We start from the raw sequence: 72089 nt of genomic DNA on the forward strand, positions 1-72089 counted from the left end.
GCGAACAGTCGGGCTTCATGGGTTTAATGACGTCCTTGAGCTACTTCAGCCTCTGTCTGTGCGGAGTCCAGGGACCCCTGAGCAGCGCCCTGGCCCTTGTCAAGAATGCAGGGTCCCAGGACCCTGCATGGACCTAGCAGGTTCCTCTGTGTCACACACACCGATACTGGAGAACCAGAACCCAAGGTGCCTCTGTCCCAGCCTGAGATTTCTGGGAAGAAGCTGTTTTCACGTCACCGTCTCATTGTTTGCCACACACCGACGTCGAAATTAACCAGTGTGTTAATTTTTTGTGTTTTGTGTGCCCGTGCGTTGATTTCTTCTGTCAAACAACAGAACTTGAATTTCTCGCTGGCTGTGGATGTAATTTCAGCCAAATGGGAAGGATCAAAACGGTTGATGCTATCCACCTATTGCTTCTTGGGTGTGGAAACATAGATACTTTTGCAGACACACCTTGCCTCATCATCAACAAAGCCTCCATGTGGATGCCCCTTTAAAAAAAAAACAAAAAACTGACCAGCTATTTTAAGAGTGTTGTATGGTGACCGATGGTGGCTACAGCAGTGGGGAGGATAGCATAACGTGTAGAGTTGTTCAATCACTATGTTGTATACCTGAAACTAATGTAACATTGCGAGTCAGCTATATGCAACTAAAAAAAAAAAAAAAAAAGTTTACTAGAAGAAAATCCAGACTGTCTTGTGGTAGGGTAAGCCTGAACTGTGTTCAAAATACTTGGCAATGTCCAGATACTGTGATAACGAAAGCAATTAACATTTATAATTTCATTTATTTCTTTAGAAAATATTTATTACAGTCAGAGTTTGAATGCAAAACCTCATGCAATGGGTAAAGATAAATGGGCTTTGATAAAGTAGTGTAATCATCCAGTAATGTAATGATCCAATCTCCAATCAATGGAAGATAGTAGAAAAATTTTTTTAGTGTTTATTTATTTTTAAGAGAGAGAGAGAGAGAGAGAGGAAGAAAGTACAAGCAGGGGAGGGGCAGAGAGAGGGGGACAGAGGATCCCAAGCAGGCTCTGTGCTGACAGCAGAGAGCCTGATGCGGGGCTCAAACTCACGAACCGTGAGATCATGACCTGAGCCGAAGGGAGCTGCTTACCAACTGAGCCACCCAGGCGCCCTGAATTTTTTTTTTTTTAAATATCACCACTTAACTACAAAGATCTTTCATTTTTTTAAAACAATCCAACCTCAAATATTTGCAACCTCCATAAGTCTATATCACGTAACAGATCTGTTATTTTGTGATGGTATGAGTGAAACCCCCAAGAGATGCTCAATGCATATCTTGAATCTAAATTTGTCTTGGTTGGTTTTACTTATACAATGCCTTTAAAAATGTTGCAGAACAGCAGTACCCCTTCATATACATCCATTTCCTGTTGAAGACTAACCGGTATCTCTCTGGTGTCCTTCGGTCTAATCAGTGAAGTCCCATCTCGTGTGGGGATTAGAGCCTGTGTGAAACGGACATGTGATGTACAGGTCCAGATTCCGCACTGGAAACACAGAGACAATGTAACAAGGATATAATCTACAGGCTTTCTGGAGCAGGGGGTGGGGGGGACGATGAGTTCCAGGAACTCTTCACTAGAAAGAGAGCTTTTGCATCTTAAGGAATAAATAGGATCCTGTTGGGCAGAATAGTTGGAAAACTGTAATCTGAACTGTAGCATCAGAATGCTCAAATGTATGAAAACATGAAGGAATGTGGGGTGTTTGGGCAACCACACACAGCACTCCATGCTCAGAGTCTGCAGTGAGCGCAACCCTTGAAGTATTTTCAAATTCTAGTGAATTAGTAACTTCTGAAGCTATAAAAGAAGATAGAAACAAAATTTCAGGGCTCTTGGGGATCCAACCAAGGATCGTGGACTTGATCTTGTAACTAACGGGGAGTTACTTAAGGTCCAAACAAAGAAAGAGTATCATATTTGTGTTTCAGAAAATGATACTGCCCAGGTTAACAGAATATCTGAATGTGAGCCAAGGGGGGGTGGGGGAGTGGGGGGTGGGTGGGGGATGATAAAAGTAAAGGGAGCAAATACCACTTGTTGTAACTAGAATTTTACATTTATTTCCTTTATGAAACATTACCGAATATATTGAAGGTGAACTACTCATTGACAGAGTACTTCCTGATTTGAGTTGTATCTCAAATTACTCCTCGGACTGCTAATCGCAGTTCAAAACTTTTGGGAGTTTCAAGGAAAGGTAATCAAGTTTCAAGATAATTTTATTCTTGTATTAAATTTTTTAAAAACGTCTCTGGGAAGTGAACTTGTAGGTTACAAAACCAAACAAACAAATAAGGAACAGACCAAATACATGGAACCATGAATTGGCCCCAACCAAGCCTAATAAGAAAATCCCATACCAGGCACTAAGGCTGAATCAAATGCAATTGTATAAAACCCAGGATTTGAAGAGGGATTTCCTTATTTAGAACTTTTATTTCCTCCTTGTTAAAATTTGGGAGCTTTATTTGCTGTCTTTGATATAACATGCCTGTAGGAAAACACAATTCCAAGAGAGGCCGCTTTTCAATAATTCCAGCTTCTCAAATTAGGAAAACGATACATTCCATAGTGTTAGAATACCCTACACTTTGGTAAAATGTAAATGGCTTCGTCTCCGATCTTGCCTGTAGTTTCTCCCTACAGCCATGCCTCCCTGTTCTTCCTCTACAAAACCCCAGTGGTCTTCAGATAGTAACCTTCTATCCTTCAGCGAAGTCTCAGTCCCACAGTTGTGGGGTGAATCCATCATAGAAATTATTCTCCCTTGGCAGGGCTTGATTTTGGAACGGGCAGTGATGAAATTCCTACCAAAGTGACCTGAAAGCAAGAAAAGTCAAGGCCTTCTGGGAAAGGTTTCGTGATCTCTGCCCTTGTTCTGCTTGTGTTGCTGAATTAAGTGCTACGTCTTAGAGCTGCGCTCTGTAGCCACATGGACGGGACAAGACCACCATGCTGATAATAACACAGCACAAAAATGCAGCCTCTTTGATTCTCAGTGATGCCACTGAACTTCTGAATAAACCAAACCCAGGGCTAGCACCCTACCTCTAGACTTTGTATTACATTAGATAATAAGCATCCTGATCATTTAGGCCAATTGAATTAATGTTTCTGTCAGCAGCCAAACACACCCCGGTCAACGTCCTATAGACAGTTAGACACGTTTCCATCAAAGGTGCTTTTTTGACTTCTGCCTGGTTTACCTTCCTGATTTGGTTACCTCTGGCTATGGAAGACACATCCCATCGGTACAGCGCTCATGAGATAAATGCCACAGATATCTCTTCTCAGTATATTTCATAGTATATTTCTAAAAAAGTGATATTTTAAGTTGTACAGTAGATTGTTTAATATTGGGCAGAAGAACAGGAAAATCAATCAAGTGTGACTATGCCTCTATGATGGCAAAGCTGAAGATAAATCATTCCGGTTCCTCTGTTGGACTAGTCTGGGAGCAAGACAAGAGAGACGGGTAGGGGCCATTTTCATTTTAGGCATATCCTTGTCTTTTTCTGCAACACGCTATTTCTGGGTCTTCATACTACCCTGTAGGTTTCATCGAGGAAATTATGACTTAGATTCTGCAAATCCTCCAATTGAGATCCAGAAAGGTGGAATGAACACATCGTAAAATTAAAGAATAGCACCCTTGAGATCTAAAACTTCTCCCACTGGACCATATTGTCTGAAAGAAAGAAAAGTCTGAGTGGTTTTATGTGCTAGTATAGACATTATTACTGCGAGCACAGTGCTTTTTTAAAATAACACCACCGTTAATGCGCCAAGGTTGAGTTGGCATTTCCATCTCTTTTCTGCCAACCCCCACATGTTCACTGTGAGCAAAATTTCAGATTAAAGGTGGGTTGAGTGGAGGGTTCTTTGGTTTCAAACATATTTCACTCTTCTGTCGGGTTCAAGTTTGTGCATGCCACATATGTAGAGCAAGGAAAGCAGAACCCATATAAATATGAGGACATAAAGTCATTTCAGGAAAAGGATTACATAATGCATGGTGAAGGATTCTTCTCGCAAAATAAGAAGAACCCTACCTTGAACTGAATTGACAAAATGGAAGTAAATGGGAAAGAATTTCTCTTCATTCCTATAATAGTTAGGACTTTTTGATAGTAAGTGACAGAATCCAACTACAGAAAGCCAACTGGGCCTCAGAAACAAAATGGCTCCAGGGATGCTAATAAGACCCTCTCTCTAGTCCTCCCTTTTGCAAGTATCTTCATGCCTGCCTCTTTCTTTATACTCTCTCTTGAAACCGGTTTTCTCTTCTTTCCTAAGTCCACACAGTGGGAAGCACTGCCATCAACAATCTACTAACTCAGTTACCCAGTCCAAGTTTCAAAGTTCCTAGAAGTTGGCTCAGTTTGGTTCGAGTGTCGGTCTTTGGGCCAAGCAATTTTGCCTATGAGAAGAAACTCTGATTGAGCCATCTGGAGTCACGTGTCCTTTTTGAACCAATCAAGCATAGCCAAAGTGTACTGTCACCCTGAACAAAATGGCCGCCTTTAGTATCCCTCTAGTGGAAATGAAGAAGGACAGGGTTCGAAAAGGAGAGTCAGAAAGGTTATAAAGTAATGCTTGTTTTCAGAATCGGTTGCATAATTTTCAGGGCCCGGTGCAAAATGAAAATGTGGGCCCTCCGTGTTCACAAATCAAGAATCCTAAGATGAAAGCAACCGAGTATTAAACCAAATGTGAGGCGCCTGTGAGTGTGGGGCCCCATGTGACTGCACGGGTCTTATGCCCATGACACTGGCCTTACTTATCTTCTGCCCTTCCCATCAAAAGGTCAAAAAAAAAAAATCTTGAGTGATAAATTTGATCAAATTAGCTTGCTTGTCAATAAACAATATACATTTACTGAGAGCCCACCCAGTAGATTTTCTTCTATTGATGTAAATCTGGTCATTCACCACAATGCCAACTGTTCCTTCCCCCCATCTCAATGAACCATTCCTCAAAAAGAAGTGTCCACAGAGAGCTGGAGTTTTAAATACAAATTTTATCTTACCACATTACACTGGGAACAAGTAAAATAAGCTCCTTTATCTGTTTCACAAAACTTGATTCCATTTTAGCTTATTTTAATCTCAATTTTCTTTTGTTTCTATAGAAACAAAGAAATCAAATCCTAGCATTTTAGCATTCACACGAAGGGAATTTTCAATTTATAAAAATGGTCCTCTATTGTTTTAATGTCTAACAATTTCAAAAGTGCTGTTGAAATCAAGTTATTTATCATAAAATCCATAATAAAAAAATACCTCCACCTTCCCCGAGAAAAACAACAATGAAGAAAATTAAACTATATTTTAGAATGTTCTTGAAGTTAGTAATTCCACAACATAATAAAGAACTGTAAGATGACACCTTGCTTAGTCGACTTGGTTTTAATTTTATTAACGTGCATTCCTTCTTTAATGATTACTTTTACATACCTGATTTGTTGTTTTCTCATGGCCTCTGAAAACAAGATGGAAATTGCACCTGTGCCCCGAACGATGGCAATATTCTTCTGTTGAAAGTTCAGGAAAAAATTTTGAGATGTGGTATTGCCAGCGGAGGATTTCACACACATAAATGTGAAGATCCAACTTTAGGAAGTGTTCTGAGGATGCAATATGCATAGTACGCTGTGTTAGGGTAGAGTGGAAAGCATCAAAATGACTGAAACTAGCATCTCAGACTCGCTATTAAGGTAGAAGACTTCAGGTAAGTTATTGATCCTGTACATACGTCCTCAGTCTCTTAAGCCACAAAATGGTGGCAAAATCCATTCATTACAGGGATTATAATAATAGCCACCATTCCTGGGCACTTTACAAACACGATCTCATACAACTCTCGGAACAGTCCCACTTAGGAAGTAATAATATCCCCATCGGTCTGACAAGTAACTGACGATTCAGAGGGGTAAGATTTGCTCAAACAGTAAGTGGCCGAATTGGAATTCACCCCCAACTCTCCGATTCTAATTCTTGTGCTCTTAATTGCTGCATCCATCTACTACAGCAAGGAAAGTTCATTGACATTAATTCGTTTTCTCCCATTTGTGAAAAGCACTGGCTTTCAAAGTGTGGTCGCCATACCATCAGCCATGGCAGCATCAGTATTCACCTGGGTGCTTGTTGGAGATGGAAACTCTCAGCCTCCACCCCCTAGATACAGTGAATCAGAAACCCTGGGGATAAGGCACAACAATCTGCCTCACCAAACCCTCAGAGGACAGTGAAAAGCCATATACTCATGTTGAAAAGCCATTCTGTAAAGATGACATAATTGGGGTCGGGAGAGCTAAAAATCAGGGGCTCACTTTAAAAACATAAAGACACACAAAAAATGCAAGCCCCCATAATACAAGTAAAACCTTGATGTATTTAATGAAAGAGATCAACAAAATGCAGAGGAAAAATAACGGGGAAAGAAATGAATTTTGAATGAACTCCCTGCGCATCTGAGCAGGACTCTGAAGGATGCGTAGACTTCAGGGAGCAAAACTGGAGTTAAAGGTAGGGCAAGAGCGAGGGGAAGTGTGCCAGCAAGATATTCGATGCTCTCCTTTGCGGGGAGCAAGAAGATTGGGAGATAAGAAGGATATCAGACTGAAGAGTAGGGCTGAAGCCAAACAGAGACTTTGGGGTCTCTTCTGGGGGGGGGGGGGGAAATCAGCAAGGTTTTCACCATAGTTTAAGACAGGGAATAGCATGGCAATAGCTGTCCTTGAAAAGAGAAATCGGAGGGCAGTATAGAAGTTGGGAGAGGTGAAGGCAAAGCATGGTCCCAGGCTTGCTGAGAGCCTAGAGTTCCTGTTCTGGCCAGAGCCTGAACTCAGACCTCACATTGTGTGCAGGCCTGAGAACATATCAGCTCAGACAGCTTAGGTATGAAAAAGGCCAATACATGATCCCTTCATCCTCTACGACGTGATCTTTGTTAGTTTTTCTTTTGAGTGCTTTATTTCTGGTTACGAAACTCTCAACAGAGAAAACTCTAAACTTTAGAAAAATGTGAAGATGATCACAGAAATCACTTAAATTTGGAGCAATGTTAGTATTCTGAGAAAAGCCATTTGAAAGTTGTGTGTGTGTGTGTGTGTGTGTGTGTGTGCACGCGCATGTATCATGGATGGATAGATGATAGATATGAATAGATAGATGATAGATGATGATGATGATGATGATAGATAGATAGATAGATAGATAAAACCTTAATACAACTGTCTTACTTATCACTGAATATAGTGAGCCCTTGCCTATGCGGAAAAAAAAAATATTTGAAAATACAAATCTTGATGAAAACATAATGTTCTATCACATGTGTGGTCTGCAGTTTGCTTAATGCCCTGATTGCCATCATTCTACACCAAACACTGCCCACAGTTCTACATTTCTAATCATCTCCGTAAGTAGATTTTTGAAAGTGCAATTGATGGTCAAGTCTATAAATATTTTAGGGATCATGTAACATATCATGAGATTGACCTCCAGGAATGCTGTACTATTTTGCTCTTCAATCAGTTTGTGAACATATCAATCTTACCAGAACTTCACCAGCATGAAGTATTGTTACTTAATTTATCTCAATTCATTCTTTTTCTAACAACATAATACCATTAGAACTGATATAACCCAGCACTTACGTTGTCTTTTTAATATAGTCTGACAGTGACTTACTTGACATTTTCAGAGTGTAGGCGATCCCCCCCAAAAGACCACTTTTCTGACAGAGTCATTGTCAGTCTATGAGTACAACACATACTGTCAGTAGCTATCAATAAATATCCCAAACTATGAGAAACTGTAGAGTGAAAGGTCACAAAGACGAAAAGAAAAATCCCATGAGAACCAGAAGACAACAAATAAATCTGGCTTCTGGACCTACAGCGGATTCATTTATTAATTCGTTCATTTTGGTAATATGCCGGGTGATAAATTTGAAATAACATACATAAAGGGCTCCATTGATTATGAACAGAACACTGGGTGCAGACAAGATTTTCTTAATGCATGAGAGGTTAAGAATGATCGTTTTTGATGTTAATTGGAAGAATTCTCTGTAGGGTAGGTGCAGCCTTGACAAATGAGTTCTCAGTTAATTTCAGGGCATGGTAAGTGAGTGGTACACTCTTTAAAAACCAGTTTTCCTCTCATTTATCAATACTGTGCCCTATAATGCTATATTTAAAATTGCTTTCGCTTACGATTACTTTCTTTAAAAATTAAATTCAGAATGAGGTCAAGTATATGGCCACTTTGTTTTTCACTGGTTAATTAGCTTACAAAAATAGAAAATTTATTTTTATGTCTCTCTGGGTCGCCCTGAGACACTCCTAGGAATACACAGCTCAACTTACAACATCACTTCCTCTGTCTTCTCAGCCATTGCCCAGGTGAATTAGTCACCTTTTTTTCTCTCTCTCTGCTTCTAGAATTCCTTGCGCCCATCTCCATTATGTCAATTATAGCATTCACTGGAATCAGCTGGTGACACGTTGGTCTCCCCAGCGAAAACCCTCGAACTGTAAGCCCTTGAAACCAACGGTCATGGTTTGATTCATCCCTAGCATGCAACACGGTGCCGGTCATCAATAATTTCTTCTTAAATAAATGGATGGGTGAACAGATACAATAGTAGCCGCGGAGCATGGACACAAATTTTGCTTGGCGGTCATCCAAGCAAAAAGATGATGAGGACATGAACTGAAGTTCTTTTTTTAAGTTTATTTATTTATTTTGAGAGAGAGCGTGCGAGTAGGAGCAAGGGAGAGGCAGAGAGAGAGAAAGAGAGGGAGGGAGAGAGAATCCCAAGCAGGCTCTGTTAGCACAGAGCCCGACGTGGGGCTCAAACCCACGAACCACTGAATCATGACCTGAGCCGAAGTCGGATGTTTAACCAACTGAGCCCCGACATGAACTAAAGTGATGGTAGTAGGAAATAAGGTGTAATTAGGCTCTTTTATCCTACCCATGGAAGTTTATTTTATTTTTTTAGGGGGAGGTGTCTTTTTTTTAATATTAAATTTATTGTCAAATTGGTTTCCATACAACACCCAGTGCTCATCCCAACAGGTGCCCTCCTCAATGCCCGTCACCCATTTTTCCCTCCCCCTCACCCCCCATCAACCTTCAGTTTATTCTCCGTATCTAAGAGTCTCTTATGTTTTGCCTCCTTCCCTCTCTATAACTTTTTTTCCCTCTTCTCTCCCCTGGTCTTCTGTTGAGTTTCTCAGGATCCGCATATGAGTGAAAGCATATGGTATCTGTCTTTCTCTGCCTGACTTATTTCACTTAGCATAACATTCGCCAGTTCCATCCACGTTGCTAAAAATGGCCAGATTTCATTCTTTCTCATTGCCAAGTAGTATTCCATTGTATATATAAACCACATCTTCTTTATCCACGGAAGTTTATTTTAAGAAAACATAGGGAATTAAGAACAGATTTTTGGAGTCTACCCAATACCCTTTTGCTGATTGCCTACCCAAAATCATCTTGCACTTTCTTCCTTACAAATAAAACTCTCATTTATTGGGGGCACCTGGTCACTTAGTCGGTTGAGCATCCGACTTCGGCTCAGGTCACAATCTCAGAGTTCGTGAGTTCGAGCCCCACATCGGGCTCTGTGCTAACAGCTCAGAGCCTGGAGCCTGCTTCAGATTCTGTCTCCCTCTCTCTCTGCCCCTCCCTCCCTCTCTCTCTCTCTCTCTCAAAAATAAATAAACATTAAAAATTAAAAAAAAAAAAGAACTCTTAACTTATTAGAGCAGCACTGGGCCCAGATTCTTTACACTACATTTCTCTGGTCAGGGGCCATGCAGCCCTGCTCCAGCTAATATATGTAAACAAAGATCACCGGGTACTGCTTTCAGGAAGGTTCTCCTTAATAGGCAGATGTGTATTTCTGTGATCTTCCCCTTTCTTCCTGCTGGAGTGCAGACATAAGGGCTGGAGTTCTAGCACCTATCTTGAGAACATAAGAACAAGCATCACAGGGGCGTCTGGGTGAGGCAGTTGGTTCAGCATCCGACTTCGGCTCAGGTCGTGATCTCGAGGTTTGTGAGGTCAAGCCCCACATTGGGCTCTGTCCTGACCACTCAGAACTGGGAGTCTGCTTTGGATTCTGTCTCCCTCTCTCTCCCTGTCTCTCCCCTACTCATGATCTGTCTCTCTTTCTCTCAAAAATAAACACGCATTAAAAAATTAAAAAAAGAGGGGCACCTGGGTGGCGCAGTCAGTTAAGCGTCCCGACTTCAGCCAGGTCACGATCTCGCGGTCCGGGAGTTCGAGCCCCGCGTCGGGCTCTGGGCTGATGGCTCAGAGCCTGGAGCCTGTTTCCGATTCTGTGTCTCCCTCTCTCTCTGCCCCTCCCCCGTTCATGCTCTGTCTCTCTGTCCCAAAAATAAATAAACGTTGAAAAAAAATTAATAAAAAGAAAATTAAAAAAAGAAAAAAGAACAAGCATCCAAAAGAGACACAGACCCTCGCATCCGTGTAGCTGTCTTGTAAGTGTGACAGATTTTGTGAGATAAAATTGACAGCACTTACAGATAAATGTGGAAACTTCCAAGAAGCTGGAGGTCAGATGAAATGTTGGGGTCTTAACAGCAGGAGAAGACAATTTCCACTTACAAACAAAATTACTGACACCAAATGGAAAGTATAGGAGACCTCATTCACAGAGAAAAATTGATGAGTCTGGATTTTATACACAGAGTTTGAGAAAATCCTGGTGAAGATAACAAATGCAGGTGAAAAAAATATGGCGGCCCAGCCTTGGGGTGGAGGAAATAACTGGAATGACAAGAACGGATGGGTTTACCTAAAGATAAAGCCTCTGGCAAAGAGAAGGTGATAGAGGACAGAATCCTGAGCAAACCCTGTAAGGCCACAGAAAAAAGGGAGTCAACGGAATTGGAAAGAAAACGAGAACAGTTCAGCAGAGGTTTCCAAGAAGGTAGTCCATGATGTAAAGTGGCAAAGGAGAAAGAACATTCACAAATTGTCATTGGATGGGGCGCTTGGGAGGTCAGAGGTGGTGGGTGAGCTAGGGATTCAAAGCCCATGATGAAGCGTTTGTCAATAAAAAGTGTGTGTTCAATGGGGCGCCTGGGTGGCTCAGTCGGTTAAGCATCTGACTTTGGTTCAGGTCATGATCTCGCGGTCCATGAGTTCAAGCCCCGCATCAGGCTCTCTGCTGACAGCTCAGAGCCTGGAGCCTGCTTCGGATTCTGCGTCTCCCTCTCTCTCTGTCCCTCCCCTGCTCATGCCCTGTCTCTCTCTGTCTCAAAAATAAATAAAAACATTTAAGAAAATTAAAAAAAAAAAAAGGTATTTGTTCAAGCTTTTTGGCTAGGAAGGGAGAAAGAGAAAATACCACGTGATCGATACCTTAAAGATAGCAGGCTTCTCATTTCCCCCAGAGTAGATTAAAACCGCAATGTTTTCATTGGATAAAGAATATGGCATTTTAATATTTAATCATGTCCAATGTTGACTAAATCCCTACATTTCATATGTGTAGGGAATACCGAGTAGAGAAGACTCAAGTCATATTTGGGGCCAGCCAGGTTTGGCAGTGAACATGGGTTTGGAAAACAACAATCTTCCAGTGGAATTCCCAGTATAAAGAGAACTTTTAGAAATGCTATCCTGCCAGGTTGGAATTAAGAGACTGTGGGTTTCATGTTTGAAGTCCGCAACAATTTTATTATGACTTTTGCATATGTTTGCACTTTTTCACCTACCTCTCTGCTGGTGAAAATTAGATGCTAAAAATTGCCAAGACCAGCATCGCTTAATACTTGGCATCAGCTCAGCGGGTGTTTTCCACTCGTCTCACCAGATCCTTACATTCAGCCCAACCCATGTTTTGGGTCTGCCCAAGTGTACGTAACTATGGCTCAGGGCGGTATCTCACAGCGTGTCAGTTCACCCAGTGAAACTCTGCGGAGTGGGTAACTTCAAGGGAGAAGAATTCAGAGAGGATCTCTCCAGATCCCCACGTGTTTGTATTTGGGCTGGCTTCTAGAATTGAGAGCATATGAAATCACCATCATCGTCGTTACTTCATTTTTTTTAATTGTTTTTTTTTTTAATGTTTATTTTATTTTTGAGACAGAGAGAGACAGAGCATGAATGGGGGAGGGGCAGAGAGAGAGGGAGACACAGAATCGGAAGCAGGCTCCAGGCTCTGAGCCATCAGCCCAGAGCCCGACGCAGGGCTCGAACTCACGGACCCTGAGATCATGACCTGAGCCGAAGTCGGACGCTTAACCGACTGAGCCACCCAGGCGCCCCTATCGTCGTTACTTCATACAGTTCTTAACAGCCACCAATTTTTCCAGCGTTAACCATGTGCCAATTATATACCACATTTCATTTACTTAATCCCCGCAACACCCTTCCCATCGCACAGATGATAAAATTGATGGCTGACGATGGTTAGTGACTTACACAGACCGAGAACCAGGAAGCAGAGGAACAGGGATTTGAACCCAGATGTTCGACCATAAAGCTCAAACTTCTAGTAACTGGGATGCACTTTTATAATATCATCGTAATTTTCACACGACAGTTTTAAAAGAATTTTTAAAGCACTTTACTCCTCATAATACCCCACTTAAAATGGGTGTAGTGATGTTTCATTATTTTTATTAATTTGACCCAAAGGAAACTGAGCCTCAGAAACGTGCCCTAGTCACTCTACCAGTCTACATTCAAGGCCAGATATCCAAACTCCAATCCCCTTGTGCTCTAAATTACTTTATACCGGAACATCGAGCACGTTAATAAAATGTGGCCTCTGCTATAGTGACCTGATACCTGTATTACAACTATTTTGACTGCATGGGGGGTTTGTTTTGTTTTGTTTTGTTTTGTTGTGTTTGTCTTTGTTCGCTTGTTTGTTTTGTTTTTAGTCATCAGTCGAAAATAAAAAATTGTTCTCCGACGGTTTCTAAAAGGCAGCCATCCACATTAGAGATGGACCAACCAGATCGTTTGGAACAAGGCTCCGGGGTCAATCATTTTTAGAACCCAAAGCAGAGCAAACCATTTTTAGTTTACTATTTTGAGGTTCTGAAATGTTCAGTTGGGTTTGTTCCCTTTGGTCCAGAGCCAGGAACAGAGGCAGAAGGGCTCAAATACCAAATGAAAGGGTGTTCTCACAGTGTTCCTGGCTAGGACCAGAGTAGAAATATCAGAAAGCTCACAAGCAAAGCTGTTCTTCTGAGATTTCATACCAAACCTGCAAAAGCAAGATGTTTGGGGGGAAAAAAAAGACTGAGTAATTATCAGAAGCAAATTCAAACACGGCCCAGCCTGATGGTGAACTTTCCACCTCCATCCGTCTCAAGACCGTGTATCCACTCAGACGCACTTTCTTCTACTTCTACCTCAATGAAGGGGTGATTCTTTTATGCATATGTCGCAATCAGAGATGCGCTTTGCCACTCTGGCTCTGTGCTCCCAGGAGGACATAGTTGAAGACAAGTATTCCACTTAGGCTGGAAGTGCAGGCCAGGCAAGTGATGTTGCCAAAAACCCGATGTAATTATATTCAGTTTCCCAAAAGCTCCTAAATTCTTGGCTTGCCCCAAAGTGGATTCCAAACACAATTTTTCATTAGATAAAGAATATGACTTTTCATATTTAATTAAGTCTAACCTTTACTGAATTCCTACATGTAATATGTATAGTTTATTTATTTTTAGTGCACCTCTGTAAAATGTCTACCAAATGATGTTGACCATTGGATTAATTTAGCTACAATCATAAGTTGCATTTCTAATGTCAGCCCATCCTTCTGGTCTCACAAAACCCTCTTTCCTTTATTTAACCATGGCTTGTGACTTCCTACTATTTAGGTATTAATTTTATTTCTAAATTGACAGTGCAGGGGTTTTTTTCTAGAGCGTTTTTGTTCGGCCTTGATAAACTCCGTTCAAGGGCACACCACAATAGTTGAATAGAATCCTTTCTAACTTAAACCAATAGTTTGGAAAAGGAGAAAATATTCTTCAGGACGATGAGAAAAGCTCGGTCTTCATCAGACCGACACATGCAGTAAATTTCCCTAGGGAGGCTACAGAATATTAGAACGTGAGTGGGGAGATCACAGAGAAGAGCGATCCCCAAAGCAGGTCGTGTTGAACGTCAATTAATAGTTGCCACCTGAGAAGGAATTCGGTGGTCAAATAACGTCGAGAAGCACTGCGTTCGACGTTCATTTGCTTCAGTGCTTTCAGGACTTTAAATGTGCTCAGGGTCCCAGTGATGGTCTAGAAGGGGGTATCATGAGCACCAACCAATGGGTCTGACAGGTGCACCGTCTTTCCATAGAGCATCCTGTGGGGCTACTGCGCCTCATAACCCATTGTAGGGAGCCCTGACCTAGAACAACAAAAACCCATTGGAAGGAAGAACAATGAACCCCTTCTGACCTTGCTGCGGGTGCCTTAAATACATCATTGCATTTGACCATCACAACAACCCTATACAGTGGGTAGGAAATTGCTATTCCCGTTTTGCGAGCGAGGACACTGAAGTTCGACGGATGTGTCAGGAGTTACTGACACTGGCTGTTTTGGGACAACACAGGGACCAACCTGGGACCTGCTGAACCAGAATCTTCGCAGTGTGGCCCAGGTGGATATGCGTGTATGTAAAGCTCAACAGACAGCTTTGTTATACAGCTACGGTTGAGAACCACTAGAATAAACTATTTCCCAACGGCCACCTATCTTTCAGTGAAAGAGCTGAGGTTTTGAATTCTATCTCCTGACTCCCACATCCAGTGCCGTTGCTACTATAATATGCCTTCCATGAATGAGTCTCTGCTTCCTGGTGCCTCCAGGTAGAAATCTGGAAATTGTCAGAAGGTCCACACTGGCTGATCGGTGTGCTTTCTCCGTCACGGTTCAAGGTGGAACAGTAACCTCTAAGATAGCCAGGTAAACAACATGATTCTTTAGAAACAGAAGTCAATACCTTAAATTACACATTGAATTCTTGCAAAACCACCTAGGGACATATCTTATAAACACTGCATTGTCAAGTATGAATGCTTTCCTTTCCATTATCGAATGGAGGTATTATTCCACTTTTCTCAACTGTTATATATGGATTTCGAATGTTTGGTGACTTGTCCTTAAAAATCTAAATTAAACTATGTTCTCAAATATAAAATAAGCCCTTTCCTTTGGCCTCTCTAAAATCCATAAACTTTCCTTTTTCACGTACAATGGTGAGTTTTCCAGATCTGCTTGCCTGCCCTTTCATTCTGATTATTAATGTTCCTGCCCAGCTTCCATTTCTGCAACAAAACTGCTTGTTTAAAAAAAAAAAATTGCCACCAATTATTAACCCCTTTGCCGCTGCTTCCTCTGAGGGCGGGTAGCAATTGGACAGATTCCCAATTGAAATACAACGTTTGTCAGATTAAAGTGCCTTAAACTCTAATCGATGGGTGGGGGGGGGGGGGGATTCTTTTGCTATTTTTTCCCCGTAAAGCACTCGTTCTATTCTGTAGACATTTCCCACTTTCGATTTATTTTCTTAGGCTTTTTATGCTTTCTTCGGTTAATAAGGAAAGTCTACCAGAACTTGAGCAGGCAGAATGCCCCTCACAAAGACCACTCAACAGATAAACACACTTCGTGGTTATTCCTTGAACTTTGGAACAAAGCAAGCACACACGGAAACCTTCCGAAAATGTACCCCACTGCTCTAAAATGAGCAAGTTTTCTTAGGAAAAAGGAGTGAAGGAGAATTCAAAAAGGTAATGGCTTTCCTATTGTATTTACAGGTCAAATGTCTATTTTAGGATACGTTATGCATGTTTTCATAATATATAATATTCACTCAGTTGAGCCTAATGGCTCTTTGAAAGCCATTAAACAGTACTAAGTAAATACTTTTTTTTGGGTATGTGTGCTAATTTGAAAAATACGTCGCCTTCTTTATAATGCACTTCTTCACAGTAGAACATATGTAGGCTGCAGAAGTGGCCCAGTGTTTGGATCGGGCAGTTTGTCAAGGGTGGGGGGCGGGTGATGAAGCGTGGTGGGTGAGGCTTGATGTTGCTTCTAGGCAAATTCTGGCTAGGAGCCTTTGAACACTGGGAAAGTACACGCTTTGGGGGCTATTCACACGATCTAAGAGTTCCAAGCAATTCCTGACAAGAAGGAGCTAAGAACATCAACAAAAGTCTAGAAGACTTAAGCTAGCCTTCTGGCATCCAATGTCAAGTGCTTCATAAATCTAGGGCGACCTTTGGCACAAGTGGGGAATGCCAAAAAAGGGGGTACCACATTAAGTGGTCGCTAATTAATCAAATTAGAATAACTTTTTTTTAAATTAGGAATTATTTGTCAAATCTACTCATTCTATCAGAGGGGAACAGGAAGTCCAGACAGCTCAAATGACTTGTCTGCAATCCCGGAGCTGCAAAGAAACACAGCTAATGCTATCAAGGCTTTCATGATTTTCCAGACAGGCCTTCACCACGTACGAGAAGTCATAAACACAGCTCGTGTCAACAGAGCTTTACTGGAGCTATTAAAAAAACCCACGGTCATGGCCCAATTCTTAAGGAACCTGCAATGTGATATACACATCTCTGATAAACTGTGTCATTGAATGCCTAAAGTTGAGATCTAAACTCACGTATATCTATGCATTTTCCAGCTCGGATGATGGAACCACCTCAGAGGCCAAAGCTTCAGAGCTGGGAGTCACCCTGAACTCTCCCCTCTTCCTCATGCTCCCCCCCCTCACCCCCATGCACTGCCAACCCCCAACACACACACACCCCCAACTGCTCTGCATTCCACTGCACTGACCTGGCTCAACAACTAAGTCAACCTTAAAACAACCTGTCCCTGGGCCACAGACCACAGCACCAGTTTCCTGATGGGTTTTATCACCCCAATGGCTATTCTCCACTCGGCTTTGGGGAAGCAATATTTCAGGTCTGCCTTCTCATGGTCTACTGCACAAAGCTTGAGCAAGTTGGCCATGAAACACAATTCCCATCATCTCTGCTTCCCTCTGCAATAGTACCATTCGATTTACTTCTAGCTTCTAGCCTTGGGTACCATTGCACTGACTGCTGGCACTCCCTTCCACACCCTCCCCCACTCATGTGGGTTCATCTCTCTATGCCTTTGATTTTCCTGGCTCACCCACTCCAGTCTCCCCAAGCTCGACCACTTACATAACTCCAACTCATGCACAAAGTCTTTTTTTTAAATTATTATTATTTTTAGAGACAGAGCATGCGTGAGGGGGAGAGAGACTGGGGGGGGGGGGGGAAGAGAGAGAGAATCTCAAACAGGATCCACGCTGAGCGTGGGCCCTGGGATCATGACCTGGGCTGAAACCAAGAGGAGGATGCTCAATCGACTGAGCCACCCAGGTGCCCCAACAAAGTCTTCATGGCCATACCACCACCACCTCTCCTTAGAAACCTCCTCTGCTGCCATCTATGCTCCCCCACCAATTAGGATCCCCCCTCAGTGCTCCTATATGGCACTGCACCCCTACATTTACTGTATATAATTCTCTGTGTGTGCTCTCCCCCCGGACTCCAGCTCTTTGAAATTGAGAATCATGTCTTACTTATCCTTGTATTCTAAATGCCTAGCATGGGGCCAAATACGTAATAGGTGCTCAGGGTTTATCGGACAAATAGAGAAATAAAGCATTTGTATCCCAGATGATTGCCTTCCCCAAAACTGGACTATAGTGGGGACTATCATTCTAACCTAAGTAAAAGGAAGCAAACTTTCAATTCTATTGTCTGGCTTCTTTTTTTTGGAAACTGCTAGCATGTACATTTTTACTTAACATGCAATATCAAAGGATATGAAACATTTTAAGTGCAACTCTTATAATAATAGTGTGTGGCCCCTAAATACAAATAAGTCATCCTCTCCTAACTGGAAAGAGTAACGAAATCAGGGGTGGAGGTGGTAAAAGGGAAACGTCATACAGAACACGTACTATTAGGAATTGTAATCTTGGCTTTGCAGGTGAAAAAATCTAGTCACGTGGAGGTCAAATGACTTGCCCGAGGTCCCAGTGCTGTAAGTGTTTAGGAGAATCAAGATTAGAACTCAGATATTTCCCACATTCTTCCCACTGTCCCAAGCTGCCTCAAGCAAAAACATCATCGCGTCGACCTTAGAGATTATCCCACCATCCAAGAATCTATGGTGAATTGTTAAAATGTTCGGTATGTGTGAGATTCACAACCTTGTTTATAATGTATTATATCAAAGCGGATTTCATTATTTCAAATGGCTTGTGTTTGATTTCTTTAGAGAAAAGAAATAAAGAGTCAAAATAAAGATATAAAAATCTTGCCTGTGAGCATTGCTCACCCTTTTAAAGGCTATGGACCATGGCCTCTGGCTCAGAGAAAGCCCCAGATGAATTCTATTTTCCCTTCTCCTTCACCCAGTAGAACACAGCTTTGTAACCGTCCTTCCATTAACTACCTGTTGTTTCTTTCGCCAACCCCATCTCATTTTAAAATATCATTTTTACGAAGGGTAATGTTACATGGTGGAAAACTGTAAAAAATTAATGGATAGAGTTGGCATAAAGAAAATACATTATTTTGATAGTTTTATTATTTTTTCTCCATTACCCACTTACAGGCTTTTTTGTTTCTATGGATATGTCTCATAGATGGCTCTATTCAAAACAAATCACTTTAACACTTTGATCATTGAGAAATTTAAATCAACACTCTATTTGCTTTTCCACAGGACAAACCCTTCTCTAAAACACATACCTGGATTGCTTTAATATTCGTTTTCTTTTTCTTTAAAAACAATCTGTCAGAAGCTTTCACAGATCATCATATGTAAAATCATCTTAAAGGTTGAATGAGTGTCATTAACCCATTAATCTAGTTTCTGAAAATCCAGCAACCAGTATCTGTTAGACTATGTATTTCTCTCACTGCTTTCTTTTGTTTATCACTGAATCTAATGCCTAAAACAGTGCCTGACACCTAGTAAGTGCTTTAGAAGTCTGGTTCGAGGAGAAAATATTCTCCAGAAATCTGAGCTCTGGCATCTAGGGGTATTTCTCGTGTACTTGCATGTTTCTTCATAGACTATCAGTCGATCGGTTACACTCTAAATTAAGCAAAAGAGGAAAATCATTGGGATAACACAGAGCGTTCATAGAACCCCAAAGCTGGGCACTCAGGACGTAGAAGGACAAAACATAGACCTGAAGGACTACAGGTTGCTAGGTCATAGGAATTCATAAACACCCTCTCGTGAAGGTGTTCCTCCCAGGAAGAATCTGTTCCCAAACTATTCCCATTTGGGGTCTTTCCACTCAAAGTTCAGCTTCCCAGCCGAGATCACCTAAGTGGCTGAGTTGGGAGTGTTTTCAACGCCAGGGATTGGAAGGGGGGCAGGAAGTAGACTCAACACGAACATGGGACCCAGCAAGGGTGGCTCCCCCAGAGGAAAGCTCAGGTGTGCTTCCTGAACGAAGACACCAATGACAGACAAAATCAACGGACACCCACCGAGGCTCCAACAGCACAGGGGACGCACTTAGATTCTATCTTCTAACAGGGTGGTTGAATGTTTTTGCATATTGATTGTTGGATCCTGAGGTCTCAAAGTTCATTTTTTCATATACGGTAGCGCACAGTTCTAGATTATTTTTTCCTAGTTGTACACTCCCCCTCTCATTCTTCTGCCCAATTCCCATGCCCAGTCAAAAGCAACAGGGAACTGAATAATCAATTAAATATAAAGAATGAGTCACTTACATGGGAGGCTGAAGAAGTTGATTTGGGATGAGCAAAACTGTAAAATCATTATATCCTAAGCATAAGATATAAAGTATTCAATTATACTAACTGATGAATACTAATTAGTATACTAATACTAACTGATGAATAATAGTGTTTATTAGAACCTTTTCGTTCATTGTGGATCTCCATTAATAGAATCCAAATGGTACAATTTATGCTCAGGTAAACATGAAAATAGGCAAATCGTTCAAAGAATCCATAAAACAAGACTTAGGGCAAACTGAGAAAAACACTATAGTGTGTGGGATACGGGGGAAAAAAGCAGCTGGTTCTCTTTCAGGGTCCAAAACTTTGCTCATGCTATTTCCTTTAATAAGTTCTTGCTTTCTCTTTCAACAGCCAGCTTAAATACCTCCTCCTTTTAAAATATTCTCCTTTTAAAAAAAATAGAAACAGAGAGGGAGGAAGGCAAAATACCCAGCACAATGTCTTCCAGTCATTAGCCATTTTCTCTGTTGAAACCCTAAAACTATAAGATGACTGTAAGTGCCTCAGTGGTATTCATATCATCTTTATTTTCTAACTGAGCCCAGTACAGAGACATGTGATATTTCAAGGAGCCAGTCTGGTAGAGTGATTGAACTATAACATTTGAATGCAACTTAACTAGGAAACAAGTAACTTTTTTTTTTAACTTTTTATAAAAATTAGGAAGTCACTCAGAAACGGTCAAGTTCAAATCCATCAGGATGTTTTTCCCTGGCAAATAATATAACCAGCAATCATAGATTTACTGTCCTTAGAAAGGGCCATAAGTCAGTTGAAGAAATGTATTTATTTATTGTGATACTTCCCTAACATCTTGAAAGCCGTGTGTCTCAGATTCCTTATTTCACCTTTAAAGTTAAAAAGGCCCTACTGCGTGTTGGCAATTAATTACTAGAGTGACTGTTTTATAATGAATCTTTTTTTTCTATTTCTATTTGAAAGTACATGTAATACGTGTCATAACTACAGATTTTGAAAAGAACATAGAAACGATTTTTTCTAATACAAACTACTAAAATGAAGCTTGATTGTATCTTTTTGGTTACCACAGGTGATTCTCCAAACTTCAGGGTAAGGGCGAGTTTGAGACTTTTATGTTCCTCAAGAGGAGGCTGGTTTCAAAACTAGCTGAGAAATCTTGACATAGAAGATGGACATCTTTACTTTCTGTAGACTTTAGGATTGTTATAGCCTTCCATATTTCGGTCTATAATCACGTAACATACCTCCATAGAGGTTAGATTCTGAAGGTGAAACTGAATTTACCCTTGGAAATCCCTTAAGCCACCAGTAGCATAGAAGATGTCTGGCTGTATGATCGTGTACAACAGTCTCATGTTGTATATGTTCTAGAATCACAACGCATACAGCAAGATGCTCACCCTGTGAGCAGAGTATGGGTGGGGGGCCGCTGAGGGTTACTGAGGGGCTGGCAGATTCAAACCCTCCTCCAACACTTCTCACTCCCAGGAATAAACAAAATTAATGCAGTGGAAGGCAGAATTGGCTACCCTAGTTATTATTATTATTATTATTATTTTTATTTTTAAGGGCAAACAAGTGAATTTGCTGAAGTTAATAGACATGGATGCAATTCCACTGTATATGCAGGAAGGAAAAGGGTCAGAAAGACTACTCAGCCCACGTATGATCATTTATCTCACACTTTCTAAAGACACTTCAATTCCCCATCAACTTTCCGAATTCTCTTTCGGTTGTATGACTGTAAAACTCCCTTGTAATGAAGTTGGTGAACAAAATAACGAATTACTCTGAGATATTATCATTCCGAATAGGCTTTATGAAATCATTCTATTTTTCTAATGCAAACTCATTTTCTAATACATACATGAAATCCAGTCAATATGGAAAGTTGTAAGAAACTGAAAGTTGTCCAAAATCAAGGTGTGAAGGACAGACCAATGGTCAGGAATACAGTAGAGGTCGAGGGATATCCACCGAATATATTATTTGGTGATTTTTTTCTTTAAGCAGGGATTTTGACCGGGCCAGCCTATGTCAGGTTCCCATAGCAGTGCCCAATCAATAAATGTCAGGTGAAGATGTGATGTATCAGAAGGCTCGTTCGAGAAGGTTTCGGACTTGGCTGCAAATTTAATGCAATAGTGCAGTCACAATCTAGACGTTACTGTTGTCAAGGATTCCCGTGACATTTTGGTTTCCAAACTTACCAATATTGAAAGTGAAGTATCTCAAGTAAGATGTTTTTTTGTCTTTGAACAAGTTGAGCAAGAAATACCATTGCCCATTGCATTATAATACATCAAAAAAAATAGAATTATCTGACGTGACATATTCCTTCTCATCATGATGACCTCCCACCTTTACTGTGGCACTGTCATTCTTAGGTGACACCTGCTTAGCTTGCAACCAACAGCCCAGTGTGTGCCATGCCACAGCAGATGGCTTGAGGCGTGACGTGTTAATGGCAGTGATTACTTTATGAATAGTGACAGCTGATCGGGGACATAATAAAACAATAGTGGCTGCCATCCTGAAAAAGGTGCTAAGTAGGGGTGACATGTTTAGTGAGGGCTACCCCTCTCTCTTGAACCTCATTATCAATTCCAAAGGGACGCACTGGCCAACAGGGCAAGGGCAGGTTCAGACACAGAGGAAAGAACACAACCAGCACAAAGATTGCCCTCTGCTCTAATTGGAGTGGGGGAGGGTACCCGGCTTCTAGTGTGCAAGCCATCCGGGTACACGTTAACGTGTCTTCTCAGTTTTACTCCTCGTTCGCCATCCTCTGACCTTGTGGTCTGCTACTCACCGCTTTTAAGAAATCTGGTTCCTACTTTTCTTTCATGCATCATCACCTTGAGCTAAGGTAGAAATCCCCAGGACAGAGTAGACAGAAGTCAACCTTTGTGTCGCGTGAAGCTGTGTTTATGAGATCCAACAGTATTCTGATCAGCTTTCTATATCTTTGACTTGTACTGTTCAGGAAAGAGTAGGTGCAGGAAGTCATAGATAGGTTTCTGTTAAGGGTTATTCATTTAATCCACAATCTGGACGTTAGGAAACACAGCAAGTAAATTGGGAGTCCTTCCTTCTCTTCGAGGAGTATGAGAAAGACCTATACATAAACAGTCAATTATAACCCAGACTGATGATCTTCTGTGTTGAGTATAAAATTAGCGTGGGGGCCAAACGATGTCACCAATTTAAATATATGTGTGTGTGTAAATAAATGTACATATTTATACCGCGTGTGTGTAGTATATATAAATATCGATTTCTATGAAGTTACCTAATAAAACGAACATTCAATATTCCAAGGAGTTTATCCAATCCAGGTGATTTATCCTGGATTACCAACTTGCCTTCTTAAAATAGAGCTTTTTGCTGATTCATAGGAACGTGAGGTCTTTCATTTTGTATCTGTTCTTTTGAGGCTTCTGATGGGTTTTGCTCTCACCTTAATTGTTACCCCCACACACGAAAACATAGTACACATAAAGGCTTGGAATGACCTAAACTAAAAAGCACTATCTACAAAAAACTTTCTACTTCCTTGGTTAAGGAGGTGAAAAGAAACATTGCAATCGATTTAAGGTATTTATCCTTCAGCATCTGAGGAGGATAAAGGGCTGCGTCATTTTCATTTAAGTTCCAAGGAGAGCATGACCCACGGGCCTCGAAAGGCCAGCTCGTATCATGCCACGTTAACAGGCATCTCTTCTGTACATGGGATCTGCCACCAACAGTCTCTTTCTAAGTATCAAGACCAAAACTAAGTGAGACTCTTACACTGATTTCATCCTGCCCATTACAGTATCTTTCCAGAGTGACTTTTCGAGAATTACTGTATTATGTCTGCCCTGGAGACATCCGAAGGTCCTGATATATTCCACTGATTTTAGTTAACCTAGTAATTAGTTTACACAGTTTTATGGAGATTTTACTGCTTTGGAGACGACAGTTTTTCTTCTCAAGATGAGTTTGGATAGTCAGTCATTTCATTTCATGGTTTATGAAGGATCTGATATATTGGTTAAAGATCTTCATTTAAGAATAGAGAAAAAATCCTCTTTCATTAAATGAATGCAATTTTGTGTACATTCTCACTTTCTTTTGTTATTGTTTTAACCCATATCCTGCGTGCGATGTTTACGAGGAAAAAGAAAGGGCAGTTTCGATGTATGGCTGAGTCTTATTAAGAATAGCAGGAATTTGGGGCACCTGGGTGGCTCAGTTGGTTCAGCGTCCGACTTCAGCTCAGGTCACAATCTCGCGGTCTGGGAGTTCGAGCCCCGTGTCGGGATCTGTGCTGACAGCTCAGAGCCTGCAGCCTACTCTGGATTCTGTGTCTCCCTCTCTCTGCCCCTCCCCCCCCCAAAATAGTAAACATTAAAAAAAAACAGAACAGCAGTTTTAAATATAAAATGCAGAGAAATGATTTAATAATTTCCAAGGCTTTGAAAATGTTACACATGGATGTATAACAAGTTCATAAAAACCCCACCACGGCTCTGTTAATTCAGGGAACAAATATTTGGTGAGATGTGCCTTCTGTGTTCCTGACACTGTCCCAGGCACTGAGGCATGGCAGTGAAAAATAAAGTCCCTTCTGTCTCAAAGCATACATTCTAGAGGAGAAGAGAAAAAACAAATAAGTGAAGAAAGGTAAGTGAATAATTACAAAGAGAGGAGAAAGAATGATGGAGAGACCAAAAAGAAGCCTCGAGGGTGGAGAAAAATGTAAGAAACTTGAATGAGGTGAGGAAAGAGGCCATGCAAAAATTGGGGGGAAGAAGGTTCCAGAAAAAGGAACTAGACAGCATAAAGGCACTACCCCGAGAAAGAGTTGAATAGTTTTAGGCACGCATTCATAGCATACTGAGTGAATACCTCAAGATTGCCTTAGAACCTGGATTTCATTAATTCATTGACATTAAAAAATGGGGGAAGTTTCCAACCAAGAGGCAGGAACCATAGACCGTCATGTCATCTATGTATATGAGTGTGTGTAAAATTTCTCAGGCCCAACAACAACAACAACAACAACAACAACAAACAAAAAGGACACTTATAGAAACTCTTCTCTCTCTTTTTTAAAAAAGATTTCTGAGACCCAGATAGAATAATCCATGTACAAATTACCTCTCAAAGCATGACAGAGGTTGTACAGCCAGCTTGCAATGTCAGATTCAAGTGTAGATAAAATGCTTTGATATTGAATTTTAGGAAACAGCTTCATAATCATTCACTTTTTTCCTTTCGCAATTAATTTTTGACTTTAGGAATAGAACATGAATATTGTATTATAAAAACAAACAAACACACCTACAGTTAAAGAAAAAAGATTCTCATTGACCCAAGCAATCTTGGTTCCGTCCCTAGCTCCTCGGAGGTAGAACTACCCTGCATACCTATCTTTCCAGAATTTATGGGATGTTCTTAAATATGTTTATATGAGCCCATGGCAAATATATACCATTGTTTTATTGGGGTTTTTTTTCATGCAAATGCCATCACGATGCATTGAATATTCTGAAATGTGATTGTTTTCTCCCAATATGTTGTTGAGAGCCGGCCTCATTGTTACAAAGAGCCTTAACTTATTCCTTTTAACTGTTCTAGAGTACTCCCTCCCAGAGTATATTTACCCATTCCCTTGTGATGGACACTGAGGTTTTTGCCAAGTTTCTATTGCTGCAAACAACGCTTTTAAAGAAACTTACAATGGTTTTAAAGAACATTACACGGGAAATGCACATGAGAAAATGTCGCCCTTATGTAGCTACCTTAACCTGCTACCTTTTCTTGCTAGACTTTCCGTCTTCTTCCCTTCCCTCCTCCTCCACCAGGACAAACATAAACATCACTGAAAGGATGCTCCTTGGCTCCGTGACACCCAGTCCCGACTCTAGGGTCAAATGGACTCGACTTATTAAGGACCACTCATCACCACCAAGCAAAGCAGTTGCAAGATTAGAGGCCATCACACTCCAATCTTTGACTTTCACCCTGCGTTGAAGATGATCCTTCAGGAAAACATGTGGTGAAAAGTAGTTTTGTCCCCTGAGCCAATAGAAAATTGGCCCTTGAGGGGACTTGTAAAGGGATTTTGTGAGCCATGATCAGAACAGCATGGGTTCTGACTAGGCATGGGATTCAGAGTTGTAATAGAAAACATTTATTTGGCTGCAGCTAAACATCCTAACACATGTTAGCATTTGCGGCCAGTATGCTCCCTAATTAAGAATAACGTAAAATCATAGGAAACCCTGTATCTTGTCTTCATCACTTTTCGTGTATCTCTATCCCCGCCGGGTCTTACCTCTCAAGTATAGCTACCACCAAAAAAAAAAAAAACAAAAAAAAAAAAACAAAAAAAAAACCCAGGTTGATTCAAAAGTCCTGTTTTTCCAACCATGAACAGTGGTGTCATTAACAAGATTAATGCACATTCCAGAACTCAACACCAAGCATTTTCTCCTGCTTAAACAAATGCTGCTATTAAAAACTAATTTAAAAAGAAAAAAAACCTAATAAGCGTGCCCCAAATAAAAGACCTGCACCACGTCATTGGTAAGGTGTCGTCTGTAACTGATGGAAAACTTCAAAATTTTTTTTTTAAGTGCCTTCTCTCTAGGGTTGCCTGAACTGTTGGCCATGGTTGTAGATTTTATCATGTTGGACAGATTTCAAGATTAAGGACAGACCAGGATCTGGTTTTCCTCTTAGGTCCTCCTTAAACTCATGCTAATTTCATCTGAAAATATTTAGAGACCTACCTGTGAGTATAAACCATCACTCCCTCATTACACACAACTAGGGATTAGGTGATTGCCACACAGGTAAAGATACATCTAGTTACTTCGAATTAAGCCTAGAATGTGCATGAGTTGCCCTTAGAAAAACTCTCAATTTACCAGTCGGGGTGTAGGCTTTGACCTCACATGGCCGAACTAATTGCTTCCTTTCCCTACCATCAGGCCAAAATTAAAAATTAAGAAACAATCACTCTGGCACATTGTACATTAACTTTCTCCCTCTGGTTTCTACTCGAGTTTTCCCCCGGCTCTGAAATAGACTCTGAAATGACACCACAGAAATAAAACCTGGGCCTGAAAAGTGATCTTGAAACATTTTCCATAGGACTTTGTAATGATTTGCAGAATTATTATACTTTTCTTCAAATGAAACGCACAAGCTCCCGCTGCCCCTTTGCTGAGCAAGGCAGTCCTCTTCGACTTTCCCCCTCCTTCCAAATCTATTTATTGCTTGTTGTTCTTGGCCCATTGTCACTTTCCATTTCTCATGATTAGTTCTTTATGATCGTGTGTTTCCTTTTCTTCTCCCCGCCATGGCTGCCGGCCCAGTTCTCTCCGGGCCCTCGAACTTCCCCTTGCTAATGAAGCAAGGGCTGCCTCCCGCCCTGGTTTTTGCCATCCAGCTGTTTCCTTTTTAAAGTATAAACTCATCTTTATTCAGTGAAGTTCCGGGGCCAACCTGACTCCTTTCACAGAACAGTTGATAATCTCACGGGGGATTAAGAAGGTTTGAAGAGAAAGCCATATCTGAGAAGCTTGGGTGTAGGCAGAAGGAAGGTAAACAGAAACTAAGTTCATTTTTTTTTTTTTTGAAACCTTCTGGAAAAAAAAAGAAAAGAACGAAAAAGGTTTGCCTTAATGTTTTCATCCTTGGGCGGCTCTTGATGGCAAGGTGGTCCTGAGCTTGTCCTCTTGGATGCCCACCCATAACAGCTTCATGGCGTCTTAAACCTCCCGCCATGCCTGCGTCACGGCTTCTGGCCTCTGAGAAAGTAGCCAAGCTAACACCACAAAACTGCATTGTAGGTGATTAGGTGGTGAAGGGTGCCAACCTGAGGGGCAGCCTGCCAAGGCAATTTACTGTAATGCTTTGACTGTGCGAGTAGGTTTAATCCCTCTTCAGTCTCCAGCGTGTCCTTGACATCATGGAAATTGCCAGCAAAGTTAATGTCATCAGATGAACCCTGCTAACTCTTTCAGAGAAGGTTCCCTGAACAAAACAACCTGTTTACTTTATAAGCTTTCGGATCCCCCCCCCAAAATATTTCAAGAAAAATGAATGAGCCCACGGGTATCCTCTTTCAATAGGAGAGTGGCTAATTCTTTTTCTGTATTATAACTGATAAGACCTCATGTGACTGGAGACGTATATTCTACCCAAGCATAAGTTGAATGTATTGTATGAAAGGCCGAGCTGATTAGATAAAGAGGTTTATTTAGCAGCTCAAACAGCTCCGAGTTAAAAAAAAATCTCTTTTAAATCTGAGAAACCCTCCCTTCTCTAAAAATATTTTTTTCTGATACAAAATTTCCAATGGAATCATTTTTCACCAGAAATAGAAAAGAAACAAAAACATTTTTAAAAAAGGAAACAGAAAAAGGATTTGTCATCACAAGAAAAAATATTTTGCGACTGCATGCTGATCGATGTTAAGCGGACTTATCTTGGAAATCATTTTGCAATATATCCCAATATCAAATTGAAACTGACACATGTTCTATGTCAATTGATATGTCAAGTTTTTAAGTATATATCAGGTGATGTAACTCCATCTGAAAATACTTATCAGGTGGATAAAAACCAACATCTCCATTGGAAAGAAATGGGATTACAATAAACCGGTACAGGGTGATTTTTCACAAATCACAGTTGAACCTCACTCTAACTCCATAAGGTAAGGCGCTAGAAAGTTAGGGTCTTTGACGAAAAGCCTCAAATTTTTCCAAGATAAACATTTGCTTTGAACTGAGCTTGCATCAGAATACGCATCCTGGATACTGGCACCACAGGCATGTCTCAGAACACTCTCCTGTCTTAGAAGGAAGAAGGCCTAAGCAGGGAGGGCAGATATTGGCTATGACATCGTTTTCCCCAGTCAGCTCCAGTAAAAATAATTCCAGAATCTCCCCAGGAAGAAAGAGCCTCAGCCATCTCCTTTCCTCATCCATGGTTTTACACCCAGGTTTGATGAGCCCAAGTCCTGTAGACAGGAGTCCTACCAGGAAAAAAAAAAAAAAGGCAGGAAGACATAGGGCCCAAAGCAAGAGACATGCTCAATTGTGAAATTAATACCTGCCCACCATGCCCACCAGTGTCTTAGCCCCAAGTTCTTCCTGAACCTGGTTTCCATTGCCTGTCTGGCCCTTTCATACCCCCTTGGCTGGCTGATTGCCAGCACCTCAAGTTCTGACTCCCAATGCACTTGATCCCAACCACGGGACTCTGAGACGCTCACTGTGCCTGAGACCGATCCTGACATCTGGATTCTGTTTGTCCGTCTGGCACCCATAGAAATACTGGCCCGAGGTTTGCTTTGGCCCTACGTGCCCCCCACCCAACCTCACCATCACGCCGGGAGCCAGACAAGGTATGGAGCCCGGGGGCTATAAGCTCACGGGGGCTGTGCCCAAAGTGTAAGCTCTGAGAAATCAGGCAGGTTAAGAAAAGCTATTATAGGGTACTGATAATCTATTTCCACCCCGAATTTGGACCGCTGTAAATCCAACATACCAAAGTGTGGCAAGAACCCAAGACTGTGTCCCGGGGCCCCTCCTCCAAGGAACGGATCAGGGGAAAGAATTGAACAGATATTCCTCAACTGCCTCTGTGTTATCAACAAAAATGTTTAATTCTCTGTTTTCATTTTGAACATAATCTTGTAAGTATAAATGTGCCACTTAAAGCTGATCTCCTAGGGTGCCTGAGTGGTTCAGTCCGTTAAGCACCTGTCTCTTGATTTCAGCTCAGGTCATGATCTCACGGTTGGTAAGATGGGTTCCCCATCAGACTCTGTGCTAACAGCACGGAGCCTGCTTGGGATTCTCTCTCTCCCTCTCTGTCTGCCCCTCTCCTGCTCATACGTGCACTCTCTGTCTCTCTCAAAATAAATAAACATTATTTAAAAATAAAAATAAAGTAGGGGCGCCTGAGTGGCTCAATCGGTTGAGCATCTGACTTTGGCTCAGGTCATGATCTCGCAGTCCGTGAGTCGAAGGCTGATAATTTTGTTTTCACTCTCTTCTTTTTTTTTAATTTTTAAAAAATGTTTATTTATTTTTGAGAGAGAGAGAGAGACACAGAGCGTACAGAGAGGAGGGGCAGATGGAGAGGGAGACGGAGAATCGGAAGCAGACTCCAGGCTCTGAGCCATCAGCACAGAGCCTGATGCGGAGCCCGAACCCACAAAGTGTGAGATCGCGACCTGAGCCGAAGCTGGACGCTCAACCCACTGGGCCGCCCAAGTGGCCCTCACTATGCCTTTATTTAAAGAAAGACCTGAAAATGGTAAACTGTTCAGGCCCACAAAACCTAGATCCACCGGTAAGTAAATTATGTATTTACGTCAAGGGAAGGTCAAATTCTGTGCGGACCATAGCTTTGCAGGAGTTCAATTAGAGAGAAGTACAAGAAGAATTGCCTTGCACACCACATGGAAATATAGGCAGGCAAAAATCAAAACATCTTCTGCACGCCAGGCAGCACGGTATCCATGCCATGAGTGGGGATTTAACGTTAACAAACCGTCATCCGCCACGTTAAATCAATGTTGTTAATTTGAATGCTGTGTTTGTCGTTCTTGCTTGAACACAATCTGCAAATTGGTTACAGGGTTGGTTGTTTCAGGACCATAAACTTAAGGAGTGTGCCTACGTTCAAGTTTGATTACCTAAGTAATACTAGAATATGAAATAATTTCAATTTAAGAGAAAGCAAGGAAAGGGAGTAGGGGCCTCAGTTCAGAATCCCGACGACAACTACGTAGCCAAAGGATCTAGGATTCCCAGGCACCCCTACCTCTAACATTTCAATCTTGTTTAATCTATTGCTTTGCTGCTACAGAATGAGGCCCTTCCGAAGCAGGAGCGTTTATTTATTCAACACACATTTCTTTCTTTCTTTTTTTTTTTTTTTCTTTTTTGGGAAAGAACGTGAGCAGGGGAGGGGCAGAAAAAGAATCTCTTTTTTTCTTTTTAAGTTTATTTCTTTTGAGAAAGAGAATGAGCATGCATGGGGTAGGGGCAGAGAGAGATAGAGAGAGAATCCCAAGCGGGCTCTGAGCTGTCAGTGCAGAGCCCAATGCTGGGCTCCATCTCGAGAATGGTGAGATCATGCCCTGAGCCAAAATTCCAGAGTTGGACGCTTAACCAACTGAGCCACCCAGGCACCCCAGGGAGGGAGCATCTTAAGCAGGCTTCATGCTCAGTGCCGAGCCAGATACGGGGCTCCGTCTCATGATGGTGAGATCATGACCTGAGCCGAAATCGAGAGTCAGACGCTTAACCAACTGAGCCCCCCAGGTGCCCCAACAAACATTTCTGATCATTTTGTGTGCAGGTCACTGTATTTGAGTCTGAGATGTGGTTATTTGCTATAGCTTCTAAGAAGGATGGGGGTGAGGGCATAACATTCTCAAGGTAAAATCACGCACACCTAAGTAAAACTAACCTCATTTCTGTGATTTTTATAAATGTTTATAGAATTCCAGGCAATGTGTGAAGTCTGGGAAGATGCTTAAAATTATGCTTTCCTTTAAGATTAAAATAACTTTGGGATTTTTTTTTTCTACATAAGTGCCAGAAAATGTTTCATCTTCCATATTCCGATGGGCACGCTCTTCAACCAACTCCCTCTGCAGTTTAACCTCAGAGATACCCTGAGGAAACCAACTAATTTTTAATATTGGGCTAAGCAAAACATAATTAGGAAGGCAAATTTCTGGGGGCGGGGGGAGAATCATCTGGAATATCCCCAAGTCAATTGATGTGATTTTACCACATCTACTGCTTAAGCTTTCCACTCTATTTCTCTCCTTCACAGGTAATCATGAATTGCCTGTAATTAAATAATCCCAGGTAAGTAGCAGCAGGACCGTCCTCCTGAGAATTGCTTCTTGGGTCTCCGTAATAAGCCTAGATCTCTATATACACCACTATTTTTGATACTTGGCATTCTTTCTCTTCTTCATCTGCTTCAAACTTGAGCAGATCTAAGAGCTCTTTCCCTTCGATCTGGAAGGAAGGAAGCTTCTGTTTTATATCTACAACTACATCTGGGCTCAACAGCTGATTTCCAGTACCTTGACCACTTCATCCCCATCCCTCAAGGAATGAGCCCAAAAATGAAAGGTAGTTTGGCTATGGAATATCACAGCTCGACAGAGCCGGTGAGATGAGCTTGTCCAACTGGGTTCAAAGAGGTCACATAAGATTGAAAACATTCCTTTGTCTCCTTGGACAGAAACCTTTTCTTCTTTCCTTTTTATTTTTCATTTTATTTATTTTTAGAGAGAGAGAGAGAGAAAGAGCACAAGTGGGGGAGAAGGGCAGAGGGAGGGAGAGAGAGAATCTTAGGCAGGCTCTGCGTCCGGTGAGTAGCCCAACGCGGGGCTCAATCCCACAACCGTGAGATCATGACCTGAGCCGAAATCAAGAGTCAGATGCTTAACTGACTGAGCCACCCAGGTGCCCCTACTTGGAGACAAACCTTGACAGGGCCTCAGGAGCTGAATGTTTATTTCTACATTTGATTTACCAAATAATTATCGAATCCCCTCTTAGAAAAGGCACTAAAGTAACAACGATGTCATCCAAGGAAATATACTTCTTATTCATATTGTTTGTTTATGGAAGAACATTAATCTTCCAAAAGATGCAATCCTTGATTCTTACCTGTGCAGTAAAAGAATGGCTATAAAAAAGGAAAATTGGGGGCCTGGGTGTCTCAACTGGCTAAGCGTCCAACTCATGATCTCAGCTCAGGTCATGATCTCAAGGTCGTGAGATTGAGCCCCAAGTCAGGCTCTGCACTGACAGCACAGAGCTTACTTGGGATTCTCTCCCTCTCTCTCTACCCTCCCCTCACAATAGATCAATATTTTTAAGTAAAAAAAAATAACAATAATAAAGGAAAATCACCTTGCATTAAAATGCCCTTACAAGACGAATCCTCTGTTTAGATTAAGTCAAATCTTTTACCCTCCCGTAAATCAAGTTTTCACTTGGAATTACTCACCGTCCTCTACCTGATTTACCCAGGGTAAAAATTCAAAGATGCAAAACCAAAAACGTCTTCAGTTTGCCATACAACGTGGAAAAAAACCAGCACTGAGAGTTGGTTATTTGCCCCTTGATTTTACCCTTCGATTTCTTTTTCTGACATGTTTCTATCATTTTCCAACATGTTTCTATCCTCTATCCCACCACTGTGATCCCTTATCTGGGAACAGGAGCAAGGCACAATGTCCAGGGATCACCCTGAATAAAACAAGAGAAAGGGTTTTTGTTTTTGTTTTTAAACAGAGGAGTACAAGTTACAGTTCCAGGATATCTGAATATAAATTAAAATGCAAATGAGAGTCCCCCATTATTCCTTTTTTAAGGATACCAGCCACTTAAAACGTAGATTTAGACATAGATGGTGTGTGTGTGTGTGTGTGTGTGTGTGTGTGTGTGTGATCCCTTCCTCTGACAAGGTCAAAGTGCTTTCATGCTTTCATATATGAATTTAAAACCATGAAATGCCAGTGCAGCAGAGAATAGTATAAGAGGGAGGACACAGAAGCACCTAAAAGCAAAGTCAGAAAGACAGCTAGATTCAGATCTATTTAACCGCTTAGCAGCTCCATGATCTGGGGCAAAAACCTCCCATTATCTGCTTCTCAGAGCACAGTTATCAAAACTCAGTGGCATGAAAGAACCAAAGCATTGTGTTTGGCATAGAATACGTACTCAATAAGTATCATTGCCACATGGAGGGAGGGGATCTGGGGTGTAAGAGATTAGCTGACTTAGAGTCATTTAGCCCCTGTCTGCACCACCTCAGAATAAATGTTTGCCATGCCCAACAAGGGGTCAGGCAATAGCCTGTTTATCTGCATATTAAGCAACTATTATAAATTTATAAATTTTTTTTCCTGAACAGATTCTTTTTAAGCTATATTATCATCTCCCCAAGCCTGCCTTCCTCCTGCAAATGCCCTGACATACACACACATACACACACACACACACACACACACACACACACACGGCACCATTTACCATTTAATTGCCTGGTGGTTTTAACTTCCTGGAGAGACGAACACAGAGCTAAATATAGCTCTATCCTTCCCAACTAGCAAGCCTTTAAAGGAGCTAAATTGCCTTGCTTTTTACTCCCTCCCCAAACTTGATCCCAAGCTTTATAAAAAAGAAAGACTGAGGGCCTCCTACCATAGAATGTTTAGCAATTGACATGTTGTCCACTGTTTGAGAGGTTTTGTGTACTGGTACTTAATCCTTGTTTCGGTTACAACCCCTGTAGGGAAATTTGAGTCCCGTACACGAGTTCTTCATTTATTTCTGAGCCAAGATAATTCTAGGATTACCACTTAGAAAATTGGGAGAACAGACTTCTGTAGAGTTACCAGGCCGACGGTATCGAGAAAAGGAGCATGTGGACTACCTTTTTGGCGACAAGGTTAGGGATAGGTATTGTGGTTAAATCCCATTAGCAACAATCTTACACTCATTAAGTGAACCCTGGATGCTAACGGAGAAGCCTCCCCCCTCCCCCTCCCCATTTCCTCTCCTGCTCCTAAAGGCAGGCCCCTTCAACACAGTGGATTCCTTGCCCAAGAAATGCCTCTCTGGAGTAGATCACAGAGGCTCCCATGCCAAGTAGCTCCAAAGCCAGAACATACTGCGAGGGACACATGCCATTCTCCAAAATTCTACCAGCACACCCCATTCATAGGCCGTCTCTCTCTCTTATTTCTTGGGTGACCTTTACGGTCTGGAAAGTATGCCTTTGTGTTAAGGCAAACACACACTATTCTGCAAGCATCGTTGAAGAATTTAAAGATTCTATTAATCTGATGTCTTAATTGTTACTGAGAAGAGGAAACAGGAGTGCCTTTGTTCCCCCAAATGACCACAGGCTTCTAAAAAAGTGGCCCACGATGGCGGAGTTTGCATCTCAAATTGCAGGCAGCTCCCTGCACAGTGGAACTTTAGTGTAACTAATTCCCAGACGTTAAAAGGGGCAGAGAAAGAGAGTAACGTTGGGTAAGCCCCCAAGCAAGCAGTATGGGTCCACAGTGGAGTTTTTCTCCCACACCTCCGTTTCTCCTGAAGACACTTTTCAAGTAGTGGTTAACAAATGTGCATTTCAAGACTAGAGGAGCCAACCGGGTTAATAAATGGGGGAACCACACACACAGACACACAATGCTGGACAACATGCAACAAAAGAGAAAGAAAAAAATCTCGCAACGGTGAGAAAGAAATAGCAATCAATGTAATTCAAAGAGTACTCTGTGAGCACCTACTATTTAGGAGGCATTGAGAACCCGGACACAGGGGGAAAGAAAGTAAGGTTTAGCTGCTGTCCCCTAAGTGTTTGTTTCCACTAGGAGAGAATACATCAGGTATAGAAATATCTATGACACAGGCTGCCTAGAATCAAGAGGGAGAGAGCGCACCAGCTTGGCTGAGGGAGAGGCATACGGGATTAAAAATAGCTGCATGGAGGGGGGTGGCTTTGGGGTTGGACCTCAAGGACCTGCCAAAACTTGAACTTGACAAAATGGTTGAACATTCTAGTTGAAGAAAAATAAGATGAGCTAAAAGATGGAAGCAGAGAGGTGCGAAGACTTTGGGAGAAACGGTAATATTTTGGATCGAGCGTAGAATGTTTTGGAGCTTGGTGGAAGACGAAATCAGGAAAAAAGTCAGTTGTGGGTGTCTTGAAAAGAAGGGCTTGCACTTAATTCTGGAGATAAGTAGTTACTGATAGTTACTGAGCCCTGAAATAATATGATCAGAGATGATTATCATGGAAAAAAATACAGTAGCAGGCAAAGCTATGCACTCACTCACTCCTTCATTCAACAGACATGAATTTTATACTTACCACGTGCCAATGCCTGGATCAATTTGTTCCAGTCCAGAGGGTTAAATTAGTTAAGTTCGTAACATATATGTTTTAAAAAGCAGGATCTATATAAGACTGGAGAACTTACTGGATGGGACAAATCAGGAAAATGGAAAAATAAGGCGGACCCCGAGGTTTAGGGCCAAAGATAATGGGAGATTGGGGTGGCGGGTACGTGCTGAAATAGAGAAGCCAGGAAGATGCTTTGAAGGGGCAGATAAGGCAGGTTCAGAGGTGGAGATGGTCACGGGGCTGGTATAGGAACTGAGGCATTCCTGACTCGTGTTCTGGACTCCCCTGCAGAGAGTATAGCCAGTAGCTGGGGGAATTGGGAGATCTGGCAGAGGACAGAGAAAGGGGAAAGCCAGGAGTTGGAGGAATGCCCATATTAAAAAAGGAAGGAAGGAAGGAAGGAAGGAAGGAAGGAAGGAAGGAAGGAAGAAGGAAAGAAGGAAAGGAAGGAAGGAAAAGAAAGAAAAAAAGAAGGAAGGAAGGAAGAAAGGAAGGAAGGAAAGGAAAGGAAGGAAGGCGAAAGAAAGAAAGAAAGAAAGAAAGAAAGAAAGAAAGGAAGAAAGAAAAGAAAGAAAGAAGGAAACAGGGCCTTAAAGAGACAGAAGGAACGCCATCTTGAAAGGGGAAGTTGTTTCTAAAATGCTCCAGAAGATGGGAAGGAATGAACAGCGAGCATTTTGCAGTTTGAAACCATTTCTGATGGAAGTTTAAAAGGCCCAGAAGGAATCCATCAAAGCAAGTTTAAAATGTCACACAACCATCCAGGAGATCCCAGGATCCCACTTGGTTGGTGCAATACTGGGAAATGCCCAGAAGTTATATAGCGCATGGGGGTGGTGGGTTTTTCTCCCGTCTGGTCGCCCAGGCGGGGCCACCAAATTACAGTATCCTTTACGGACAAGCCTGCATAATGACTATCAACAGCAGAAGATGTGTTTTCCCCAGGGTTCAACCACTCACTGACCAGAGGTGACAAGTGTCACACACACTGCATGTGCACCTTCCAAGTGTTTCTAGATTTGAAAAGAAGCTGAGTTGGCGGATTTGCTCTTTCTCTCTCTCTCTTTAACATCTAGTATGACAAGGTTTTGAGTCTTTCTGAAGCAAACATTGACAGGAATACAGGAGTTTTGAGTCTTCTCCTCAGGGCGGGACGGAGGCTGAGTCCCGGGCAGAATGAACTCTGCAAAACCCTGTTTGAGGTTGGCAGCGGGAGTGGTACTTGGAATTTATCAAGACAGGCTGGGAGTTGAAAAAAATTGCAGTGCAGGTGCCTTACCTTTCCCTCCACCGGCTACTTTTCCCCCATCGCCTGCCGCCTACGAGTTTATTTACTGAGTCAATTAACAAAAGATAACCTCCCATGGTGCAACCATCAATAAATCAATCGTGTTAATACTATCTTGGAATGTCCCCCACTATTGACTTTCATATTGTTTACATTAGACACTTGAGAAAGCCGGAGCTCTTCAGCCAGCTTGTTTCGGCCGTAATGGATTCTGGAGGGGCCATTAATACATAGAACTCTCTCGACAAAATATTTCAGTTTCTCTGAGGTTCACCTGCTCGCCGAACATTGGCAGGGCCCTCTCCTTTCTCCCGGCTGCAACATCCTACAGATTCTGATGAATACTGAGGAAGGCAAACACTTCTGAGCAGTAATGGAACAGTCACTTTGGGCACACCTACCTCTTTGTGATTTGAATAATCTATTTCCACCCACCCCAGCCCCCCACTGTCAACAACCCTCAACAATCTAGGGAATCAAATTAATCTTCAATTATGTGAAAGAATTTCAGGAACGAACATGGCTCAAGTTACCAAGTAACTTGCTGTTGTGAACAGATTCGTACTGGAAGCAGCCTGAATGCAGGGACTTTTCAAGATCTTTTTCTCCCTCACTTAATAATAAGGGAAATCTTTCCAACCGGTGATAATCTCGCCACAGGGAATCTTTAAAAAAATTTTGAAAGCTAGTTTCAAAACGAATGCCCAGAAGAAATCTCTCTACATGTTCCGCCGGCTATGGAACACAAGGCGAAATATGGTCATTAGAAAGTTGGATCTCACGTTTGGTTTTTGCTTTTAGTACTTCCTCTTGAATGCCATCGAAAATACTTAGATCAGGTTTTCTTTCGGTTAGGAGTCGGGACTCCTCTGCTTCCAGACCAAGGTATTTCGTAAAGGCACTGGATATCCAGGGATTCCAAAGGAAGGGGGGCAGGGAATCCACCAGTCCTAAACCCTCTGAAGGTTCAGATTTCAGTGCTGGCTGCAGACCTGAGCAAAGTTCACTGCTCCCTTTTCACGACATGCTACATACTTTGCAAGTTCCCACTTGCTTCTTAGAGAGGAAAAAATGTGGCCTCTGCGTTCAGGTTGCTAAGGACAAACGGGGCCAATTTAACCATGCATTCCTGCTCTGAAAGATAGGCCAGTTGTTTTTCTCCCCACCCCCCACCGTAAATACCAGAAGCTCTGGGTTCTCCCCACACTCCACAAATACTTTTGCTCCAACTTCGAAGCCCTCTTTCGTCCATGGTGGAAATTCAGTTATTTCATTCAGTTGTTTTTGCTGCCTGCGTCTGACATCTTGACAACACGGAAGATTGTTGGACTGTGTAGCACATCTTCTTATCAGACACTTGGCTTAATTTTTCTCTTGATAATGGTGGGTATTTAAGACGCACGTGACTGTTGGACGATAAAAGAAAACTTTCATGATTCTGTGTCTCTCCCTTTTCTTTTTTTACTTTTTTGTTTTGTTTTGTTTTTACTTTGACCTCGAGATACATATGTCTACTTAAAGGTGTTTTGAAGAGAGAGAAGGAAACAGACAGGGCTTTGAAAGGAAAAACAGACGTCTAATTGGCTGTCTTTTGCAGACCCCTCAGTGACCCTGCACTGAATACCTCTAATGGAGACGTGTGATCTTGAAGCCTCCACCGTGATAAACAAATTCTATCTCTTCAACTTGTTTGGCAGCAGAATTCTTTATTCTCCTCATAAAGGACTTTTTCTGTAAATGAGTAAGGCATTAGCATAGGTACATTCTAGAAGGGGAGAAGATGGCTTTCCAATTTTATAGATATACTACGTTTTTAAAAGGGAATTTGGGTCCCTCATCAATGTAATTCACGTCCGTGTGTCATTTTCCATGATACTATAAAAAGCAGAATTCATTTGCATTCAAAGCCATAGTTGCTAACTCCAAAAAGTTCAGAAAATCAGTTAGGAGGCAACCAGCTTTACTCCTAAAATAAATAACCCTTATGGCATTGTTTTTGTGCAACCTTGGAACTTCCCGTGCTGTGAACCGTTTGGGTGGTCAAGGGGGAAAGTAGTAAGAGTCAATTCAAATTCGTCTGTGCTTCAAAAAACACATGGGATGATGGGAGTTTTTTATTAAGTGATGTGGAAATAGGAGAGGTAGGGAGGGGATATCCCCATTCCTAGTGTTGTCAAAGGGCTGCAAGGGTCACTCACCAGAAAGCTCTGCATTTCACCTCCACCTTAACTTCTTGGGGATGGCTGGGGTCGTCGCCTCCTTTCTTTCCCCCCAGGCTTTTGGAGTTACAGAAAGGTTGAGACCAACGTCACATTCTGGGATTCCAATATGTGTAAGAATAAAGACATCCCCAAACAAGGTTTTAAAAATGGGTTAGGCTTTAATATTTAATATTTATTAATGTCATCTGTGAATGTTCAATATAATAGAGGCTATCATTCCAGTTATAGCATATTCTTATGTGGAAATAGTGCGAAAAATTTTGCATTTCAGGCGTGAATGTGGGGCTCATGCCTCCAAACCCATCTCCGTACCAGATCATGCTTATAGACAAAGATCAGCATGGCGTAATGGAAAGAGCACTGGTTGGGGTGCCTGGGTGGCTCAGTTGGTTGGGCAACTGACTTCAGCTCAGGTCATGATCTCACAGGTCGTGGGTTCGAGCCCCACGTCGGGCTCTGTGCTGACAGCTCAGAGCCTGGAGCCTGCCTCAGATTCTGGGTCTGCCCCTCCCCTTCTCACTCTCTGTGGCTCTCTGTCTCTCAATAATAAATAAACGTTAAAAAAATTTTTTTAGAGGGGCGCCTGGATGGCTCAGTCGGTTGAGCGTCCGACTTCGGCTCACGTCATGATCTCGCGGTTCATGGGTTCGAGCCCCGCATCGGGCTCTGTGCTGATGGCTCAGAGCCTGGAGCCTGTCTCAGATTCTGTGTGTGTCTCTCTCTGTGCCCCTCCCCCACTCGCACTCTGTCTCCCTCTGTCTCAAAACTAAATAAACATTTAAAAAAAAAATTTTTTTTTTTTTTAGAAAAGAGCACTGGCCTGGAAGCCATGAGGATCTCATGAGGTTCTATTTTTATCTGAGCCTTGGTTTTCTCATCTAGAAAGGGAATATGTTGCCCCAAGTGGTCCCCCGGGTCTCTTCTGGTGCTCTTTTTGTGACCATGTATTGTGTTTATGACTCCTAGACGTGGGGCCTGTCAGTCCAGCCAGAAATGGAGAAAAACAAGGCGAGGTAATCAGATACCAGTAAAGATAAACAGGCTTAGAAACACACACGTCAGAGACCAAGTAAACAAAGACAACGATGTCGGACGAGAGTTACAACGGGGAGACGGGCAAGTGCCAGTGGACGTCCGCTGTAGCTAACTCTACCTTTGTTGGTCTCCTGACAGGCAGCGGCAATCATGGCGGCTCAGGGCACAGTCCCACAACGTCCATGAGACCCAGACCCGATCTCCCATCACCCCCCCCCCAGCGGTCCAGTTCTTCAGCGTTGCCTAATAGGTGAGTACAGCTCACGGGAAGAATCATGCCCTTGCTTAATGTTTTTGATGTCACTCATTCCCCATCACAAAGCAAAGATCTCTCCTCTCAGTGTCTCCTACGAAGAAAAACATGAAAGCAACACCACTACCAGTCCACCTCCACACAAGTCTTCATGGTGAGTAAGCCCGAGACCCAAGATCAGGAAAGATCAAGTAGAAACAAAACTCTCTTTCCCCTCATGGTGTAGCCTAGCTAACATTAATGATTAAAATATTGTGCTGTTTCATCTCGGATTTCAACAGCGCTTGAGTCCCAGGGTTGAGGCCTCAGGCACTAAATAAAGAGAACACTGATTGTTGGAACTGGAAAGCATCTAAGCATCTATTAGCTCAGCCTACCATGAAAAGTAGGAATTCCTTTAACAAAATCCTCATACATGCCTATCCAGCATCTCAGTGGTAATAGCAGGAACAATGTAATGATGATCATTATTATGATAATGACACTTATTTCATACATACCACGTGACAGACACTGGACTAAGTACCTTGAGTACTGACTACAAATCAGCACTGTTTTTAGGATGTTGTATATACTAACTTCCTGAATCATTGTAATGGCTCTCACGTTATGCAGGAATCGGTGGAAACAGACAGGGGTTAAATAACTTGCACGAGGTCACACAGCTGGACAGAGAGGAGCTGGGGAATTGAAAGAAAAGTCTAGTTCTGGATCCTGTCCCTCTAGCCCTATGGCACCAGTGGGGACAGGGGAGAGAGACAGGGTAAGGACATGGAGTATATTTCAACACTACTTAATAGAAAGATCTTTAGTTCTCTGAGCCAAATCTGCCTCTTTCAATCTTCGTATTGCCCACTAGCCTTAAACAGAGCAATAATTATTCCTTCTTCAGTCTGACAGTCCTTGAGATCAGGGCTTTGCAAACTATGGTCTGATTTTGTGCGGGCCATGAGCTCAGAATGGATTTCAAGTGCTCCTGTTGTTGAAAAAAAACAATCAAAAAGAGAATAATATTTCATGACACATGAAAATACATGAAATTCAAATGTCAGTAGCCACAAATAAAGTTTTATTGGAACACAACCGTGCTTCTTCATTTACACACTGTGACTGCTTTCACTCTACTGCAAGGTCAGAATTAAGTAGCTGCAGCAAAAAACCAGTGGCTCAGTTGGTGAAGCTGCCGACTCTTGATTTCGGCTCAGGTCATGATCTCATCGTTCGTGAGTTTGAGCCCCACATCGGGCTCTTCACTCACAGCACAGAGCCTGTTTTGGATCCTTTGTCTCCCTGTCTCTCCCACCTGCGTGCACATGTGCGTTCTCTCTCTCTCTCTCTCTCTCTCTCTCTCTCTCTCTCAAAAATAAATAAGTGTTAAAAAAAAAAAAGTAGTTGCGACAAAAAACTCTATGGCCCAGCAAATCATAAAATATTTACTCTGTGGGGCACCCGGGTGGCTCAGTTGGTTGAGCGTCCGACTTTGGCTCAGGTCATGATCTCTCAGTTCATGAGTTCCAGCCCTGCATCGGGCTCTGGGTTGACAGCTCCGAGCCCGGAGCCTGCTTTGGATTCTGTGTCTCGGTCTCTCTCTGCCCCTTCCCCACTCATGCTCTGTCTCTGTCTCAAAAAGAAATAAAACGTTAAAAAAAAATTTTTTTTTGAAATATTTACTATCTGACTCATCACCAATAACATTTGCTGACCCCTATGTTAGATACCTGAAGGCAGTTCTCATGTCCATTCTTAAATGTGCTCTTTTTCTATGGTGAATATTTCAAATCCCCTTCCCTCCTCCAAACTCTCCTTGTCTTGAAAGCTATTCCCTGGAATTTCTTTGGTACCGTGTATTTTCTCCTTCTTAAAGCGGCACCCGGTGCTACAATCCCACAATGGAATAGGTCTCAACAACGAAAAGGAATACACTAGCCAGATACCCAGTGGCAAGGATAAATCTCCAAATCTTTATGCTGAGTGACAAAACCTTACCTAAAGAGTTCTTATGATATGATGGCGTATACCTGAAATTCTAAAGCAGGCAAAACTAATCTATGGTGCGGAAAAAAAAGAAACAAATGAACACGAGAGCCAGGGTTGTCTATGGGAGAACAGGCAGGGATTGGTTGGGATGGGCATAAAGGAACTCTCTGGGACAATGGAAATATTCCAGAGTTTGACAGTCATTTGGATCACACAGTTGTAAACACTTGCCACACTAAATCTAAAGAGCGGCTTACAACTTGTACCTGACATTGTATCTGTCACCACCCCCCCCCCAAAAATATTGTCAACGAATATTGAACTCTACTTAATACTCTGCATGCTGGAAGGTTGGGTGGGGGGGAAGGGTATCAACGCCTGCCACTTATTTTGAAACGTGTCCCCAAGTCAACGTGTAAACATCAACGCGATCGCACGGTCGGACAGAAGAACGGACAGATGATGAGGTACGGGACAGAGCAACATGAGTAAAATGTGCAGTGTGGAACCTGGGTGGCGGGCATATGGGTGTTCACTGTCGACTTCTTTCAGCTTCCGCGGTTAAAAACCTTTCATGGTAAATTCTCTTCTTCCAAAGAAAATTTTCATGATCAGATATTGAGGTGGGGGAGGGGTAAAAGTCATGCCTGGTGTGAACCAAAGTACTTCAAGTGTAGCTCAAAGTGACACTATGACGTCCCCTCACCTGGCAGTCATTTTTGTGTTAACTTGTGTCGTCCTTCCAAGCAACTGTCTGGGTTCAAGCGTCCTTGCTTCGTTTCACCCAAAGAAGCGTCTGGGGTATAACTGTTGGGGCTGGTGATGGGAACGTCTTCAAACTTCAAAACTTCAAACTTCAAACTTCTACTAAGTTCACCTCGCGGTAAGAGGCCCCCCCTTAACTTCTGCATCGTTTAAATTCTGGGTCTGGGGGCGCCTGGGTGGCTCAGTCGGTGAAGCGTCCGACTTCGGCTCAGGTCACGATCTCACGGTCCGTGAGTTCGAGCCCCGCGTCGGGCTCTGTGCTGACAGCTCAGAGCCTGGAGCCTTCTTCAGATTCTGTGTCTCCCCCTCTCTCTGAACCTCCCCCGTTCATGCTCTGTCTCTCTGTCTCAAAAATAAATAAACATTAAAAAAAAAAAAGAAAAAAAAATTCTGGGTCTGTAGTTTATTACACAAAGATGCCGAAAATGAAAGGCGCCGAAACCTCCCCCGTGCGACGACGTCCCCGTCAAATTCACTTGGGGAAAACAGCGGAGATGCCACAAGCGGGCTTGCGGGCCTCGTGGAGTTGTAGAAAGAATGTGTTTGATCGTGGCCGGGTTCCTGGCCTCCTGCACCTCGCCGGTAGGTCGGCATATGCGTTTCTCACACCACGGTCCGCTGTCACCCGACAAACGACAGGCTCGCCACTGTTAGAAATACCAGATGAGCATGTGTGCGTGATACAAATTTTAAAAAGTCCTCAAAAATACGCAGCCTAATCTCTGGATCCACTGTTTCCTTAAAGGACCTCTGCAGTGTGCAATCTGCGGGCTGATTCTGTTGCTTTTATGCAAAGCCAATATTAGTAGCAATAACACAAGCATGCTTCGACTATTTAGAGGTCAATTAGCTGGAAAATTCTGCTTTCTGAATGGAAGCTAAGAATCAAGGAAGCAAGCAAGAAAAATCCTGAGGGCGGTCAAATAGCTGCGGGAGCCTCAGGGCACCAGGCTTCCGTACTTACTCCTGGAAGAGTCCCGAAAGCCAACACCCACAGTCCTGTGATACGGATATTGGGAAAACGCTAACAAGTCTGGATTTCCAGCTCCTACCTGACCAGATGTCGCACGTAGACAGGCAGGAAAGCAGCAAAAGTGGGAAGAATTATTACCCACCATGGGAAACTCAAAACAGACTATAATTTGGAAGGATGAATTTACAGGCAAAAGAGGCCTATGTTAATGTATGTTAATACTACCAATAAAAGAGGGGTGCCTGGGTGGCTCAGTCGGTTGAGTGTCCCCCTCTTGATTTTGGCTCAGGTCATGTTCTCAGGGCTCATGAGACAGATCTCCGTATCAGGTTCCGTGCTGACAGCACAGAGCCTGCTTGGGATTCTGTCTCTTCCTCTCTCAAAATAAATAAATAGGGGCGCCTGGGTAGCTCAGTCAGTTAAGCATCAGACTTCGGCTCAGGTCACGATCTCATGGCTCGTGGGTTCGAGCCCCGCATCGGGCCCTGTGCCGACAGCTCAGAGCCCGGAGCCTGCTTCAGATTCTGGGTCTCCCTCTCTCTCTGCTCCTCCCCCGCTCATGCTGCCTCTCTCTGTCTCAAAAAGAAATAAAACATTAAAAAAAATTAAAGAAAAAGAATAGTTCCATAAGATATTAAAGAGGATCTTTAAAAAACAGAATTAAAAAAGGGGAGGGGCTATTACAGACACATTCAGGAAATGTTGGCCTAGTAGTTAAGGCTGACACGTTTCTATTAGGATTCTAGCCATTTCTGAAAAGAAAGAACATTGGGTTTTATTGTGGGGTGTTTTGTGTTTTTTTTTTTTTGGTGTTTGCTTTTTGGTTTGGGGGTTGTTTTTTTTGTTTCGTTTTGTTTTTTTCCCTTCCTCTTCCCACTCCACGCCTTTTTTTTTTTTTTCCTCGTATTTTGGCCGAAACCTAGTGATGCAATTCTCTGTTCTCATCATAATGATGTCCAAGGGTCTGCCCGCATCTTCTGGTCTAGGCGTGGCTCTGATTCTCTCACACAGGTGTTTCCTCTCCTGCCCCCACCCTTGACAATTCCCTTTGCACAAAAATCTGTTTCGTACAAATTCCAGGCACCGTTTCTAGCTTCTGAGAACACCTTCTAAATCGTCCACATGATCGCTTTCCTCTCCGCTTCCTTCCCTTGGCACTCCCTAGTTTGTTTCACCCTCTGTTTCTTCTCCAAACCGCGTGCCAACATTTTACGCGCAGAAGCCACTTTTCGGTGCCTCCTGTATTTCCTCTCTCGCCTAGTGGTTTTGCACCCGTTTTTCTTTTTTCTGCTTTTGCTCTCCTCCGCGACGTTTATTTCATATCCCGAATCTCCACGCTCTCTCCTCTTCTGCTGAATCGAAAGCTTGAAATGGACAACCCCTAAAACTCTCCCTTTCCTTCCGCTGTACCATCCCCGCCATCTGGCCCCTGAACATGGATTTCTCCAGAGTGAGCCCAGCAGCCTGCACAGCGTCAACGGATATTCTATTCCTCCCCTTCTCTGGGCTGTCACCTTGACAGATAGCGCCCACCCATCTGTCGGCATCGAACTACAAACCGACAGACCCGTGTTCAGTCTTGAAATCTGCCTCTTATTCAATGTCTCTCGGCCTCCGTTTCCACATCTATAAAATGGACCTATATAATACCCATCCTGTCTCTAATGTCTCTAATTCTCGGGTCTGATCTATCTGACGGGGTTGGGTAGGGCCAATGAGGCCATGTTTCTACAACCTCTTCATTGGTTGTAGACTGTGATTGCTTTATTCTTTCACTTGGGAACTCCCGTTCCTATTGAAGTCCTGGGAGTAGAGCCTCATTTTCTTTTACCGTCTTAATTTCTTCTTGGTCTAACGGGTATGTGCTCAGGCCCCCCCTTACCACCACCCAATTCGCCAGCTGAGATGAAATTCACTTCCGGCACCACTGTTTTATCAGAACAAGGGTTGTCAATAGGGAGCCCGACGGGAGAGGGGTTACGTGAGCCTCAGATTCTCTGGCCGAAGAGCCGGCCCCATCACTTGCTAGATGTGGGAAATTGAGAACGTCCGCTAGGCTTTATTTCCTCAGTTTTCTCATCTTTCAAATGGGGGTAGCAGCGACCATGTCCGGTAGGGCAGGTGGCTGTGATACTGAGGCACAGTCAGAGGCCACAGGCCGTGCCTAGCACATGGTAAGCTCTCAGTGACGCGTGCCTCTCAGTTATTTGTCATTACCTGCCTTTTCTGCCCTGCCTTCTCCGTCGTAGGTCCCTTTTATTCTCCGTTTCCTTCTGCCTCACCTCTCTGCCTGTCACTCCCCTGGCAGCGGGCACTGCCCCCCCCCCCCCCCACACACTTTCCGTGAAATCTCAGGGGAAGAGTTCAGACTTTGAAGCCTCCCAAAGGTCCTCTCCTCCTCCGGATTCTTTTCTGGCATCCTCCCCGTGTTTTCACTGTCCTCCTGATTAGAGAGTATGTCAGCAAGGCAGGATAATTTACTGATATATTAATTTGTGCTCCTATCTCAGCCTTTGCTGGCTCTCTGCTCTACAGAGGAAGCCAGGCCCCTCTGTGCCCCTGCCTCGGGGGAGGTCCGTGTTGAGAGGACAAAGGGAAGGCACCTGGCTTTTGTTTCGCCAGAGCCGCACGCTCTGGAGGGAGATCGTGCCAGCCAAGAGGAAGAGAGGGAAAGGCCAGGAACTGTGAATGGAGAGAGAGAGAGAGAGAGAGAGGAAGGGAAGGAGGGAAGAGGAGACGACCAGGCTCCTAGCAAGACTGTGGTCCCCATCTGCAGCTGCCCCCCACCCCGGGGAAGCAGCTAGGCCACAAAGAGGGTGGCTTTAAGTCATGTCTCGATAACTAGCCACTAGGAACAGGCCGAGAGGCTCAGCAAACATTCCACCAACTGTTCCCTTCACTCAGCGTGCCCATGGGTAGCAGAGCCACAGCACTAGGAAGCCCATGGGGCATCTGGGTGGCTGGGTCAGTTAAGCCTCCAACTTGGACTCAGGTCATGATCTCGACGTGGGTGAGTTCGAGCCCCGCGTCAGGCTCTCTGCTGACAGCACCGAGCCTGCTTCAGATCCTCTGCTCCCCTCTCTCTCTGCCTCTCTCTCTCTCTCTCTCAAAAACAAATAAACATAAAAAACAAACCAACGAAGAAAGAAATAAGGACGCTCGTGCAGGCCAGGACGGCGGCGACCAGAGGAGAGAGTGACAGAGTGAAAGGACACAATGCCTGTGGCCCTCTCAGACTGTTCCGGGATCTTCACAAGCGTGAGAGCTGTTGCTCCCCAAGACGCAGATGGGGAAGCTGGCTGATGCACAGAGAGGTCAAGCAACGTATCCAAAATCACACAGCTGGACACGGTGAAGCCAGGGGCCTAATTCAGGTAGAAATACTAAAAGAGGCCACCACCAAAACAACAAGCAACCACAAAAAAGGCCCCCAACGCATCGCGGAATGTGAAGACTGAAATGCTGCGCAGACCACAAAACAACAACACTGAAGCCGAAATCAGGAGATAATCTGCGTGCCACGGGAAGTGGGGGCGGGGGGATAGGGAGGGCCAAGGAAAGGCCTGGAAGAGCGGACCCACTTGTTTTTCTGCAAAGGGCCCGGGCATCAATGGCTCTGTGGCTCCTGCCGAACTGCATTCCGACGATGGAAATACTGTCTTCATTAAGATCAAGCAGCAGCACACGCGGTCAGAACATAGAGTCAAGTCAAGGGCGTCCGGAACTCGCCCTCGTCCCCTCCGGTTACCCCGTCCGTGTACGTCATTTAACCGTGCCGAGCCTGGCTCTCACCTGTAAGATGAAGACAAAGAAATCCCCTAGCTCAGCAGTTCTCATCGTGGAGGCACGGGGCAGTAAGCAGAAAGTTATTATTAATTATTGTTATCATTCCACCGGCTAGTCCTGCTCAGTCCCACAGCTGCCCAGATGTTGAGCATCCTTGAATGTCAGACATTGCGCTGGGCGTTGAGGAGTCCCGGCCCTCAAGCCAGCCGGGATCTCATTGGAACAGAGACCTATGAGGGGGCCCTTCCAGTGCAAGGTGGTGAGTGCTATACATAGGATAATGCCAGGATCCACCTGGGGGGGGCCCAGGGCCAGAGCCCCTAAGGAGACCGCAGGGTGGGAAGGAGGACGGGTTTCCTGCAGAAGTTAATGGCCTGGAGACATTCACAACTTCACAAACAACAGTAACCTCTGTCTCACAGCGGGCGAGGAACCTCCCCACTCCCCATCCACCCTTCTGAAAGGCTCCTGGGGCCCAAGCCCACTCCGGATCCTGCTCCAGCAGTTAATCTGAGTTTTGAGCTACACAGAGCTTGCATCATCCTGGGCCCCGGACCAAGCCAACAGCGGGGAAGCCAAGACAGCTCAGAGCTGCCGGCACATTCCATAAACCCAAATTTCCAGTGTTGCCTCGAAGAAGACGTGCGAGGGAAAATCTGCATGTGTCAATGAAGCTCGTTGACCAGGTGACCTAAAGAGGAAACGTAAATGTGGGATTCGGACTGGCAAAGTTCAAAGCCTCCGAGTTTGATACCCAGATAGAGATCGGTAAGCTATTAAGAGTAGTCGGCTTCCAAAATCCAGAGGTCGTGAAGAAATGCCCGCTTTGCACCTCAGAGGGACGACCAACAGCACCGAACAGCAGTCTCAGGGAAATGCTCTGCTCAGTTCCCAGCGCAAGATGTACCCGTTCAACGAGATGGAGAATGAACTCAACTGTCCCACTTCCCTATCATGTCAAAAATCCCTAAGACACATTCCGTCTCCAAGGGAAATGATGTGTTTGGGGACCATTTATCCCCCCGCTCTGGATGCAGGAGACTGACAGGAAGTCAAGTCCTCACCTTGACTTCCAACGGCTTTTCAACTCACGTCATCATAGACGTAGCATAAAACCACGGTCCCCCCCTCCCCCGTTTTCCTTGGAAGTCTGTGTTTTGTGCGGGCACCACGATCGAGTCCGCTTGTCTATTTGAGGACACTAGAGGCTCTAAGTCACAACACCCCGCGTATAGCCCATCTATCTATTTATTCCGGAACTCACTGGGAAAGACAAGCTGAGTTATCATTTAGCCAAGAAAACCTGAGCGGCATTTATGTGCGTGAAGTTCAGCACAACCGTCCGACACAGACACAGGCTTGAAGAAAACGCATTACACAGTCTACGCAAATCCCCTCACCGCCCCGGCGGCTGGAGCCCCATGAATGGTCTCCGCGCTGGAGAGCGGAGTTCTAGAATGCTTATCTTCTCCCCAGCCCCCATCCCAACCCTCAAAGATTACGAACACAATCGCTTGTGACAGATTGCTCCCCAGTCTTCTGCCTTAAATTCTAGATGATAAATTCAACACGAAGTGACAGTCACAGCAAGTGTGCAGGGCTGTATCTAAAAAAACTAATTTTACTGAAGTTAGAACTCAGTGAACGAGAAAATGTGAATGTACACCTAGGGCATATCTCAAAACTTTAATCTCTAGGAATGCCATAATGGTTATTTATGGCCGGGATGATATTAATATTTTAAAACATTTCAATAAAGAAGCACCGTGAGACTTTCAAATTGTATTGTTATGCAAAGATAATAATATTTCAATGGGTCCTTCCCTGTGCTGGTATGTTAATGGAGCAAAGCAAAAAAAGAAAGAAAGAAAGAAAGAAAGAAAGAAAGAAAGAAAGAAAGAAAAGAGAATTGGGTTCCATTCCCCAGGACCGGTTGAGAGTCCCTTCCTTGGTTTCCTCTCTGCTAAAGCACAGAGGCAGAAGAACTTCTTTTTCTTATGAATTTCTGCCCCACCCTCACCGCCCCCACCCCAGGCCAGGGATCTTTGCATTTGCAAAAAGGAAAGGTCCGCGTCTTCATTCTCTCTCTTTTTAAAATTCTTCTAACATTTTTATTTATTTCTGAGAGGCTGAGAGAGACAGAGGATGAGCAGGGGAGGGGCAGAGACAGAGAGGGAGACACAGAATCTGCGGCAGGCTCTGGGCTCTGAGCTGTCAAGCACAGAGCCTGACGTGGGACTCGAACCCACGAACCATGAGACCACGACCTAAGCCAAAGTCCGACACATAACTAACTGAGCCACCCAGGCACCCCTGTGTCTTTAATCCTCTTCAATCAAAAGCTCTTGTCTTTTCTTTCATGTATGTAAAGATTACATTTACGTTGCCTCCTGCTATTTTCCTCTGTGAAGGAGTTGCTGGAAAAAAAAAAAAGATTGACTTTTACAGCCAAGAGAGAGGTACAAAATTGCAAAGGTCATCAATGAGTAAACAGATATTAATGGTTAGCCGGATACCTGGTACATAAACAGGTCACATTAATAATTAACACCAGGAAAAACTTAGCACTTTCAACCAAGCTCAGGAAAGTAGGTGTCAGAAACACCAGCTCCAACCCCCCCCCCCCCCGCCCCCGCCGGAATGAGAAAAACCCAGCGATTTCTGGTTGCTAGAGAGTGAAAAATTACCGGTCCATGTTTACATTTCTCATATTCACACCCAAAAACCAGTTTTGAGAGGGTCACGATAAGGAGTGGGATCATGGGGAAAACTTCCGGGGGACCATTGATTCGAAAAGTTACACTCAGCCCATCACTGACTGTGCCCTTGCATTCCTTCCATAGTAGTCTATAAAACTGATCAAGAAATTGACTTTTTCACTAAGCTAGACAGGCTCTCAAAGTAACAGCTCTGTCCGTTATTAGGCCCGTGTGTTCTGTTAAAACTTCTGAGCGGAAAGGGTTTTGCATGTGATGATTGGCATTTACCTCTATTTTTTTTTGAAGACATTTTTCCAAGGTTCACAGAAAAATTGAGAGGAAGGTATAGAGATTTCCATATATCTCCTGCCTCAACACGTAGCCTGCCCCACTTCAACATCCCCCACCTGAGTGGTACATTGGCTACGGCTGATGCATCTACGTTGACACATCGTTATCGCCCAGAGTTTATAGTTTACATTTGGGTTTGCTCTTGGTGTTGCACATTCTATGGGTTTGGACAAATATGTGATGATATGTATCCATCATTATAGTATCATATGGAGTGTTTTCACTGCCCTACAAATCTTCTGTGTTCTGCAGATACGTTCATCCTTCCAATCTCCAATGCCTGGTAATCACTGACCTTTTGACTCTCTCCAGAGTTTTGCCTTTTCCAGAATGTCATATACTTGGAATCATACAGCATGTAGCCTTAAGGATTGGCTTCTTTCACTTGGTAATATGCATTTAAGGTCCCTCCTTGTCTCCTCATAGCTGGATAGTTCATCACCGTTAATGCGGAATAGCATTCCATTGTATGGGTCCATCATTCCATTGTATGGGTCCATCATTCCATTGTATGGATACGCCATGGGTTAACCCTTGGACTACTGAAGGACAACTTGGTTGCTTCCAAGTTTTAGCATTTATAAACAAAGCTGCTGTAAACATCCGTGTGTAATTTTTGGTGTGGATATAAGTTTCATTTTTTTTAATTGGGAAATGCCAAGCCCGAGCTGCAATCATGAAGCCAAAGGTGGCGGGGTGGTTAGAGGGAGGCAGGGAGGCTTCAGGAATGAGATGGCCTCCCAGGACCGTAAGGAACAGGGAATGAATGTGCCTTCGCCCCACAGACTGTTATCCTATGAGTCCATGGCATCACATTTTTTTTTCAAGGAAACCAGATTTCATGTGAAATTTCTAGGTTTCTGGACTTTTAGATGTTGACAATTCTTTGAAACCTTCCTTAGCCCAAACAACACCCATTTACCACAGGCCACACTAGCCTAAATACTTTGTCTGAATTTGGGGCACCTGGGTGGCTCCATTGGTAAGCATCCAGCTCTCGATTTCAGCTCAGGTTCTGATCTCATGGTTTGTGGGTTCGAGCCCCCCATTGGCCTCTGCACTGACAGTATGGAGCCTGCTTGGGATTCTCTCTCCATCTCTCTCTCTGCCCCTCTCCTGCTCACACACTGTCTCTCTCTCTCTTTCTCTTTCTTAAAATAAATAAACATGAAAAAAAGTTTAAAAAAATAAGATAAACCCTTTATCTAAATTTAAAATAAATAAATAAACACAAATCTCTGGAAATTTACTGAGAAGAGCATCTTTCAAATTTATTACAGTCTCTCCTCTCCTTCAAACATACTGTTCTCTATAAAAATATTTCTTTAAACAGAAAACTAATAAAATAAGACAATAGACTTCACAGAAAACTGATACATCTGTCAGGACCTAAACCTTACTCTCAGAACCTGTGAATAAAAGTCAAATGAGATACTTTTATACACAGAGCCTAATGCTTTACAGATGAGTGAGTAGCACCGCTTTCAAATATAACGTGAAAAAACCAATTTTTAAATAAATGTGTAGTTTGACCATCGAGCCCACAGGAGATATTGTGACGTAGCCAACCTGAAAATCAAATTATTTAAGGTTGGTTATACTAATAACAGCCTCTAACCAACTGCTAAGGTTGACTATAAAACCAGACTTGCCAAAAGCAGCAAACGAGATAGGTTCGAGAAGAAGTGGTAAGAAAATCGGGTAAGGTAGAGGGCGCGTTTACTAGTGACATGTGAGGTAAACTTGCACATGAACTGCAGAGGCTGCCCCGGCTCTTGTTCCTGAACAGGTTGTGGAAGGACACGGGTGTCCATCTAATGGTGTCTGTCCCTGCTTCACCACAGCCCCGCCCCCTCCGTGGTTTCTCCTCACCGTCGACAGGTGACCCCATGTGCCATGCTTTCTCATCTCTCCCCACCTCTCTTAGCCTGAAGCCTTAGCCACATCACCCTCACTTTCGACAGAGGCGATTCCTTATTTGTCCCAGAAAACTCAGCTAAATTCAAGTGTCTTCTCTTCCGGAAAACCTCACCTCCCCCCCTCTGTCCAGGGTTCCTCTCTCTCTCTCTCTCTCTGCGTTCTAACTGTCTCAGCATCCGCTGCTGCACTACCATCACAGGGAACCATGGGTGTCTGTACGTCCCCACCAGACCATGAACTCGTGAAAGGCAAGGGCTACCAAGTTCAAGCTTTGAACCCCTACCACCTAACCCTGTGTGTGGAAAGCAGCACATGAATGTTGAATGAATGTATAGATGAATGGAATGAATGGACCCTAGAGGAAAACCCTTGGAAAAAAGACCCTGATAAGTCGGATGTTACTAAGTGATTTTGCTACAGCTTTCTTTCTTGGTCCAAATCTCTGCACGTGTTCACGGCAACGCCATTTATGGCAGCCAGTTGTATTTTAAAGGATCTTACGAATCTGATCAATTGCAGCAATAAAGGATCCAAAACTTCAGTTCTTCAGCTCCCCCATCTGTAAAATGGAGGTGATGATGTCTGCCCCGCTAGGCTCAGAGGGTGGTTGAGGAGACGACCTGAACTGATGTATGGGACCATGTGCAAAAAGAATCACCCTACGAGTGACAAAGCCCCAACTGCAATCTGGAGTAGGTGGTCAACTCTCCTCCACTCATCTCATTCTGACTCCGTTAAAATTCCCTACCTACTGTCTATGGCCCCCTCTGCTTATGAGCAAGGACTCTGTCTCTAACCTTGGGATTCTCAGGCTCACTCAGGAGGACACCCAGCACGTAACAAGGGCTCACTAAACGCTTCTAATAGAATGACGCGCATCACAGATAGGATCATTTCATTCATTCAAACTGTGCTAGACAATATGCAACAAGACAGAATAGGAAAGAAAAGAAGGAAGATAGAAATTATTGACAGGCCACCATTTACCGGGCACTCTATATACCAGATTTTGCTTACTGATTGTAGAGAATGTTGTCCTTATTTGACATGGGGACAATCTGAGTCTCGGTCAGGTGGGTACCATGCCAGGGGGTACACAGTTGTCACCCCGGCTTGAACCCATACACCACACTACCTTCCCACGAGTGCCTTGAGCTCAGAGTTCTCCAGAACATCTGATGTCACAGAACCAATGACTTCCAGAGGAGAATGAAAGCTCAGGGAGCATCTAGTCCAACCCTGGACCATAAAGCACAAAACTGAAGTTCAAAGGGGAGTATGGCCCAGGCCACGAAGACTGTAAAGAAAGACAGTCATGAAAAACACTAGTATGTTTCACATTCACATGGTACGTCCTATCAATATACTATTTTTATTAAATTTACAAGTATATGTATAGATCATGAGACTTTGAAAATTAGTCTACTTTCTTGAGTCTCATATACCTTTATGAAAATAACGTGTATTTGACGTTCACACAGAAGTAATCTTGGGTTAAATCTTAATGTTTTTTTTCTTTCCTGACAAAATTCCACGGACCTCTCTCTAGAAGAATAAACTAAGACTATTGACTAAAAACCCCAGCAGAGAAAGCATAACTCCACAGAAAATGGCCTCCTAACCAACAATTAAAATCATAATGAAATACTGGGGGTGGGGGGGGGGCGGAAAAAAGGCAAAGGTGTCCTCTCCTTCCGAAATCAAAGGAAAAAGTAAAAGAAAATAAATTTCCCATGAAAACTGCCCCAGTCATCTTTAAAAAGCTTTCCCAAATTCCAAGTGGCTCTGTTAGCAGCCATACTTAATGCATGAGGTCGTCATGTAAGAATAAATCTTTACGTAATTCCAAACAAGGACTCTTCAGTAAATAGTTGAAATTAAGGGGGGGGGGGGCAGTTACAGTCATCTGGTTTCCATTAGGATGATAAAATAGTTCACTTGAAACCTTTTACAAGATGCTTTGTTACTGGGAGGTGTCCGCACATATCACTCCATCACTGGCCATTTGACACAACATAAAAGGCTTCAAAAGCCATGTTAGGCCTCTTAATCAAAAACTAATTGTAATAGATATTGGGGAGTGTTAACACGGTGACCGCTAGGTTGTAGCTGTGGTGTGGAAGCCGCAGCGAACATTAAACACAACCCCGAGTTGATAGGCCTTATCTCCATTTCAGAGCTAAGTGCTAAGTACCACGGGCCAGTATCTCCTCGCTATGGCTTTGTACTACTTTTGCAGTTAATTGCCCCGCAAGGCTTCATCTTCTTAATGAAATTTATGGCATTGTCAGAGAACCCAGTAGATACTGCTGTAGTTTAGGCCACTTTACAGAAAACAGAGACATAAACAGAGAGGAAAAGAAAATACATACTCGGAGCCTAATGTGTCCGCAGCCCTCACGGAGGGAAGAGACGCCCCGGCCAGGAGGGAGGGCTTGCCAACGCATTAACTCTTTCAGGCCCATAATGGAATGTTCATACCGTGCCCTTGAAGGGAAGGCTAATAACTAGCATACTAGAACCCACGGCAGGCATTCGATAAATCCTTAATATTCAGCCTTACAAGACTTGATCTCAGATGGACGGGGGCCCATACTCTGTGGATAGCCAGTTATGTCAACCTGGCAAAGGAGAATTTCAAGTTAAAGACCAAGTGTGATTTTGGATCTTGGATTGGATGCTAGAAAAGGGGGGAAAAAAAAATATATATATAGGGGAAAATGTGAAATCTGATGAAGCCTGGAGTTCAGTTAATGGTTTTATACTTTATATATACACATGCAGCTACCTTCTTAGTATCAGGATTAGTATCAGGATTAGCATTATGGAAAAGGTTAACATTAGGGCAGGCTGGGTGAAGGGTGTGTAGGACTTCTCTGGACTATCTCTGAATTCTTCTGCAGCTCTAAGAGTCTTTCACAATAAAAAGGTCTTGGGGGGGGGGGCACCTGGGTGGCTCAGTTGGTTAAGCATTCGATTCGATTTCGGCTCAGATCGTGATCTCATGGTTGTGAGATCGAGCCCCACATCGGGCTCTGTGATGGTGCTGTGGAGCCTACTTGGTTTTCTCTCTCTCTCTCTCTCTCTCTCTCTCTCTCTCTCTGTCCCTCTCCCTCTGTCTCTAGCTCTCAAAATAAATAAACGTTTAAAAAAACAGGTCTTGAAAGCAGTAGCAACTCCAATAATCAAGATACAAAACCATATTCTTTAAAAGCATCTGAGGGGAGCCTGGGTGGCTCAGTCAGTTAAGCAGTGACTTCGGCTCAGGTCATGCTCTCATGGTTCGTGGGTTCAAACCCTGCATCGGGCTCTGTGCTGACAGCACGGAGCCTGAAGCCTGCTGCAGATTCTGCGTCTCCCTCTCTGTCTGTCCCTCCCCTGCTCACACTCTGTCTCTCTCTCTCAAAAATGAATGAACATTTAAAAAGTTTTAAAAGAAAAAGAGCATATGAAATGGAACAAAAAAAAATACGTTACCTTCATCCACTGGCCAATAGGTTTTCTAACCCGTGCCCACTCGGTTTTCTCCATCTTCCTCCGGTGACAATTTCATGTGTAGTTCCACAAAACTCTATTTGAATCTCTGCTTTTATATCTTTTGCGCTTTCCATTAGCTACTCACGCACAAATTCTTCCACTATTGAGCTCTCAGAGGAAAAGGACGGTGCCTTGTTTATCCTGTACCCTCAGAGTTATTTATTTGAAACCATTTGAGCATAGATCCACAGAAAGAACAGTCTTTAACAGAAATTACCATGATCTCATCCCAAAGAGTTATTATATAAATTAGATTGGATTGACTGCTTTAAAAATGTCCAGAATAGGGGTGCCTGGTGGTAGAGCACGTGACTCTTGATATTGGGGTCTTGAGTTTAAGCCCCACATTGGGTGTAGAGAATACTTAAAAAAAAGAAATGAAGTTTTGGGGTGCCTGGCTGGCTCAGTTGGAAGAGCGTTCAACTCTTGATCTTGGGGTTGGGAGTTCGAACATCATCTTGGGTGCCCGGCTGGCTCAGTTGGAAGAGCGTTCAACTCTTGATCTTGGGGTTGGGAGTTCGAGCACCATCTTTGGTGTAGAGATTACTTAAAAATACAATTTTTTTTAAAAGTGCCCTAAATAACAAAGGCCAATATGTGGTAGAATTTATTTCTCTCCCGTATCAGAGTGGTTCAGAAGGTTCTGTTTCTCAAGATGGTCCAGCAGCCCAGCTCCCTTCCATTTTATTTTCTGTCATGCCCTAGGGCATGGCCCATTTATTTTCATGCCCATGATTCATGACTCATGATTGCTCTTGACGGCCATTCCAAGAGGGCTCCCCACTCTCATGCTCACATTTCAGCCCACCTAAGATGGGAAGGATGAAGTCGAGGGCCAGCAGCTTCCTTTTAAGAGCACAACAGAGCAGTTTCGCAAAACATTTCATTCTTAGACGATAGGCCAGAATTTGTTCAAATGGCTGCACCTACTTGCAAGGGCAGCTGGGAAACATAGTCCAGTTAAATGGCTTTATGACCAAAACTAGGAGAAATGGGAAGAAACTGGATATTAGAGGACAATTCTGAATCCCTGCCACAGTTCTTTTATCTTATAGAAATTTACCTAACAAGATATTTATTCTTTTTCTTACAAAAGTTAATTTTAGAAAGCACATTAGTATTTTGTGTGACAGTATTACTGAGAGATCATTCACGTACCATAAAATGTATCCTTTTCAAGTGTACAATTCTGTGGTTTTCCATATATTCACAGAGTTGTACGATCATCACCACGATTTCAGAACATTTTCATCACCTCCCCAACTCCCCATCTCCCCACCTCTATCAAAAACTAGTCCAACTTCTGCCTTTATGCATTTGCGTAGTTTGGATATGTCATATAAAGGGAATCATACGCTATGTGGCATGTTCCTTTAGTGTGACATATCTGTCTATGCTGCAACATGTATTAACACTTCATTCCTTTTTGTGATAATATTCCATTGTATGGATATACCACATTTTGTTGATCCAATCATCCATTGATGGTTCTCTGGGTTGCTTTCACTTTTTGGCTCTTATGATTAATGCTGCTAAGAATATTCCTGAAGAAATGTTTGTGTGGACATATGTTTTCAGTTCTGCTGGGTATGCATGTAAGCATGCTGGGTCTGATGGTAACTCTTATGTCTAACATGTTGAGAAATTGTCAGTCTGATTCATGATTCTGCAAACAATGCACAAGGATTCCAATTTCTCAACTTTCTCACCAACACTTGCTCTTGTCTGCCTTCTTGTATTTTAGCTACACTCGTGGGTGAGAAGTGAAATTTCACTATGGTTTTGATTTGTATTTTTCTATGATATTGACCATCTTTTCATGGGCTTATTGGCTATTTGTATATCGTCTTTAGAGAAATGTCCATTCAAACCCTCTGCCCCTTTTTAATTGGATCCGTGATCTGTCTAGTGACCTGTATATTCTGGATGTAAGTCCCTTATACATGATTTGAAAATATTTTCTCCTATTCCGCAGGTTGGGTTTTCACTTTCTTGATGGTGATTTGTGAAGTGTAAAGGCTTTTAAAAAAAAACCTTTAATAAAGTCTAACTTGCCCTTATTTTTTTTTGTTTGTTTGTTTCATATCTAGGAAACCATTGTCTAATTCAGTTCTGTAGTCTTCTCTCTTTCCTTTTAGGACCATGATCCACCTTCAGTTAATTTGGGGATATGGTTGTGGGGGAGGGGATCCAACTTCATCCTTTTTTTTTTTTTAATGTTTTCTTTATTTATTTTGAGAGTGAGAGAGATAGAGAGTGATCAGGGGAGGGGCAGAGAGAGAGGAAGACAGAGAATCACAAGCAGGCTCCGAGCTGTCAGCACAGAGCCCCATGTGGGGCTTGACCTCACAAATTGTGAGATCATGACCTGAGCCTAAATCAAGAGTCAGACACTTAACCAACTGAGCCACCCTGGCACCCCCCCCCCCAACTTCATTCTTGCATATGTATTCCCAGTTGTGCTAGCACCAATTTTTGGAAAGATTCTTCTTTGTTCCATTGAATCATGTTGGTTTCCTTGCCAAAGGTCAGTGAACTGTATGTGTTAGGATTTATTTCTGGATTTTCAATTCTATTCCATTGATCTAACTAATTGTCTATCCTTATTCCAGAACCACAGTCTTCATTAATGGTACTTCACACTAAGTTTCAAATTGGGAAATGTGAGTGCTAACTTTCTTCTTTTTAAAAAATCATTTGGCTATTCTGAGTCCCTTGCATTTCTGTTTAAATTTTAAGAACACCTTGTCAATTAACGTAACATAAAAAAAGCAAAAAACAAAAAGCAAACAAAAAAGGCAGCAGGGATTTTGAATGGAATTTGTTGAATCTGTAGACCATCTGGGAAGTGTTACTATTTGAACAATATTGTCTTCCAATCCATGAACATGGCATGCCTTTCCAACTATTTAGATCTTCTTTAATTTCTTCCAGTGAGATTTGGTAGTTTTTAGCATATAAGTCTTGTACATCTTTTGTTAAATTTATTTCTTAATATTTTATTCTTTTTGGCACTATTAAGAATGGAATTTTCATTACTAGTTTCATTACCAGTGCATAGAAACACAGTTGATTTTTGTCTATTGACCTTATATTTTGCAAAACTCACCTATTAGCTCTAGTATTTTTTAGTGGATTCTTTCGGATTTTCTGTAAACAAGATCAGTCATCTTCAAATAGAAATAGTTTTATTTCCAACTATTGCTGTTAAATTGTCTACTTGCCCTTCAATTCTGTCAGTTTTTTATTTAATATATTTTGGGATCCTGCGTCAGCACGGGGAGGTAATATGTTTATCATTGTTTAGTCTTCCTGAAGGACTGATATTTTTAATTTTGTAAAATGTCATTTTTTACATCTGGTAACAGATTTTGTCTTCAAGTCTATTTCGTCCGACTCACTTTTGATTACTGTTTACCTGGTATACGTTTTCCTACCCTTTTACGTTAAACCTATTTGTGTCTTTGCTCTGAAGTGTTTCTTTTGCAGACAGCATATAGGTGGATCATGTTTTTATTACCCATTTTGCCAGCCTCCGCTCTTGATTGAAGTGGTTAGTCCATTTACATTAGGTAATCACCGATCAGGTAGGATTTACAGCTACCATTTTGCTATTTGTTCTCTATATATCTTTTGTGTTTTTTGGTTGTACGATTTATCCACGACTGTCCTTTCTGTGTTAATCTGATATTTTACAGTTTACTATTTTCATGCCCTGGCTGCTTGTTTTACTATTTTTGTTGTTGTTGTTGTTACGTTCTTAGCGGCGGCCCTTAGCGATATTAAAATCAACATCCTAACTTACTCTAGCAAATCTTTCATCTCAGTTTTTGTACTTTTCAACTTCAGAATTCCCATTAGGTTACTTTTTTTAATAATTTCTATCTCTTCACTAATATTCTCTACTCGGTAAAACACCGTTCCCATACTTTCCTTGAATTATTTAGATATAATTTCCTTGAGTTCTTTTAAAGTCATTGTCTACTAAGTCCAACATCTGGTCTACTGCAGGAACAGCTTCTTTCACTGATTTTTTCCCCTGGGTATGGGCCATACTCTCCTATTTCTTTAGAAAACTGGGCCGTTTTAGGGGCATCTGGGTGGCTCAGTCGGTTGGGCGTCTGACTTCGGCTCAGGTCATGATCTCACAGCTCATGAGTTCCAGTCCCACATCGGGCTAGCTGCTGTCAGCACACAGCCCACTTCAGATCTTCTGTCCCCCTCTCTCTCTGCCCCTTCCCGCTTGTGCTCTCCCCCCACCCCCACCTGAGTTTATTGTTGCTGAAGTTTTTAGTTGGTGTTGCTTGTTTGCTTAGTGACTTTCTTGAAACACTTTGTTGAAACACGTTTGTGAAGTCTACAGTCTATGTCATGTGAAGTCGCTATTTAGCTCCTAAGGGGTCGGCTCGTGGCTAGAGATTTCCTTAAATGATTTGCGCTAAGTCTCCCCGCCTTTGCCAAGGCAAAGGTACTTTCAGTGCTCAGCCACGTAGCTGAGAACTCCCCCTTAGCCTTCACTTCCCGCTTACACAGAGACTCCAGGTCACCAGAGGCGAGAAATTGGAGCCTTCTTGGGTCTTCCGTGGGCATGCACCTAGCCCTGCACTTGCATGTGGGCTTCTAGATTTTCAAGAATACATCGGAGCTTTTCAAAACCCTCTGTGGACGTCTCATTCCCCAGTTTTTCCATGTTAATGTTCTGCTTAGTCTCTTGGTAGCTCCAACTGTAGTCAGCAGCTCCGAGAGCTGCCATGTTAAACAATGCCACTGATTGTTTTTAACAAACACCCTAGAGAAAAGGCTATTTGTACAGAGTGAGGTTCGAGTCAGGTCAAATAAAGACAAACTGTGAGACAGGTCAAATGGTGAGAGTTTTCTGGGGAAGGGGTCTTTGGGGAGATTCAAAACCATTTTCCTCTTTCAGCGGCTGCTAGGCTACTTGTTTTTATAGCTACCATACTTATGAGGCTGTTGGTTTTCAAGGCTACTACAAAACTGGAGGGACCCCAACGCACCGTTCGTACATGATTTAGCCATCGTTCTTGAGTAAACACTCTTCGGATTACTGCAAACCTTTGGTTAATTTCCAGAGCCCTGAAAAAGTTGCTTTTAGTGATTTTTGCCAGGATTCTTATTGCTTTTATGGAGGGGTGAGTTTTGCTATGTCTGCAATCTATCCTTCCAGAACTGATGTCTCACAGAACTGCGTTTCAATCTAAATAAAGGTATATCTTCAAACTTTGCAATCATGGCATGGGTTGAGTTAAAATGTAACTATGGCAAAGGATGTTGTTCTTCTTAAAGTCCAAAACAGTTGTTAGCCAAACCCAGAAGTGAGTCACCAAACATTCTCTTGTAGAAAATTACTTAAAATTATAATCTTAAATTTTTAGGATACCCATGCTAATCCTCCAAATATTTGAATTTCAGCAAATATTGATGGGTTCCATGTTGCATGCAAGTACCCATGTCAGTTGCAACGGAAAATCCAAAGATATGATACATAGAATCGGCTCTGAAAAGACAAAGAATACACACATGCCAGAAACTAGATAATGGCAAAGATATATGCCTCCCATCGGTCCATAGGCAACATGAGGCCAGAGATACGTGTGTGTATGTGTGTGTGTCCTTTGCCTCTTACCTGGTCTGTGATTGGCAGAAGCCCCACATCTCATCTTTCTGCCCCTTCATATTTCCCCCCAAATCCTGCGTTCTTTAAGAGGTTTTGCATGCCTTAGACCTTGCTTAACCCAGAAGCTGTCAGGTCTAGGGTAGATGAAACATAATGTCCAATCCTGTTTAGCAGAGGTTGAAGGGGCTGTACAGCCAAAGCCTGGGCTCCGTGAAATACAGGATCTGTTTTCATCTCCGCTACAAGCAGGAAGTGAAATCTTCCTTCCCGAAGTAGTTCAAACTCCGTCCGCACTCTACTCCATGTGATCTTTGAACTTGGGCCGAGCTAGGTTTTATCCCGACTCTTCTACTTATTAGCCTCAAGACTTCAGACAATAGTCACTTTATGTCCGGCTTGTAAACTGAGAATACTAAGGCCTACCACTTGATTTGTAAATGAAATAAGATGAAATATTTACATCATCTGGCCCACAGAAAACACTCCCTCCATGTTTACTCATATTCTCCAAGCAACAAATCCCCTGTTGGGCCATCTGGAGGGGGTGAGTCTGATCCCGATGGTTCTACAGATTTGCGAAGACCACAGTTTCGCATCATTCTTGTTCCGTCCCACATGACACCTCTCCAGAGAGGCCTTCCCTGACGACCCATCCAAAAGAAACTCCCTCTTGGTCACTCTCTGTCCCGTTCTGAGGGTGGCCAATAATCTCAGTCTGCCTGGAACTAGGGGGCTTCCCAGGATGGACTGTCTGTGCTAAGACCGGGCAGAGCTAAGCGAACCTGGAGAAGTTGGTGCCCCTACCAGCATCCTGCTGCCTTTTGTTTTCTTTTTTCATAGTCTTTGCCACTATCTGGTGCCACTAAGTTTACTTGCTTGTGTTCTCATTTCCTTCCAACTAAAATGTGAGCCCCTTGAGGGCAGGGACTGGATTTCATCTGGGTGCTTCACCGTCGTATTTGGATGCCCACAGCACTACTTGGCACACAGTAGGTACTAACTAGCTGTTTGTTGGAAGACTGAATGAGCCGCTAATTGATTGGCTGACTCGTTTTTTTTTTTAAATGCTCACCCTTTGTGGCACTTGGGTGGCTCAGTCGGTTAAGCAGCCGACTTTGGCTCGGGTCATGACCTTCTGGTCCGTGAGTTCAAGCCCCACGTCGGGCTCTGTGCTGACAGCTCAGAGCCTGGAGCCTGCTTCCCATTCTGTGTCTCCCTCTCTCTCTGCCCCTCCCCACTCATTCTCTCTCTCTCTCTCTCTCTCTCTCTCTTTTAATTTTTTTTTAACATGTATTTATTTTTGAGACAGAGAGAGACAGAGTATGAACGGGGGAGAGGCAGAGAGAGAGGGAGACAGAATCGGAAGCAGGCTCCAGGCTCTGAGCCATCAGCCCAGAGCCTGACGCGGGGCTCGAACTCCCGGACCGCGAGATCGTGACCTGAGCTGAAGTCGGACGCTCAACCGACTGAGCCACCCAGGCGCCCCTCTCTCTCTCTTTTAAAAATAAAGACATTAAAAATTTTTTAAAAATTCTCACCCTTCTATTTCCCAGGTTTGAACAATATAAATGCATAAGGAACACAGTTTTGTATGACACCGCAATTAACTTTAAAAAAAAAAAAAGGCATTTTGTACGGTCATAACGACTGAGTGAGCCGTAAGCCCTTGAACCTGTGTGGCAGTGAGAACCTCAGACAGCTGTGTTCCTTTTCTTCTGATCCCAAACAATATAATTAAAAAGGATTCACTGAAATGTAGACGTTTCTACCATTTACCCTGGAATGTTGGCTCTAGCCAATATACCCCAGTCTGTAAATACAAGATTAGCATCTGTGAAGGGAAAGCTCTCCTTCTATAAAACTGCATTCAAAAGAAAATCTCCACCTCTTTTTCCGTTATAGAAGCAGCAGCATTACTCGTAAGACCCATAATTACCTTAGATGTTCCACAAGGATCTAAGAGCTACAAAACGTTAAAACACAATCGGAGACCACATCTTTGGACTCCCCAAATGAACCAGATACCGATGATGCCCTTTCCCCCCACTATCAGTTTACTATATAAATGAGGAGGCATAAAGTAGTTTCAGATTTAATTAAAGTAATTGACTGAATTGCATTTTGTCGTGGTGACAGTCATTAACATTCCTGACCTCTCTGTCACATGGATGTGCCAGAGAATGTTTCCGATGGATATTTATTATGAATATTACCATCAATAAGCACCGTCAACATATTAAAATTAATTTTAACTTCTTTCTGGAAGACTGAAAGCACCAGCGGCCGCCGAAAACCATCCGTCCTAAATCATTTTTTATCGATTCCACACGGCGAGGCCTCCAGCACAACTATTAGGGAATTTTATGTGTGTGTCGGCAAGTTTCTCTCTCTCGAAAATATTTAATTCTATTTTATATCTGACTCCGGTGGCGTTAATCACATAGCCATCTCGGCCGGGGCCCTGGGATTCAGGTCCCCACCGGCGGCTGCCAGGGCTGTGCCCACGCTGGCTTGTTTCACGGCCACGTGCGTAACTCCGCGACCCGGGGGACGTCGGGGCTTATTTTGACGGCTGGCAAAGAGCTGCACAAAAGACAGGCCTTGGTGCATCAAAAGAAGCGAGCCTACAGGTGTTCTGAGCTGGGCTAACTTGTGTGTAGAGCAAACAACCGAGCTCTGGAATTTGAGCCTCTAAAGTGTTATCAGTGGAGCACCTGTCCCGAAGGAAAGACAACACCTTTCATTCCATGACCCGCGGGCGGGTCGGCTCCGGGCTGTGTAGAGTTACAGCCGATCCGATTTAGGCACGCCGGCTGAGGCGCTCCTGCTCCAGGGCACGCTGCCAAGGGCTCAAGGTGAACGTCTGCAGAGACTATCTCCCTCCCCATCTCCCTCTCTCCGTGCCCTCCGCAGCGATGTGCCTCTCCCCCCGTCTCTTCCTACGTCTAGCACTTACCGAGCATCCGCGGTGCGCCAGGCGCTGTCCCAGGTTTTCAGGACCGCACCGCCTCTCCCTTCTCCCGGCGACACCACAAGGCCTCGAAAGACGACCCAGGGCACGTAGGTGCACCCTGGTGCACCCCAGGTCACGTGGGGCGAAGCGGCGGAACCGGGATCCGAAGCCGGGTTGTGTTTGGACGCCAGAACACCTGCCATTTCCGAGGCATGCACAGGTTGCCCCAACCCTCACCCTGCCGGCGGTCGTCCGTCCGCCCAAGGAGCTGGCCTCCTGGATGCCCTCCTTGACCCGGTGTCTTGGGGCTCGGCCCGCGTTCAGCCCTTCTTCCGTGGCCCCAGTCACCAGCCACCAAGTTTAAAACCCGTCTCTCCATCCTGGCCTTTCTCTTGCACAGCGAGCCTCGGGATTCGACTTGTTGCGCGTCTCCACTGCGGGGCGGGGTGGGGGGCTCACAGGCTCCCCTTGCGCTGCCGCCTCCAGGACCGACCTGCGTGAGCCCGGTCCTCAGGGAGCCACCGCTCCCCTACCTGGGCACCAACAGCCCCCCTCTCTCCCTTCTGCTCCTTCTTCGTTCCCAGCACCCCTCAGACTCCGCCTCCTCACTCTCAGATCTTTCCCGCCATCCCCGTCACCGGCCCAGTCCAGCCATTCTCGACTGGGGGCAAGTCTACGTCGCAGGGGGCATCTGCCTGGAGTCGTCACAACTTGGGGGGCAGGGGACGCCGCTGCCCTCCAGTGGGTAGAGCCCGGGGAGAGGGCTCCGTGCCCAGGACAGCTCCCGCAAGGCAGGTTATGCAGGGCAAGACGTCAGTGGTGCTGAGGTTGAGAAAGCCCAGCCTAGCCCAACCCGGCACCCCTCTCTTCCCCGAACTATTGTGGTAGCCCCAACCCATCTCTCCAAAGCCATCGGACCCTCCTGAGCCCATTGCCCACCCCCCACCCCTCCAGAAGGACCTTGTAAAAACGCACATGCAATGCTTCAAACCCACCGGTGGCTTCCCTCTGCGGATAAAACCCACACTTGACCTGGCCGGGAGACCCGGCCTGTTTCTTTACCACCATCAAGCCACTCTTTCCCTTTATCTCGGCTTTCTCCTCCTGCCTTTTGCCTTTCGGAGTTCCTCAGCCCGTGCGCCTCTCACATTCCCCTCCTACCTTGGCTCAGATTTCCTCTGGACATAGAGGACTCCGCTGAGCTCCCCAACTCGCCATCGACACACCCTACTATGGTAATCCCTTATCTCGTAGCTTTGACATCACCGGGCACATTATATATTCCTTTGCCACCATCGTTGTTTTCTCCCTTCCCCAGCGAGCCTTGAGTTCCGTTACAATGGAGATGTGTCGTCTCTTGTTTGCTGTTGTATCACAACCTCCTGTAACTGTGCCCAGCACAGAGCAGGTGCTCGATAGGCATTTGGGGGGGGGGGGGGGGGGTGAAAAATATAGAGGCACAGATATTGTGGCGTGTTCTTAATTCCCATATGTTCCCCGTGTTCAGCATAAAAGGACCCCTGACATTTTCTGTTGCCGGACTAGCATAACAGAGACAATCACATGCCAAGATTCCGGAGAAACCTCACCGAAAGCAAATAAAATGCCGATTCCGCCCAGCCACTGACTGACAGCTGCAGGTACGCTGAACATCCGGGCCGTGTGGACCACCAGGCAGGCAAGTCAGCCACGAGCAAGGACCACACACCTCTTCCCACAACGCACAGCATTCGCATTGAACCACAAATCAGAAGCACCGGGCGATTTCCTCGTTTGCGGACGGGATTTACTATCGAAATCTGGGTGGACCAGAAAATCCAGGGAGCCTGGTCGTTATAGCCACGGGCCGTGCACCTCTGGGCAGTAGACCATTCCTTGCTGGGCCGCAGGTGCACCTGTCTCTGCCTTCGCAGGGAGAGAGGCAGCCTCTCTGGATGCCGAAATATCAGAATATTGAGAGATGTTGATGTCCTGGAACACTGGACAGGTACATTCACCATAACAAATAAAGGAGAAATAATTTCGGAGCAGTAGTAAATGAGGACAATGATGATGGTTATAGTAAGAGCAGCTGGCACGGGCTGATTTCTTACAATATGTCAGATACTATATACGGTCTCATTCAGTGTTCGCCACGGGGAGTTTTTTTTTTTTTTTTTTAATTTTTTTCAGTGTTTATTTTTTGAGAGAGAAAGACAGAGCAGAAGCAAGGGAGGGGCAAGAGAGAGAGAGGGAGACACAGAACCCGAAGCAGGCTCCAGGCTCCGAGCTGTCAGCACAGGGCCCGATGCGGGGCTCGAACCCGCAGACTGTGAGATCGTGACCTGAGCTGAAGTCAGAGGCTTGACTGACTGAGCCACCCAGGCACCCCAGCAATGGGGAGTTTTATAGATGGGAAAACTCAAACACACTGAGGCTGGGTAACCTGCCCCCCCCCCACCCCGCCCCGCATGCGGCTGGTGAGCTGCAAAGCAACGACATGACTGTTGGCTTCCAAAACTCAGGTTCTTTCGTCATTTTGCCTTTCCATGTAAAAAAGGAGACCACGCATCCTTCCGAGAGCCTTCTAAGCGACTTCCGTGACTGTAAAGATGGAAAGAGTAACACGGAAAGCATAAAAGGGAACAATACGAGGAGTAAATAAATACCAAACAACCCAGTCTCCAAGTGCTTTTAAAGCGAGGGAAACAGTAATATCCAGCTGAGCTGGGATCATCACGCTGGGCTTCACGAAGGAGGTGACGATTGAGTTGGACGTGCTTAGAAGGAGGGAGAGGATAACGAAGAGTTTTGCAGAAGGAGAAACGGCATAAGGAAAGCCGTGCCGTGAGAAATTCGAAAGACATATTTGGGGTTAAATAGACCAACGTGGCAAAAGCGAGGAGGTTAGCCAGGGTAGTGTTTCCCAAACCTTTCAACATGGTGCCCCTGCTTGTTATGCACAGAAAAGGGATTTGATGTTCACTGTGCTTGGGAAATGTTAAGTCAAACAAAAGTTTGCAGGACTTATCAGAGCCTTTAGTGAGGTTAACTGCATCGGGAGTCTCCAGGACAGGATATAATTATAATGCTGGCTTTTTTTTACCAATTCATTTCACTAGTGGGCCCCCCCCCCCATTTTTCTACAGAGCCCCAGTTATCATCTCATTGAACTGGCAGTCCGTGGAACCAGTTTGGGAAGTTCTATTTGTGCAAACATCATGGATAACAGCACAGGAAAGCCTGACAGGGACCCTTCCGCGGAGGGCCTCGCTGCTGCGTTCGGGAGGTCTGTGACTGTAGCACCAGGGAGCTAGGGAAGGCTTCCGGACAGGGAGCAGTTGTTTGAGAAGACCAGTCTGGCAGGAGAGGAACGCATCAGACCCAGGACAATCAAAGGGAACGACTGTGCGGTCCAGCTGGGAGGTCATGAGGGTCCAAACCCCAGGAAACCCTCTCTCGATCCTCTTCCATTACTCCAGTTTCTTGCCACCAACACTCTGAGGCCCTCATCCATTTCCAGAGATTGTTCAAACACCCACGGCCATGGCTGTGAGGGGGGAAGGGGGCAGTCAGCAAACGCTTGTTGGGAGGCCGGCAGAGAACCTGTGGAAACGAATCTGATCGTATCACTACTTTAAAACCCTTCAGGGGCGCCTGGGTGGCTCAGTCGGTTAAGCGTCCAACTTCGGCTCAGGTCATGATCTCATGGTCCGTGAGTTCGAGCCCCACGTCGGGCTCTGTGCTGACAGCTCAGAGCCTGGAGCCTGTTTCAGATTCTGTGTCTCCCTCTCTCTGACCCTCCCCCGTTCATGCTCTGTCTCTCTCGGTCTCAAAAATAAATAAACGTTAAAAAAAAAATTTTTTTTTAAATAAAACCCTTCAATGGCTCCTCATCTTTCTTAATGGCCAAAAGAAAATATTGCCCCTGGCCCACACGGGCCTTTCCGCCTCTCCTCCACACCCCAGACTGTGCCCACCTTTGGCCACAAATTCCGGTGGGACAGCCTTCCCGGATGCTTCCCTTGACTGTTGGCCCTGTGAGGTCAGAAACACGTCTGTTTTTACTCCTCCCAGTGACCAGCACATAGTAGGAGCTCCAGAAACTCTGTCAAGCGAGTGCACGGATGGGCAGCTTATCCCCTGGAACAGATGGGGGGTGTGTTGGGATACCTTCTAGCAGATTCAAGCGACTTCCAGACCAATCCCCCAATATCAAGATTAACAGGCTGTAAAACAAAACCTCTCCGGTGCCTACACAACTCTTTCTATTTGCCTTTATAGCTCACGTGACGTCTCATGTTTCTGTGAGTCAGAACCTCCAAGCTGGCAAGGATTCCATTTGTCATTTCTCCGCAGGCAGAAACCCAAACACCGCAATCTCTGATTGCTTTATCCCTCTTCCTATTCACAGATCGCCCCTCGGGAGACATCACGTCTTGATTTCCCTTCCTGGCTGCTAACACCTGTCGAATTATGAAACGGCGCGCATTTCTTTTCTCAATTCTTACCTCTCCTTGACCAAAATTTCAGGGGGGATTTCAATCAGGAGAGTCAGGGCAGATACCTGCCCCTCCCGCCCCCACTTGCGTCTCCCGAGGAACCTTCCTTATTGAGCTGCTTATGTAGGTTAAACCACACCATTTGTTTTCTGCGTTTCAGAAGAATATTCGAGATCCTCAGAGTCTTCCGGATTTAGCCCACACTAGATTTTTCTTCTCATCTCTCATACTGTCAATGAACGGGCGGTTCAAGCTGCCCCGAGTTGTGATGAGCTTCAGTGTCTAGAATCAAAGACTATTTCATTGTTGCTACCGTTTCCCACTGACCAAACTCTTTTCACAACTTCAGGCGGTGGCCTGTGCTGCTTGCCTCTTGCTCGGGCCAGCCAATCCGAGGTTTCAAATTGAGTAGGGCTCTTAGACACTGATTCAGATTTTAAGGGGGGGGGGGGGGTCGGGTGACATTGGGGCTTTATTTTGCCACGACGTCAGTTCTGTTACTACCACTCTTTCTAAGATACATTTGTGGAGACCAATGAATGTTTTGAGTCTCCTTCTGGAAGAAACCTTTTCTTCATTAAAACATGCCAGATAAGGGGCTCCTGGGTGGCTCAGTCAGGTAGGCGTCTGACTCAGCTCAGGTCATGATCTCACGGGTTGTGGGTTCGAGCCCCCGCTTCAGGCTCAGAGCCCGGAGCCTGCTTCGGATTCTGTGCTTCGGCTCCCTCTGCCCCTCCCCCGCTCGCGCTCTGTCTGTCTCTCGAAATAAATAAACGTTAAAAAAAAATTTTTTTTTTTAATGCCAGATAAGCCCCAGGGCATTAAGGTTTCTGCACACAGATCTGACCACCCTGCCGGGCCTAGAAACATTTCTCTGCAGTGCTTCCAGAAGGCGTCCTGCCCTGATGATTCAGCCCCAGGCACACCCAGAATTCCTCACACCGCACCTCTTACAGCTAGAAAATATTTCTCTGCATCCCTAGGCTAGCGCTTAATCCAGAAGAGTGGGTCACAGAACACTTTCAGCCAGCTGAGCCGTTCTTAGGCGTGGTTTGTGAAGCTTTGTGTTGAGAACGGTCTAAAATGAATGACCGATGTGGCCCCCCTCTGTTTTCCCTTTGTCTCCAGAAACCCCCGGAATGTTCTCCGAGATGCCAGGAGGTAAATTAAAAGCCCCACTCATTTATGTGTGCTGCCCAGCCGTGGTCCGTCAACATCAGCACCTATCTTTGGACATTGCCCAGATAAGTTATATTTGATCTAGGGACCTATCGGTGAATTGTAGGTTATATCTAATTACACTCGTGAGCCAGGGTAAGTCAGGAACAAACCTTTCTATTTCACTCCAAAATACCGTGAAACCCCTTCAGGGAGTCTCATGATTATACTGTAGGGGTTTGTATGAACCAACGAGGGTAAATAATTAGACTATATTGTTAATTAATATTGCAGTGCCTTCTAGCACAAAGATATTTAAGATTATGATGGTATTGAAGTGGAGAAACTCTTGCTGTTGATGAAGCCAGGAGGAACAAAGAAAGTTTTGTCAGACTGACAAAAATACTCTGCAGTTTTGGCAATCTGATGTCAAAAGTTTCGAGCGTGTTTAAAGGAAGTTTTCAATTTAGCGAGTGCTCTGTTTGCCACAATGAATGTTGGTCTTTATTACCAAAAAGAAATCCAGAGAAAATGAAAGGCAGGTACTGTACATTTCTACTTGGCACGACAGCAAAACTTTTTGTAGTCATGTGAACTTTCTGGAAATAATAACAATTAACGCAGATTTCAGAATGGGCACTGTTTCAATTTTTGTTTCATTAAGCTGCGTAAAAATACAGGCTCATGAAAAAGCCAGTTCAATTAAAGCGTGAACTTTTCATGATTTCTAACACATTTTACCTATTTTTAATTGATGGAAGTGTTACCGTATTTTGCCAACCCAAGAATTTTTCACACTTCTTTAATTCAAACCAGCTTGATTTTTGCAATTCAAATAGACAGGTTATTATTTGGCATTAACTGGAAATCAAATAAAGCAATAGTAAAATTTATTAAATAGATCACAATGCACACATTATTTCCTAAAGAAATTTATTGTACACCATCAAAATACAGGAAATCAATTTTTGTTTCGCCGTAGCTAATCCTTACAACTCCTTAATGAGGAGGATACTAATATTCTGCAAAGATGATTTGGCAAGGGAGCAAATCCAAGCTTTAAAAAGTTACCTAACTTGCCCAAGGTCATATAGCAAGCGCAAGGTCCATGATCCTAACACAGGTAATCTGGCCACCTGTCATATCTTCTATAGGCTGAAGATAATAAGTTCCTTGAACAAGGGTTGTATCTTCCTTTTTCTTTTTTTTTT

At 43.7% G+C, this 72089-nt stretch overlaps 3 long non-coding RNA genes across 5 annotated transcripts in view; all 3 read right to left on the reverse strand.

The window, feature by feature from the left end:
- Positions 1–38304: 38304 nt before the first annotated feature.
- On the reverse strand, positions 38305–41517 carry LOC128315876 (uncharacterized). Its single transcript, XR_008298993.1, has 3 exons — positions 39332–41517; positions 38758–38864; positions 38305–38539 (listed from the first exon to the last, which is right to left on the reverse strand). It is a non-coding gene; the product is annotated as an uncharacterized LOC128315876 (long non-coding RNA).
- Positions 41518–47908: 6391 nt separating this feature from the next.
- On the reverse strand, positions 47909–57821 carry LOC113601928 (uncharacterized). Its single transcript, XR_003423276.2, has 3 exons — positions 56592–57821; positions 54132–54411; positions 47909–48150 (listed from the first exon to the last, which is right to left on the reverse strand). It is a non-coding gene; the product is annotated as an uncharacterized LOC113601928 (long non-coding RNA).
- A 13973-nt stretch (positions 57822–71794) lies between these two features.
- LOC128315877 (uncharacterized) overlaps positions 71795–72089 on the reverse strand; it is a 16797-nt gene continuing 16502 nt past the window's right edge. For all 3 annotated transcript variants that reach the window (XR_008298995.1, XR_008298996.1, XR_008298994.1), the window contains one exon: positions 71795–72089. This exon is cut by the window's right edge and continues 2354 nt beyond it. This is a non-coding gene — a long non-coding RNA (uncharacterized LOC128315877).

The sequence above is a fragment of the Acinonyx jubatus genome, chromosome B3 (assembly GCF_027475565.1).
Source record: "Acinonyx jubatus isolate Ajub_Pintada_27869175 chromosome B3, VMU_Ajub_asm_v1.0, whole genome shotgun sequence".
In the NCBI taxonomy this organism is placed as follows: Eukaryota; Metazoa; Chordata; class Mammalia; order Carnivora; family Felidae; genus Acinonyx; species Acinonyx jubatus.